The sequence below is a fragment of the Bos indicus genome, chromosome 11 (genome assembly GCF_029378745.1).
Source record: "Bos indicus isolate NIAB-ARS_2022 breed Sahiwal x Tharparkar chromosome 11, NIAB-ARS_B.indTharparkar_mat_pri_1.0, whole genome shotgun sequence".
In the NCBI taxonomy this organism is placed as follows: Eukaryota; Metazoa; Chordata; class Mammalia; order Artiodactyla; family Bovidae; genus Bos; species Bos indicus.
This window is the reverse complement of record NC_091770.1, coordinates 94,793,359-94,864,946: the sequence shown is the minus strand read 5'-3', so window position 1 is coordinate 94,864,946 and position 71,588 is coordinate 94,793,359. Positions and strand designations below refer to the sequence as shown.

Genomic DNA, 71,588 nt, shown 5'->3' with positions numbered 1-71,588 from the left:
ACCTATATGATGCCATTTATATATATATATATATATATATATATATATATATATATATATATATATATATTCACAGTTATTACAACATCTCACTAAATAGGGTCAGCAATTTTCAAGGTATGATTTGCAGATCCCAGACATCCCCAGGACTGTTTCAGAGATTTTGCAAGTCAAATATTTTAACAGCAGTACTTAGAAGTTATTTGCCTTTCTTTCCCACAGTTTGATGTTAGCACTGACATTGAACAAGCAAAGGTAAATCAAGGTCGTGTCAAAAACTGTACTAATGATCATTGTATTCTTTATTACCAAATACCACAGTTTAAAAAATGAACGTGATGAATCAGTAAAAGTTACTAATATTATTAAGTTTCAACCCTGGAGTTCAGTTCAGTTCAGTTCAGTCGCTCAGTCGTGTCCGACTCTTTGCGACCCCATGAATCGCAGCACGCCAGGCTTCCCTGTCCATCACCAACTCCCGGAGTTCACTCAGACTGACGTCCATCGAGTCAGTGATGCCATCCAGCCATCTCATCCTCTGTTGTCCCCTTCTACTCCTGCCCCCAATCCCTCCCAGCATCAGAGTCTAATATCTTTTTAATATGCTGTGTAGAAAATGGGATGGTCTTCCCTGGTGGCTCAGTCGGTAAAGAATCTTTGCCTGCAATGCAGGAGACCTGGGTTCGATCCCTTGGTTGGGAAGATCCCCTGGAGAAGGGCACGGCAACACACTCCAGTACTCTTGCCTAGAGAATCCCTATGGACAGAGAAGCCCGACGGGCTACAGTCTGTGGGGTCGCAAAGAGTCGGACACTACTGAGCGACTAAGCACTAAAAATGGGGAGTACACAGGAAACCCTTCTGCTACATGTTTCTTTTTTTTAATATTTATTTATTATGCCAGGTCTTAGTTGCAGCATGCAGGATCTTTTAGTCCAGCATACAAACTCTTAGTTGTGGCATGGGGGTGTCTAGTTCCCTGACCAGGGATTGAACCTGGGCCCCCTGCATTGGGAGTGTGGAGTTTTAGCCACTGGACCACCAGGGAATTCCCTCTGCTACATGCTTCAGTACAAGGAAAAGGAATGTATGACTCTTTGAGTTGCAAGCTCAACTACCCACTTTTTTCACAGAATACCATTTTCACTTGAAAGTTCTTTCACATGATATATAAATTTTAGTTAATCAGACTTGGGCATTTGACGGACATTTCTTCAAAAATGAAAGAAATGAGCCTGTCACTTCCAGGACAACAATTCTTGGCATTTGTCGCCAATGATAAAATTGAGCTTTCAACAGAAAACTGAGTTTGATAGCTTCCTTACAATTGTAGACTAATGAGGTGTTGTCAAGTATAACTTTTTGATATTGTATATTGAGCTATGTCACTATTTGGAAGATATGCCTAATACAGTCAACCAATATTTTCCAAGTGATGATGCATGATACTACAAAGTCACGTGTAGGTAATCAGATCAGATCAGATCAGTCGCTCAGTCGTGTCTGACTCTTTGCGAACCCATGAATTGCAGCACGCCAGGCCACCCTGTCCATCACCAACTCCCGGAGTTCACTCAGACTCACATCCATCGAGTCAGTGACGCCATCCAGCCATCTCATCCTCTGTCGTCCCCTTCTCCTCTTGCTCCCAAACCCTCCCAGCATCAGAGTCTTTTCCAATGAGTCAACTCTTTGCATGAGGGGGCCAAAGTACTGGAGTTTCAGCCTCAGTATCATTCCTTCCAAAGAAATCCCAGGGCTGATCTCCTTCAGAATGGACTGGTTGGATCTCCCTGCAGTCCAAGGGACTCTCAAGAGTCTTCTCCAACACCACAGTTCAAAAGCATTAATTCTTCAGCGCTCAGTCTTCTTCACAGTCCATAGATCCATTTAAAATGCAAGACCAGCCAACAGATTTTTATAAAACAGAATATAAAATGTTTATCAATATGATTCAGAGTTTACATTGCAACTAACCTTTTGAAAATGACTGCTTGTCAAGTTTTGGTGTAGTAACAAAGAAGAATATCCATAATTATCTGAAAAAGCTATTAAAATACTCCTCTCTTCAACTATGTATTTGCATGAGGTCAGATTTTTGTATATAATTCAACTAAAACAGCATATCACAACACATTGACTACCAAAGCAAATATGAATCTAGTTTTTTCCTATTAAGCCAAACATTAAAGTGATTTGCAAAATGTAAAAGAATGCCATATTTTCAACATATTTTTGTTTTGGAAAACATATTTTTCATCAAAATTATGCTATTTATGTTAATAGATAATGGATTTAGTGCTGTTCTTTTTCAATAAATCAATATTCTTAAATTTTTACTTTTAATGTTATTAATAATATAGTAAATATCAATACATATAACTAACATGGCTTCTCTGGTGGCTCAGCAGTAAAGAATGCACCCTGCAAAGTAGGAGAAATAAGTTCAGTCCCTGGCTTGGGAAGATGCCCTGGAGAAGGAAATGGCAACCCATTCTAGTGTTTTTCCACGGGAAATCCCATGGGCAGAGATGCCTGGCAGGCTACAGTCCATGGGGTCGAAAAAGAGTCAGACACGACTTAGAGACTGAACAGCAACAACAAATAACTAACATAAATTAAAACTCTTTTTGTTTGTGAAACAATAATTTTAATATAACAATAGAAGATGATCAATAAATATTTGTTAATTGAATGAAAGTGTTAGAAACAGTCAGCTGTGAAATTTCCAAATCTTGGGAAGAACAGTAATTTTTAAGAGTGTAAAGGAATCCAAAGACCAAAATGAGATCCACTGTATAGAGTTATTATCTCCACTTTACAGAAGAGGAAACTGAGGTTTAGGAAGGCAGAGGGACTTTTCATCAGTCATCCAACTACTCGGTGATAAACCAAGATTTCCACTCATCTGATTCAAAGCCCACATTCTTCACCGTTGCTCTCTACATTATTGTCTTCACATTCAACAAACATAGAACCCTCTTTTGTAGCTTTCAAAGAGTATTTACTGGGACTTCTCTGGCTGCCCAGTGATTAAGACCCTATGCTTCTACCGCAGGGGGCACAGATTCGAACCCTGGTTGGGAAACTTAAGATCCCACACGCTGTGCAGTGCAGCCAATTAGTTAATTAATTAAAAGACAGGCTAAAACACCATAACTATTTTTGTTCTCCAGAATAATGAGTTGATTCATAACTACTCAAATAAATTAGCTTTCCTACACTGAATGATTCATGTGCTGAAAGACAAAATTTTCATATCATTTGTCTTAGTTTGGATTCCTCAAGACAATGAGTTGGGCACAAATAGTTTATCTGGGACACGATCCCAGGAAAGATGGTGGGGGAGTAGGGAAGTGACATAGGGAAAATAAAAAGCTGATAAATTGTCTGTCAATGCAAGGGTGATCCGGAGAAGGCAATGGCACCCCACTCCAGTACTCTTGCCTGGAGAATCCCATGGACGGAAGAGCCTGGTAGGCTATACTCCATGGGGTCGCTAAGAGTCGGACACGACTGAGAGACTTCACTTCCACTTTTCACTTTCATGCATTGGAGAGGGAAATGGCAACCCACTCCACAGTGTTCTTGCCTGGAGAATCCCAGGGACAGAGGAGCCTGTTGGGCTGCCGTCTATGGGGTTGCACAGAGTTGGACAGGACTGACGTGACTTAGCAGCAGCAGCAGCAGGGGTGATGACTATGGGCAACTGGAGCTTAATCCCATTGAGGATCCTCAAGAGGATATGCCTTAAAAGTTTCCAGCTGATGGGGCTCTAGTTCCCTGCCCTCCTTGTTGAGGATTTCTGCTAGGGCACTTTTGACTGCCCACAGGTGGGCTGAGCATGACCAGAGGACACCCTCAGGTAGAGAGAGTAGGCCCTCAGCTTATAGGGAGTTGTCTGCAGGTGACCTTGGCTAAAGGGACATGGGTAAGGCACTGGCAACATGTGCCCAACAGCCACACCGTTCATTCCCTTATTCAACAAATCCTTATAGGAGCTTCCTCTGTGGCAGGTCCTGTCCTGTGCACCTGAGCTACAGAGATGAATGACTGACTCAAGCCCCAGCCTCGTGAAGTTACACTTGGGCAGGCTCTCATGACTGTACTTCACGTAGAAGAGTAGATCACTGGTTGAGTGAATGGATAACAAACACTTAGAAGCAGACTTTATTTAATCAATTCACTTATTTAAATGATACCTCTGTGAGCCTGTGCCTGGGTATTTTATTTAAAAGACACAGCTGTGAAAGATTAAAGGCTCAATTTACAAAAAAGAGCTCCAGGTAAAGGGTAGAAAGAATGCAATAGATGGATGTTTAGTGTGTCATGGTATATAAATGGCAGGTCTTTTTTTTTGGTGGTGTTGGTAGTCGGTGGTTTAGTTGCTAAGTCATGTCCGACTCCTCTGACCCCCATGGACTGTAGCCTGCCAGGCTCTTCTGTCAATGGGATTCTCTAGGCAAGAATGCTGGAGTGGGTTGCCATTTCCTTCTCCAGGGGATCTTCCCAACCTAGGAATGGAACCCGGGTCTCCAGTGTGATATTTTTATATATATAAGAGAAGCTGATGATGATCATATTGATAAAAGCAATGACTACCATTTTACTGTCCCTGTTATGGGATACTCTGCACACATTATGTCATTTAATTCACACAACCCTGATGGTTGGGAACTGTTAGCTCCATTTTACAGATGGGAAAACAGGCTCAGAAAGGTGCAATAACTCAATCAAAAATATAGCAGCTTAAAACCAAAGTTGATCTAGATTCCCAGTCCTGGCTCTTTTCCCCAGCCACGTGGTAGAAGGAAAGAGTGAAGAAGGGAGAATAAATGAGTGGGAGTTGGGGGGAGATGGAGGAGGGAGAAGAGCAAGAAGAAAGGAAGAGAAATAAGACAGAAGAGTGAGAACCACTGGGGAGACAGAGCCACCTGTTACCTAACAGTTGTCTTCATCTAAATGAGGAAAAGACACCCCTCTGAGCCATCACAGCCCTTCAAACTTGGCTGGGAGAAACACATTGTGTGTAAAGAAAATGCCTCTTCCTACTGATGGATGAAGCTCTTATCAAGGCATGCAACTTGGCAGGCAGAATGAAGGCTGGATTTCAGGCATTCCTTGCCCCTTGCTTGACGACTTTGAGGGAAGTGAATCAGAAGAGAAAAAAGGCCCAGGTGAATGGGTTCAGGAGAAATAAGAGAGCTCCCAAGGGGGCTTGTCTTTGGAGGTCTCTGGAGTAGAGTCATGAAAATGCTCAGTGTCTAGAAGTGACAGGAAAGCATTTGACAGAGAGAAATCCAACATCCTTCTCTCACCCACACTTCCATCTCCCGGTCGTGTAACTCATCTACCCACCATCCACACACTCACTCGTGCTTCCGTCTCCTTCCCATCATCCACACACCCATCCATTCATTGTTCAGTCACTCCCAAATCCCTGTGAATCTGCTCTGTGAACACGTCCCAGTTCTGGGAGCCCAGAGGTGGCTCAGTCAAGGTCCCTGCGCGCCCTACAGGAGCGGGAGACAGAGGTAGTCAAGAGTGCAAGACCTCAGGGCCTTCCAAGAGATGCAAACAACAGACATTAAGAGTCAAAGGAGGAAAACAGAGAGAAGGGATGGGGAGGAAGGGAGGGAGAAAAAGAGGGAGGGGCAGAGCGAGAGTGGAGATACAACAGTCCAGAGCTGTGTGGGGACAGGGAGGTGCGGGAAAAATGACACAGAGGAGGTGACATCGGGTCTAAACGCTGAAGAATGGGTAGGATATACTAGGGCAATGTATCTCAAAACCACAGTGAGGTGCCACCTCACACCTATTATGATAGCTACTACTAAAAAAAGCTTAAAATAACAAGTGCTGGAGATGATGTGGAGAAATTGGAACTCCTGTGCATTGTTCGTGAAGATGTAAAATGGCACAGTTGCTGTGGAAAACAGTAGGAGGAACCTCAAAATATTAAAAATAGAGTTACCACATGATCCAGAAATTTCACGCACATTCATTGAAAGCAGGGTTTCAGAAAGATATTTTTTACACTCATGTTTATAGCAGAATTATTGACAAAAGCCAAAAGGTGGAAGCAACCCAAGTGTCCACTGATGGATGAATGAATTTTTAAAATACAACATATACATAAAATGAAATATTATTAAGGGCTTCCCTGACAGCTCAGTTGGTAAAGAATCCACCTGCAATGCAGGAGACCCTGGTTCAATTCCTGGGTCGAGAAGATCCTCTGGAGAAGGGATAGGCTACCCACTCCAGTATTCTTGGGCTTCCTTTGAGGCTCAGCTGGTAAAGAATCTGCCTGCGATGAGGGAGACCTGGATTAGATGCCTGGATTGGGACGACCCCCTGGAGAAGGGAAAGGCTACCCACTCCAGTATTCTGGCCTGGAGAATTCCATGGACTGTATAGTCCATGAGGTCACAAAGAAATATTATTTAGCCTTAGAAATAAAGAAAATTCTGATGCATGCTACATGAGAGAATCTTAAAGACTAAGTGAAATAAGCCAGCTACTAAAGGGCAAATGCTGTATGATTTCACTTATCTGAAGTACCTAGAGCAGTTAAATTCTTAGAGACAGAAAGTAGAATGATGGTTGCCAGAGTCTGGGTGGGGGAGACGGGAACAGTGAGTTGTTGCTTAATGGGTGTAGAGTTTCAGATGTACAAGATGAAAAGAATTCTGGAAGTTGTTTGTATAGCAATGTGAATGCATGTAACACTATTGGGCTGTAGACTTTAAACAGTAAGGCGGTGAATTTTATGGAGAAGGAAATGGCAACCCGCTCCAGTGTTCTTGCCTGGAGAATCCCAGGGACGGGGGAGCCTGGTGCGCTGCCGTCTACGGGGTCGCACAGAGTCGGACACGACTGAAGCAACTTAGCAGCAGCAGCAGTGAATTTTACGTTATGAATATTTAACCACAGTGTGTAGGATTCAGACATATGGAGATGGGGGAAGAAGGAAATTCTAGGTGGAGGCAATGTTGATAAAGTCCTGAAGGTGCAAGATGTAACCTGAAGGCAGAGATACTCACTTTGGCCTTCAGCATAGACAAGAAGAAAGAGGCATGACGCAGACACAAGCTTCCTCCAGGACCTGGGCAGGTGGCAGGAAGAGGGCTTAGATGGAACTGACGAGGATGCGGGCGCAGGACCATATGTGGATAGAGAGGGCACAGGAACCATCGGTCCCCAGAGACCTCACGAGGCCTGGGAACCTTGACCAAGTCATCTCAGTTCTTTCCTGTAAGATGGGGGTGGGGACACCTGTTTCACGAGTCTGTTTGTGACTATCGATAAGACCAGGACTAGGAAAGGGTTTTTTATGCCAGAAATTCCAGAAGAAGAATAACTATTGCTATTATTATATAGCAGATAAGCCCAAGCCAGGAATGAGTCTGATTGGTTATGGAACTTCTAAACTAGCCATCCTTAGCATGGGTTGACATTATGGGAGTTTTAGTATTGTGGTTGTTGAATAAGAATAAATTATTTGGGGACTTCTTTGGTGGTGTCGTAGATGACAATCCCCCTGCCAATGCAGGGAACATAGGTTCTATCCCTGGTCCAGGAAAATTTCACATGTCAAGGAGCAACTTAGCCCGTGTGCCATAGCTACTAAGTCCGCAAACCACAACTACTGAAACCCTGCACCTAGAGCCTGTGCTCTGCAACAAGAGAAGCCGCTGCAGTGAGAGCCAGCGCACTGCAGTGAGAGTAGCCCCCGCTCTCTGCAACTGGAGAAAGCCCGAGTGCAGTAACAAAGACCCAGTGCAATATTTTATTTATAAATAAATAAATAAGAAGCAGTATGTACATGTCAAATTATTTTGGATGCAGAAGATCCTAGAAAAGAAAGTGGATGTTCTAAAGACCTTGTAGCAAAGGGTTGTTTTTCAGTCCTGTATTAGTTATTGTTATAAAGCTGCATAACAAACAGCCCCCAAACTAGAAAGTAACAATAAGCATTTACTTTTTACTCATGAGTCAGTGACTGTGCTAGCCCTGCTGGGCTCTCCTGATGTAGGCTGGGCTTAGCTGCAGGCTGTAGGTCAAGTTTAAGTCTGCTCTGTGTGTCTCTTATTCTGGGAGAAGCGGCCAGCTACCCAGGGTGTGCTCCTCTCATGATGGATGGCTAAGCCCGAACAACAGAGGTACTTTTAAAGCTCTGCTGGCATCATGACTGCTAACTCTTCATTGGCTGAAACCAATTGGTTTCCAGGAAGAAACCAAACTCATTGGTTACCAGGAGGCCCAACCTCACAGCAAGCTAGAATATGCACCACTTGCTCTCCTGGGAGGTACTGCAAAGTTGGGTGGCAAAGGATGTGCCTGGGTATTTCACAGAAACAGTGAAGAGCTAGGAACAGTAATCCAGTCTTCTCTAGGCCTTTGTGCCGAAAGGATCAGCCCAAGAGACTGAAGGAACTGGGTGTGGGATAGATCCAATGAGGCCCTGGCCAGGTAGTGCTGCTTCTGGGCCCAGCAGACAAAAAGTGACCCAGAGGTAGAGAAAGGGGAATCCTGCTCCCCTGCCCACAGCCCCATTTGTCCTCCATAACCAGAGTGCAACTTGGCTACCTTGAGGGGTCCTGGCAGCAGTGGACATCAGAACACATCTTGCTGCTGTGTCTGGCAAGTAAGGGATGATCCTCCCATCACTGGGGATGAACCAAACAGCTGGAGAGTCCAGTGGCATGGCTGAAGCCTTGCAGGCGACTAGGCAAAGACCAGGACCACTGGGACTTGGGGGCTAATGTCAGTGGGACAGCATGTTTATGTACAGGCCGGTGAAGTCTGGGATGGCCAGGCTGCCACTACAGTTCTCCTCCTAAAACAGCTACTTAAGTGAAAAAATGCATATGTTCTTTGACCCAGCAGTGCCACTTTTCAATTTAACCTACAGAAATACAACAAGGGAGAAGGAAGTGGCAACCCACTCCAGTATTCTTGCCAGGAAAATTCCATGGACAGAGGAGCCTGGCGGGCTATAGTCCATGGGGTCACAAAGAGTTGGACACAACTGAGCTTTGAGCTTTATTTTTAATACAACAAAGACTAAAAATATGTGTAAATAAGGATGTTCATTGCACTATGGCTTGTAACTTGATAAGGCTAGAGACAACTTAAACATCCCTCATCAGGAGGTTAAATTCATTCTGGGAATTTATCTAGTGACTTCGAAGGTCACAGTAAGGTCACAAACCCTAGGGACTGCTGTGGGGTACCCAGATGGAGTGTTTATCCCAACTGCTTCCTTTCTTCTGCTCAGGGCCTGGGACCATGGCTCCAAACAGGAGGTCAGCTGCAGGACCCTCCATGGGGCACACTCACAAGGGACCTGGAAACTGGTTGTTAAAGGCAGAGTCTTTTTCTGGTTTCTAGAAGGATGTTTGGCAACTGGCAGTGCTGCTGTGCCTGCAGTACTTAGGCGTGTGTATTCAGTGATTAAGAGCACAATATGATATGGTGTCTGGTCTGTGGAACCAGACACCATATCAAACCCTGGCACTGCGCTCTGAAGAGCCAGAGAAGGGGACCATGCCCTCAAGAAGCCTCACAGTGCAGGCAGTCAGACATGGACCCTCACAAGTCAGGGTGACAAGTGCTATGATGAGCTATAGAAGGGTAGCAGCCAGAGCCACAGGTCTGAGGGCCCCCGTGGGCTGGACCAGAGGCCTAAATTGTTTCTCATGCTCCCAACAGTCCTGACACGTGTTCCAGAGACGTTATCTTAACTGATCTGCATTTAACCAACATACCGGGTTATTGGCGGCCCTCCAGTCCCTGGTCAGAAGTCACTGATGCTCCCTACCAGTGCTGATGGCTCAGACTTCTACAGCATTCTTCACCCTACCCAAGCTCTGTTCCCACCAGCTGAATCAGGAGGGTTTGTTCCCCAAAGTTTGGGGTTATTTTGGGGGGGGGGTTTTGGTGTGTGTATGGCATGTGGGATCTTAGATCCCCAACCAGGGATCAAACCCATGCTTCCTGAGGTGGAAGGGCAGAGTCTTAACCACTTGACAGCTAGGAAAGTGCCTGTTCCCCAAAAGTTTGGACCAATTTGTATTTATTGTTGTAATCATACAATTTATCTGAATAAAACAAAACTCATGAAATCTAATTGCAAGAAAGAGAAAGTAATGTTTTGAGAAAAACTAAGTCCAGTGCTTCGGAAATATGCAATAAAGATGAATTGCTAAAAATAAATCTGCTGATTTCCTTATGGCAGAAATTCTGAGTGGGAGGGGATAATAACAATGTGGAATTCCAAGTTCAAATTGCTTCACAAGTGTCCTTGCATTCCACTTAAAAACAAGAAAAAACAGAACTGGAAATCTTCAGCAATGTTCTGTGTATACAGGCGAAACAAAGCAGAACTCCAGCCAGAGGACTTGAACTCAAAGCAGCAGCTTTGGCCCCGACTGACTTTTTTATGTTAGAACATATTTAAGGTATTTATGAATTCACTTTTAACAACTGCTTTTCTTAGCCAACCTTCTGATTACCTAAACAACTGCTTGAACCAATCAGGTTAGCCACGAGGTTTCTACTGGACTGTCGTGCCCATTTTACAGATGAGGAAAGTAAGCCTGGGAGAGGCAAGTGTCTTGTTCAAGGCCATACAACAAAGAGGTCCTAAGTGGCTGGTGAACCAGGATCCTCCCTCTTCACTCATGACCTCCAGTGGGTGGGTCTATTGAGTGTGAACTGGAGATTGTATGTGAGAGTATGAGTGGGACAATGAGTGTGTGTGTGTGTGTGTGTGTGTGTGTGTGTGTGCACATGCACATGTTTCTGACATGGGCTCAGTGCCAGCTTGGCCCACCCCCTCAAGTTTCCTCTAACAATGATGCTCAGACACCAGCTTCGGTCCCACCAGTATGGCTTCCATGCAGAGACAGGTCTAAATAACCTGGAGGAAGAGCCTAAGGAATCTGGGCTCCAAGAAGCAATCTTGTACATAAACCATCACGACACAGCCTAGAAAGGCCCTGGCTCCCGTGTCCTCCTGGCCCGAAGAGGGTGGTCAGCCCTGCTGAGTCCTACACCCTAAGGAGGGCCCAACCACAATGGCAATCCCAAACTCTGCCCCCTCCTCAGCCTCAATGAGGCTGCCCACAAAGGCCCACAGCACCTTCCCACGTGGCAGTCTCGCCCTTTCCTGAGGGCAGCGGCATACCTTCTGTATGGACTTCCTGCAGGCTCAAAGGTCCCCACTTTGGAGCCCCTACGCTCTGCTATTCTTCCTGAGAGCATGCAGGTCCCAGGGCAAACTAGGATGGTACAGGAAAAAAGCCAGACAAACAGGGTTAAACTCTCATCTGTCCACTCAGGGAGGCCTGGGCAACTTGGGCACTTGTCTTCTCCAAGGCTCAGTCTCCTCATCTGTTAAATGGTGGCAGCCCGCACCTTACAAATGGCAGGAAAACCTCACACTTGGGATTCCCCGGGTCCAAATTCTTGTTCTGACACTTGCCAGCTGGGTAAGCTTGGGCAGGTGACTCAACCAGCCTGTGCTGCAGTTTTTCTCATCTGTAAAGTAGGGATGATAACAGTACCCATTTACTGGGCAGCTGTGAACATGAATTAACTAATTATGTGAAATGAATTAATATGTGTAAAAAACTTAGAATAAGCAGACAAGACACATAAAGCTATATCTATTTGCTACTATCATCATTATAATAATTATGTTTAACCTTATGAGTAAGAAGGAAATGAAATGGATCCAATACAATGCCCACGTGAGCCCAGGACATCTTGGCTGCTCCTCACAGCCAAGGCAGAAGTGGGGAAGACGGTGACGATAGACCTGGGAACTAATTGCCTCCTCCTGAATCAGCCTCTACTGTACTTTCTACATGTCCTTCCCGTGCTCAGTGTAAATGTCCTTCCTGTGCTCGGTACTGTCTGCTGTGAGCTCATTCCATGTCTTCTCCAACAATCAGTCTAATAGCAGACCTCAGAGGGATTCTCGTCCCATTTTCCGGACTAGGTAACTGAGAAAGTTCCCAGGGTGTTTTACCGCCACCCAGAGGTTGGGATCTCAGAACATCTGAGTCAGAAAGACCCTGAAGGCTCGTCCACACCAAGGGTGGTTTCATCTCCCATGCAACTGGGGCAGACTGGTCTCAGAGGTTTGTTTGAGAAGAATTTGGAAGCTAGGTGGGACCTAAGACAGAAAATTTGCTGATTGATTACTGATGTCTTCCACAGATGCAGACATGTGACGTGGAGATGGCATCATTGGAAATCCTGTTCTCAACCATCCCCTTGACTTAGTGTCTGGCTGAGAGACGGAAGCCACTTTCCTGTGGTCTCAAGGAAAACAGTGCACAGAGGAGACAGACCCTGCCCAGCCAAGGCTCCATCCCGCATCTGGCGCTGGGTCATTTCTTCTTTCTTGGGGAGGCGTTCATTCAGTACTTCTATTGTCTGTGATTCTGGCTTCCAGGAATCAAGGCATTCAGAGTGGACTGAGGAGCCTGTGGGAGGCAGCCCCTGCCTCTGCCATTGCTCCTGCTAAGTCCAGAGGAATCGTATGCATCTCCGTGGGCTCCCACCCTGGAGGCGTTTGTTATCCAGAAGATTCAGGAGCTGCCTCCAGGAAGATGTATGAAGAAAGCAGGTTTCTGACACACCATCCAGCTGTACTCATCACTCAGGGTCACTGGGTGCCCCAACAGGGCTGCTCCTCCCATGTTACAGGCCAGAGTGAGCAGAAGATGCTGGCAAGGCAGCCAGAACAAGCAGGAACACGGGAAATACACATAAATGCACACACCCTTAAGTGAAGGCTTGAAATTCACTTATGTACACAGATACATATATAGTCACAGATGTACACTCAATATGCCAAAGCCTTTGACTGTGTGGATCACAATAAACTGTGGAAAATTCTGAAAGAGATGGGAATACCAGACCACCTGACCTGCCTCTTGAGAAACCTATATGGAGGTCAGGAGGCAACAGTTAGAACTGGACATGGAACAACAGACTGGTTCCAAATAGGAAAAGGAGTACGTCAAGGCTGTATATTGTCACTCTGCTTATTTAACTTATATGCAGAGACGGAAAATCCCATAGACAGAGGAGCCTGGTGGGCTGCAGTCCACGGGGTTGCTAGGAGTCGGACACGACTGAGCAACTTCACTTTCACTTTTCACTTTCCTGCATTGGAGAACGAAATGGCAACCCACTCCAGTGTTCTTGCCTGGAGAATCCCAGGGACAGGGGAGCCTGGTGGGCTGCTGCCTATGGGGTCGCACAGAGTCAGACATGACTGAAGCGACTTAACAGAGTACATCGTGAGAAACGCTGGGCTGGAAGAAGCACAAGCTGGAATCAAGATTGCCAGGAGAAATATTAATAACCTCAGATATGCAGATGACACCACCCTTATGGCAGAAAATGAAGAGGAACTGAAGAGCCTCTTGAAAGTGAAAGGGGAGAGTGAGAGAGTTGGCTTAAAGCTCAACATTCAGAAAACGAAGATCATGGCATCTGGTCCCATCACTTCATGGGAAATAGATGGGGAAACAGTGGAAACAGTGTCAGACTTTATTTTTGGGGGGCTCCAAAATCACTGCAGATGGTGACTGCAGTCATGAAATTAAAAGACGCTTACTCTTTGGAAGGAAAGTTATGACCAACCTAGATAGCATATTCAAAAGCAGAGATATTACTTTACCAACAAAGGTCCATCTAGTCAAGGCTATGGTTTTTCCCGTGGTCATGTATGGATGTGAGAGTTGGACTGTGAAGAAGGCTGAGCGCTGAAGAATTGATGCTTTTGAGCTGTGGTGTTGAAGAAGACTCTTGAGAGTCCCTTGGACTGCAAGGAGATCCAACCAGTCCATTCTGAAGGAGATCAGCCCTGGGATTTCTTTGGAAGGAATGATGCTAAAGCTGAAACTCCAGTACTTTGGCCACCTCATGCGAAGAATTGACTCATTGGAAAAGACTCTGATGCTGGGAGGGATTGGGGGCAGGAGGAGAAGGGGACAACAGAGGATGAGATGGCTGGATGGCATCACCAACTCGATGGACGTGAGTTTGAGTGAATCCGGGAGTTGGTGATGGACAGGGAGGCCTGGTGTGCTGTGATTCATGGGGTCTCAAACAGTCGGACACGACTGAGTGACTGAACTGAACTGACACACTGAATAACTAGAACCCAGTGAATATAAAGTAACAAATACCCACACACACCTCCCACCCTGAGTTAATAAATGTAGATGATTCATCATTTTTGCTTTAGACATTTTTAATAAAAGAACCAGTGTTAAAGATTTTCATATTGAAGTCCTTTTTTATACTCCTTCCCAGTACCATCCCCTTCCTTACACAGAAGCAAACTACCATCAGGAATTTGGTATGCACCCACCCAGTCCATTTTTTAAATCCCCCAATAATACATAATATTATTGTGCTTTAAATTTTATATAAATGATGTCATGTGTATTAGTAATTTATTAATTCATCTCATTTATTTGTCTGTATGGTGTGAGACAGGGTTTAATTTAATTTTTTTTTCCACTTGGAAAGCTTCTCCAAACCCTAATTTTGAATAGTCCCTCCGTTCCCTCAATGCTTTTTGATCATACACCAAGGTTCCATATAACTTGGGTCTGTTTCTGTGTTCTCTTCTCAGTTTCATAGATTTATTTGTCTACCACAGTGCTAGTAACCAGGATGTGTTCATTATCAAAGCTTCATAATAAATCAGGACTTTTAAAGATTGATCATTATTGAAGAAACATTGGTTTATAAATCAGGATTTTTAAAGACTTTTTTTTACTGAAGTAACATTGGTTTATAGTGTTTTATGTTTCATGTGTATAATGTCATTAATTTATTGCATATCTGTTTCTGTGGGCTTCCCAGGTGGCTCAGTGGTAAAGAATTTGCCTGCAGTGCAGGAGATCCAGGTTCGATCCCCAGGTCAGGAAGATCCCCTGAAGAAGGAAATGGCAACCCATTCCAGTACTCTTGCCTGGTAAATCCTATGGACAGAGGAGCCTGGTGGGCTATAGTTCACAGGGTCACAAAGAGCTGGACACAACTGAGTGACTGAGCACATATGCGTATCTGTTTCTATATATCCAAGACTGTGCTCACCCCCCAAAATTTAGTTTTCATCATCACAGTTGATCCCCTTTACTCATTTTATCCTCCCCCAACACCTCTTCCCCTCTAACAAGTACTACTCTGCTCTCTAAATCCCTATGTTTGTTTTTGTTTGGTTAGGCTTGTTCATTTATCTTTGGTTTTTGCTTCGTTGTTTTATTCCACATAAGAGTGAAATCATATGGTATTTGTCTTTCTCCAACTAACTTATTTCACTTAGTATAATACCCTAAAGGGCCATCCATTTTGTCACAAATGACAAGATATCATCCTTTTTATGACTGAGTAGTATTCCATTATATAGACATGCCACAACTACTTTCTCCATTCACCCATTGATGGAAACTTGGTCGCTTCCATATCTTGACTATTGTAAATACTAGCATAGTGAAATATAGGGTGCATATATCTTTTCATATTAGTGTTTTCTTATTCTTTAGATAAATACCCAGCAGTAAGAAAGCTCAGTCATATGGTAGTTCTGCTGTTAATTTTTTGAGGCACACTCATACAATGTTCCATAGTGGCTGTACTAATTTACATTTCCACCAACAGTTTGTGAGGGTTCTCGTTTCTCCACATCCTTGGCAACTCTTCTTGCTTCTTGTCTTTTTTATAATAGCCATTCTGACAGGCATGAGGTGATGCCTCACTGTAGCTTTGACTTGCATTTCCTTAATAACTTGTGATGCTGAGCACATTTTCATGTGCCTATTGGCCATCTCTGTGTCTTTGGGAAAATGTCTATCCAGTTCCCTCTGCCTGTTTTTTAATTGGATTGTTAATTTGTTGTTGAGTTGTGTAAGTTCTTAATATATTTTGGATACTAACGCCTGGTCAAATATATCATTTGCAAATATTTTCTTTCATTCAGTAAGTTGTCTTTTCTTTACTGATAGATCCCTTTGCTGTGCAGAAGCTTTTTAGTTTATGTGAAGACTCATTTGTTTATTTTTGTTTTGGTTTCCTTTGCCTGAGGAGACATATCTAGAGAGATATTGATAAGACTGATGTCAAAGAGCATACTGTCTATGTTTTCTTCTAGGAGTCTTATGGTTTTAGGTCTTACATTCAAGTCTTTATCCATTTTGAGTTTATTTTTGTATGTGGAATGAGGTAGTGGTCAAGTTTCATTTTTTTGCATGTGGCTGTCCAGTTTTCCCTATACCACTCATTGAAGAGACTGTCCTTTCTTCACTGTGTGCTTTTTGCTCCTTTGTCATGAACTAATTGGCCATATATGCATGGGCTTGTCTCAGGGTTCTTGATTCTGTTCCACTGACCTATGTATCTGTTCTTCTGCCAATACCATGCTGTTTTGTCAGTTAGGATATTTGTTACTCTATCTCAGATTTGTCTTAGCTATCTGTGCACCTTTCTGTGTGAATTTTAGGATCAGTTTAACAAGTTTAATGAGAAATCTTATTAAAATTTTAATTGAAATTACATAGACCTTATCAATTCATTTGAAAATTAAAGTATTTATGATAGTGAGTCTTCCTTTTCATGAACATGATTGCTGTTCAGTTGCTCAGTCGTGTTCTACTCTTTGCAAGTCCATGGACTGCAGCACACCAGGCTTCCCTGTCTTTCACTATCTCCTGGAGTTTGCTCAAACTCATGTCCATTGAGTTGATGATGCCATCCAACTATCTCATCCTCTGTTGCCCCCTTCTCCTCCTGTCCTCAATCTTTCCCAGCATCAGGGTCTTTCCCAATGAGTCTTCTCATCAGGTGGCCAAAGTATTGGAGCTTCAGCTTTAGCATCAGTTCTTCCAATGAGTATCCAGAATTGATTTCCTTTAGGATTGACTGGCTTGCTCTTCTTGCTGTCCAAGGGACTCTCAAGCGTCTTCTCCAGCACCACAGTTCAAAAGGATCAGTTCTTTGGTGCTCAATCTTCTACATGGTCCAAATCTCACATCCATACATGACTACTGGAAAAACCATAGCTTTGACTAGGCTGATCTTTGTTAGCAAAGTGATGTCTCTGCTTTTTAATATGCTGTCTAGGTTTGTCATAGCTTTTCTTCCAAGGAGCAAGCATCTTTTAATTTCATGGCTGCAGTCACCATCCACAGTGATTTTGGATTCCAAGAAAATAAAGTCTGTCACTATTTCCATTTTTCCCCTCATCTATTTGTGATGAAGTGATGAGACTGGATATAATGATCTTAGTTTTCTGAATTATTCTTATGTGCATGTGTGTATTCTTCAATAATACTTTTTTATTTCTTCATTGAGAAACATCTTTAGTTGATTACTAGAGTTTATAGTTTAAAACCTATCCTTTTCCTGTTACATTTACATTTTCTAATTGGTTATTTCTGATAGATAGCACACTATGGATTTTCTATGTTGATCTCATATCCAGCAACATCAATTCCTTTGCAGTTCCAGCCAGAAAGACCAGGAGCTTTGGACTTGGTAAAATGCAGGTCCCAAGGCAGGATGCAGTATAGGCTCAGTTCAGTTCAGTTGCTCAGTCTTGTCTGACTCTATGACCCCAGGGACTGCAGCACACCAGGCTTCCCTGTCCATCACCAATTCCCAGAGCTTGCTCAAACTCATGTACATCAAGATGGTGATGACATCCAACCATCTCATCCTCTGTCATCCCCTTCTCCTCCTGCCTTCAATCTTTCCTAGCGTCAGGGCCTTTTCCAATGAGTCAGTGCTTCACATCAGGTGACCAAAGTATCAGTTTCAGCTTCAGCATCAGTCCTTCAAATGAATATTCAGGACTGATTTCCTTTAAGATTGACCTGATAGCTCAGTTGGTAAAGAATACACCTGCAGTTCAGGAGATCCTTGTTTGATTCCTGGGTTAGGAAGATCCCCTGGAGAAGGGAAGTGCTACCCACTCCAGTATTCTGACCTGGAGAATTCCATGGACTAGATAGTCCTTGGAGTCACAAAGAGTCAGACAAGACTGAACAACTTTCACTTTCACTTTCATGGCAGTATAGGCTAGATGTTTAGAATATGGCCTTGGCCATCAGACAGGTGAACCTGGGTTTGAATCCTAGATCTGCCACTCACTACCTGGGTAAGTTATTTAATCTCTCTGGGCTAATGATCACATCCATTCCCTGAGTTATTTCAAGTAATAAGGCAGATAAAATGCATAAACGTACCTAGCACAGAGAAAGAACGGATACCAGTTCTTGTTATTATTATTAAGTGGCTTCTCCTGTGTAACCAGGGAGATAATTACCCACAGTAAAATAAATCAATTCCTGCTTCTACTAATCATGGAGAAGCTACACAGAGATGCCAGTGTTTGAAGCAACTTGATCACAAATTAACTCCCATGTTCAATGACTGATTTGGAGCTCATATTTGAAGCCCATTCCTTTTCTCTGTCTGTGCCATTTTAATACAAGGCCCCCCCAGCCAGACAGCAAATGGCCCACCATTGACCATCAGTCTGAGAAACTTGGAGGACACCTGCCCATCTTTCTGACCCTGCCCCATGCCCCTATACCCTGAGCCACTCTGAGTAATGTGGTGAACATCAAGTGCTATGGACTGAATGTGTTCCTCCCAAATCCATATGCTGAAATCCTAACCCCAATGTGATGGTATTCGGAAGTGGGACCTTTGGGAGGTGATTAGATCAAGAGGGGCTTCCATGATAGCTCAGTTGGTAAAGAATCTGCCTGCAATGCAGGAGACCCAGGTTCAGTTCTTGGGTCGGGAAGATCTGCTAGAGAAGGGATAGGCTACCCACTCCAATATTCTTGGGCTTCCTTTGTGGCTCAGCTGGTAAAGAATCCACCTGCAATGTGGGAGACCTGGGTGTGATCCCTGGGTTAGAAAGACCCCTGGAGAAGGAAATGGCTCCAGTATTCTGGCCTAGAGAATTCCATGGGCTGTATTGTCCGTGGGGTTGCAAAGAGTCGTACACAACTGAGTGACTTTCACTTCACTTCATTTCACTTCACTGGATCAAGAGGGCAAAGCCTTCATGAATGGGGTTAGTGCCCTTATAAAAGAGCTTTCCCGAGAGCACCTTACACTTCTGCCACGTGATGACAGATGGCTGTCTTTGACTCAGGAAGAGGTCTTCACCCAACACCAATCTTATAGATCTTTGATCTTGGACTTACAAACTGTGAGAAATAAATTTCTGCTGTTTATTAGCCTAGTATGTATTATTTTTGTTATGACAGCTTGAGCGAACTAACAGAACAAGTCTGACCGTCCTAAATATACCCTTCAAACGATTCATGTGGCTATTTCTTCATAATGCGGATACAAATATCCAGACATGCAATAATATCAATTGTATTGCTATTATTGTTTTGTTTTCTTTTTAGTTGCTAAATCGTGTCCGACTGTTTTGTAACCCCATGGACTGTAGCCCGCCAGACTCCTCTGTCCCTAGGCAAGAATACTGGAGTAGGTTGTCATTTCCTTCTCCAGAGAATCTTCCCAACCCAGGGACCAAATGGGTTTTTTACCACTGAGTCACCTGGGAAGCCCCTTTGTTATGATACTATTGTTATTATTAGTAGTATCAATACTACTCCTGATACACTCTAATCAGCTGTTTACACAGGGCTCAGGTCCAACAGTTCTGAAACCCAGTGCCCAGAAGAACTGGACAGTGGGTGTGGTTGACAAAGGAAAGCCCTGTGAGGCAGGACTTTGTAAACACATTCAAAGGAGAGCCGGAGAACATACCTAAAAAGGACTCTGAAGGGTCCCATATGCTTTCAAGCTGTAGATAACACTCACGTGCCTTGTGTATAGAAGCCCTCCCTGGTCAAAGCCCCGGCTCCCAGGACTGCCTCCCAAGGGCTACGTGATCCTACCGCAACAATACAATCTGGTGTATCACTGCTGATGGCACAGAGAGAAGCACTTTGTAGACATCATCTCATTTAATCCTCCCAGCAAACCACCAAGGGAGTGAATACCCCCACAGAAGAACCGTAGTTCAAGGAGGGGCAGGGAGAGGATGTTGATCCAGAGCCATTCTGAGATTTTTAGTTCAGTTTTCATTTTTTTTCCAAACGAGTGAATGCTACCATGGACTGCTAAGCATTATTCCCGGGTTAGTGTGTGTCTTCGGCTGGCACCTGTGGGTGGTGGTGCTGGGCTGTGGAGTCACTTGAATGCCCTGCTGACAGTTTTCACCAGACCAAAGAATATCTGATTGGGCTGGTGAGGACTTCTGTTCAGCCGCTAGGTATGGGGGCAAGTCCTGAGCTCATCTGAGGGTGATCTGATCGCCCAGATGTGGCCAGGGCCCTGCTTCTGGCATCTCCCTTGGGGTGCCCCCCTGGCAGAACAACAACTTCCCAGACTCTGCACAGCAGCTGTTCTGACTTCGTGGAAATAGCTGAGGCTGGCACGCCTCATCCCTTCTTCCCTTGGATACTCAGGGAGCCTGAGGCCTGTGTAGAGCGGGAGGAGGTCTCTGGGGCCCTGATCACAGAGTTCACCCTGGCAGAAGCTGTAGGGCTCAGAGACCTTCCCCTACCCCTTTAAAACCTGCCAGAGTCAATACTGCCTCAGACAGCAGCCTGGGGGCGCAGAGGAAAGGGGCTGAAAGAAAAAACTGTCAGGCAGATGCTCAAAGACCCCAAAGCCTCAGAAATGCACTGAGTCGACTCCCCAGCCCATTGCACAGGTGGGGAGACTAAGGCCCCAAAGCAGACTCTTTACAGGAACCTCATAGTTCTGCCCACTGCCCATAGTGTCAGCACACTGCCATAGAGACAGTGTGTTGGGCCACCTTGTCCTCTCCTCCCTGGGAGGGGCCTGAAAGCCGACACAGCTCTTGTCCTCCATGCCTCATCCTCCATGCCTGTCTTGACTTTCCCCTCTGGAATCCAACCACACAGCCTGGACACTAGAACTGAGGGGCCAGAGAGCTCTGAATTCACCTCCCATACAACACTCTCTACATACTCCTTTTAAAGCGACAACAAATCATTTGTCAATCTTTCCAAACCTGTTTTATAACAAAGGTAACATCAATATGTGCTTTTCCACTCCTGGGTGTATGCTCAAGACTTGAGTGCATACGTCGACCAGAATACCTGATATGTGTGTTCATAGCTGCTGGGTTCATAACGGACCCAGACCTGGAAAGGACTAAGTGCCATCAACAGGAAACTGGATCGCCGAGCTGTCGTGTATTTCTGTGACAGGGCACGACACGGCCATAAGGGAATGAACCGCCGGCAGCTGCAACGTGGATGAATCACATCTTTACTGTGTTGTACCGAGGAAGCCAGACGCAAGAGAGTCCTTACCGTATTACACCATGGATATGGAGTTCAAGAACAGACAAAACTATCTGAGATGATAGAAGGCAGTGGTTACATTTGTCACAGACTAAGTTCCCCTAGGCATTTGGCTACGATATCAGTTTCCCAAGGGCTGCTATAGCAAATTAGCACAAACTGGGTAACTTTAAGTAGCAGAAAGTTTTTCTCTCCAAGTTCTGGGGCCTAGAAGTCTGCAATCAAGATGTCAGCTGGGCCAGGCTCCCTCTGGTGACTCTGGTGGAACAAATCACCCAGTTAGCCTGTCGTACCTTCTGGTAGCTGCCTTGGCATTCCTAGGGTTATGGCAGCAGAATGCCAATTTCTGCCTTGGCCTACATGACCTCTCCTCCAAATTTCCCTCTTCTTATCAGGACACCAGCTACTGGGTTAAAACCTAATCCAAAATGACCCTAATTCAGTATGATCTCATTTTAACTTGATTACATCTGCAAAGACTCTATTTCCAATAAGATCATACTTTTGAGTCCTAGGGCTTAGGACTTGAACATATCTTTGGGGGAGATACAGTTTTACCCACTACAAATATGGTTTCACATTTCCTGTTCTGTTCTATTGATCCATCTGTCTAAAATGCACCAGTGGCAGATTGTTGAAAATATTGTAAGCTTGTTGTATTGTTTAGTTGCTTAGTCATGTCCATCTCTTTTGAGATCCCATGAACCGTAGAACACCAGGCCCCTCTGTCCATGGGGTTTCCCAGGCAAGAATAATGGAGTGGGTTGCCATTTCCTTCTCCAGGGGATCTTCCTGACTCAGGGATCAAACCCAGGACTCCTGCATTGGCAGGTGGATTCTTTACCACTGAGCCACCAGGGATGCCCATTGTAGATTTATGCCATGCTCTGATATCTGTCAAAACCAGTACCCTCCATTACTCTTCTTTTTCAGGTTCTCAGAATTCCCTTACTTATTTTGCCATAAGGACTTTAGAGTCAGCTTGCTTCTTTTAAAATTCCTATTGATATTTTGCCAAAATTCATACAGATATATGTAACATTACTCACCAATAACAAAAAGGTGAATTATTCAGTAAATAGCAGTGGGTCAGCAAAACAGACATCCGAAGAAACAGCTGAACCCCTACCTCACACTGCATACCAAAGCAAATTCTAGAATAAAACAGGGGAATAATTGCAAAAAGATTCTCAGAGTAAGGAAGGCCTTTAAAAGTATAATTAAAAAAATAAATAAATCTAGGGACTTCCCTGGTGGTTTAGTGGTGAAGACCCAGTGCTTCCACCACAGGGGGACACAGGATCAATCCCTGGTAGGGGAATTAAGATCCCATATGCCATGAAGTATGGCAAAAAAAAAGAAAAAAAGAACCCATAAATGAAAAGATTGATAAATTTGGCCACAAAAAATTATTTTAATTCTTCATGAAAAGTAACATAAACAAAGTCAAAAGGCATATATATTATAGACATATCAGATGTTATTGAGAAAGGGCTAATATTCGTGCTATTTTCAGAACTCTTACATATCAGGAAGGGAAAAAAACCAACCTAATTAAAAGATAGGCAAAGTATATAAACAAACAGTTCCCAGGAAAGGAAATGTAAATGATTCTTAGTCATATGAAAACACGGTCAACCTCCCTTGTAGCAGGAGAAATGAAATTACAGCTATGAGATATCATTTTATATCTAACAGATTGACAAAGATCAAAAAGTTTGATAACATGCTGTGTTGGCAAGGGTGTGGGAAACAGGCATTCTCATTCATTGCAAGTGGGACGGCAAATTGGTGCAACCTCCCTGAAGAAAGACTTGGCAATGTCTAAGCAAATTAAAAACCTACATACCCTTTAGCCCAGTCAGTCTATTTCTAGGAATCTGCCATACAAATACACTTGTACACATGCAACTTGGTGTATAGATGTGGCTACTTGTTGCAGCTTTGCTTATAATAACAATAGATTAGAAACAGCCTAACTTGCCATCAGCAGAGCAACAGTGAAATGAATTGTGGAACATCTATTTGGTGTAATACTATGGACTGTTTTTTATGGGGGTTTTGTTGTTGTTTGCTTTTTTCTATGGCCGTACAGAGGCTTACAGGGTCTTAGTCCTCCAAACGGGGATTGAACCCAGGACCTGGCAGTGAAAGTACCAGGTCTTTACCACTGGACTGCCAGGGGATTGCCTGGACTGTTTTAAAAGAATGGAACAGTTTTATATTTACAGTGTGGAAAAATCTATGTAGCTAAGGGCAAGGAGGAAGCAAGGAGCAGAACAACATGAACAAAACACCACCATTTGTGGGGAAACTAGGCCATCAGTGCAGTTCAGTTCAGTTCAGCAGCTCAGTCGTGTCTGACTCTTTGCGACCCCATGAATCACAGCACACCAGTCCTCCCTGTCCATCACCATCTCCCGGAGTTCATTCAGACTCACGTCCATCGAGTTGGTGATGCCATCCAGCCATCTCATCCTCTGTCATCCCCTTCTCCTCCTGCCCCCAATCACTCCCAGCATCAGAGTCTTTTCCAATGAGTCAGCTCTTCTCATGAGGGGGCCAAAGTACTGGAGTTTCAGCCTCAGCATCATTCCCTCCAAAGAACACCCAGGGCTGATCTCCTTTAGGATGGACTGGTTGGATCTCCTTGCAGTCAAAGGGACTCTCAAGAGTCTTCTCCAACACCACAGCTCAAAAGCATCAATTCTTTGGTGCTCAGCCTTCTTCACAGTCCAACTCTCACATCCATACATGACCACTGGAAAAACCATAGCCTTGACTAGACGAACCTTTGTTGGCAAAGTAATGTCTCTGCTTTTCAATATGCTATCTAGGTTGGTCATAATTTTTCTTCCAAGGAGTAAGTGTCTTTTAATTTCATGACTGCAGTCACCATCTGCAGTGATTTTGGAGCCCAAAAAAATAAAGTCTGACACTGTTTCCACTGTTTCCCCATCTATTTCCCATGAAGTGATGGAACCAGATGCCATGATCTTCGTTTTCTGAATGTTGAGCTTTACACCAACTCTCTCACTCTCCTCTTTCACTTTCATCAAGAGGCTTTTGAGTTCCTCTTCACTTTCTGCCATAAGGGTGGTGTCATCTGCATATCTGAGGTTATTGATATTTCTCCCGGCAATCTTGATTCCAGTTTGTGCTTCTTCCAGCCCAGCGTTTCTCATGATGTACTCTGCATAGAAGTTAAATAAGCAGGGTGACAATATACAGCCTTGACGTACTCCTTTTCCTATTTGGATCCAGTCTGTTGTTCCATGTCCAGTTTTAACTGTTGCTTCCTGACCTGCATACAGATTTCTCAAGAGGCAGGTCAGGTGGTCTGGTATTCCTATCTCTTTCAGAATTTTCCACAGTTTATTGTGATCCACACAGTCAAAGGCTTTGGCATAGTCAATAAAGCAGAAATAGATGTTTTTCTGGAACTCTCTTGTTTTTTCCATGATCCAGTGGATGTTGGCAATTTGGTTTCTGGTTCCTCTGCCTTTTCTAAAACCAGCTTGAACATCTGGAAGTTCACGGTTCACGTATTGCTGAAGTCTGGCTTGGAGAATTTTGAGCATTACTTTACTAGCGTGTGAGATGAGTGCAATCGTGTGGTAGTTTGAGCATTCTTTGGCATTGCCTTTCTTTGGGATTGGAATGAAAACTGACCTTTTCCAGTCCTGTGGCCACTGTTGAGTTTTCCAAATTTGCTGGCATATTGAGTGAAGCACTTTCACAGCATCATCTTTCAGGATTTGAAATAGCTCAACTGGAATTCCATCACCTCCACTAGCTTTGTTCGTATTAGAGTATTTCTGAACAGATACACATGAAACTGGTAACAAACCCTGCCTTTAAGTAAGGAGCTAAGATACTAAAGTGAGGAGACAGCATACGTAATACCTTCCAATACTATGTGCAAGTGTGAATAACGCCAAAAAATCCAAAGTATTAAACACAAGAGAATCATAAAGAAGGAAAAATGGTGAAAGTTTGCATCTGAGATCTGCGTTTACATGTCAGCTCCACCACTTTCTTGGACAAGTTATTTCAGCTCTTAAACCTTAGTTTTCCCCATCTGTAAAGTGGGAATAATACATAATATCCATGTCAAGAATTGGAAGGGGAGAGTATGGAGAGCAAGACAGTGAAAGCAAAAGTGGCAAAAGGCTAACAATTGTGACTCTACAGGGAATTCCTCGGAGGTCCAGTGGTTAAGGCTTCAAGCTTCTGTGGCAGGGGCCACAAGTTCCACCCCTGGTCAGGGAACCCCACGTGCCACACAGTGTGGCCAAAAATAAATAAATAAACCAACAACTACACACACAAAAAAACAATTGGTAACTCTAAGAATGTTGTATGGGAATTTGCTGTATTAAAATTCCTACTTTTCCTGTAATTTTGAAGTGTTTTCTAACTAAAAAGTTTTTATTTTTTTTGTTGATAGCGTGTCCCACCCCAGACCTATTAAATCAGAAATCTCTAAAGGTAAGGCTTGTGAACCAACCTCTTCTCCCAAGCAAGCTGTATTCTGAGAACCACTGGGTCAGCACAAACCTGGGGTGACTGGGCAACCCTAACACCTCACTGCAGCCCACTTGCTTCCCTTCGTGGGGCATAGGTACAGCGGGTACTGTACCTGATGGGCATATGCAGGACTGGAAACATGGAACTGGAGTCTGGGGCAGAGATTGGCTCCCCCTGGTAATCTTGGGGGACAAACGGGCCCGGTGCCAAGCCCCGCCCCCCCACCCACTGTGGGGCTCTCTCCATGGGGCCTGTGCTGGGACACGCAGGGAACCCCGGCCCTGGCAGAGCCCCCATCAGATAAGGCCGCCTCCCCAGTGCTGGCAGCCTTCAGAGCCGGCGAGGAGTTTACGTAAGCCTGTTGTTGATGGAAAAACAAATGCACCAGCAGGCATTTCCTGGCCTGCTCAGAGCCGTGGGCCCCAGACGCTGGCTCACCCCGGAGAGGCTCTGTCCTGACAGCTCCCCTGGGGGCTCCAGCGAAACTCTGGGGCTCCCATGTGCTAGAAGCCCAGCTCTTCGGAGGCCACCCAGAGCCCCTACCCTCAAGCCCAAGCCACCCTGCACGTGAGCCCAGCATGCAGGAGGCATTTAATTAATGCTCATTCTTAACCACTCTCCCATGGCCCTAGCACCAGCCTGGGCCTCCAACTCTGGCCCTGTCCTCGCCCAAGCCTGGAGCCCAGGAGGGGCTGGTCCAGGCATCCATCAGCACCACTCCATTGAGTGCTTGGTGCATGCCTGGCCCTGCTCTGGGGCAAAACGGTGATGGAGGTATGGGAACCAGGGAAGAACTGAAGATGGGCAGAAAGAAAGTGAAATCATTCAGTTGTGTCCGATTCTTTGCAGCCCCATGGACTATAGCCCACCAGACTCCTCCATCCATGGAATTTTCCAGGCAAGAGTACTGGAGTGGATTGCCATTTCCTTCTCCAGGGGATCTTCCTGACCCAGGGATTGAACCTGGGTCTCCCGCAATGCAGGCAGACGCTTTACCATCTGAGCCACCAGGGAAGCAGAGCTAGCAAGAAATTAGGGGGGAAACCTCATCTTCACATGGCACCTCCTTTCTTGCTTCTAAAACTAAGGAGCGCTAAGGCACCTTCACAGAGGTGTTGGATGGAAAGAAATGAGACAGCTGAGGGTTTTCTTACCCACTCCCTATCCCCTTTCCATCTTTGCCTGGAGGGAGGGAGACGACCAAGGTTGCAATTCCAGCTCCAGCAGCTCCAGAACCTCATCAGCTTATGCCCAAGTATCTTTATAAAATAGGGCTATTTTATTTTTTATTATTATTTTTTCTGGCCCCACTGCATGGCATGTAGGATCTTAGTCCCCCAACCAGGGATCAAACCCAGGTCCCCTGCATTGGAAGGGCAGAATCTTAACCACTGGATCACTAGGGAAGTCCCTAAGATAGGGCTAATTCTTGTAGCAACCTCAAGTACTGAGAATTAAATGAGACATTTTGAGGATTAAATGTGATAATGACTATAAAACTTTTTTTTTTTAATTGCACCATGCAGCTTGTAAGTATCTCAGTTCCCCGACCAGGGATTAAACCTGTGTCGCAACAGTGGAAGCCCAGAATCCTAACCAGTAGGCCACCAGGGAACTCCCTAAAACTTTTAAATCACACTTATCATTGTTATGTCAGGCACACAGCATCACACAGAAACAAGTCATCACAGATGTAAATATATTATGCCTGCCTGCCCTTTCCATCTTGACACAAATATCTGCTTTTCGAGGTACCCTTTCCTGACCCCCAGGGAGGGCTAGGTAGGTGCCCCACTTACATTCCCTCCCAAGTCCCCCTTCATCCGCTCCTTCTAGCAGCCCTCTTCACCCATGTTACCACCCCAGACTATGCACTCCCTGCGGGCCAGGCTCCACGCTGGCCTTGGGCACCCAGAGATAAATCACATTCTGGCTCTGTCCTCTAAGGGGACCCAGCCTAGAGGATAGAGATAGAGGATTACAGAGAGCAAGGAATCACTAACCAACACAGCACTGTAATTATCCCCCAATTAAAAATAAATAAATTTTTAAAAAGAGAATATTATATGAATCACAAAAGCTAAAGTGGGCACACTGCTAACATGACACCTGGCACACAGTAGGAACACCCTGAAACCCTAATTACATAAAATGATGCTATTTAGGGCTTCCCTGGTGGCTCAGGTGGTAAAGAATCTGCCTGCACTGCAGAAGACCTGGGTTTGATCCCTGGGTCTGGAAGATCCCCTGGAGAAGGAATTGGCTACCTACTCCAGTACTCTTGCCTGGAGAATTCCATGGACAGAGGAGCCTGGCAGGTTACAGTCCATGGGGTTGCAAAGAGTCAGACATGACTGAGCGACTAACACATACTATGCTATTTAACAGTGGAAAGACCTTGAGTCAAGTGCTGGCTCTGCCACTCGCTTGCTGTGCAACCTTGGGCCAGGCACTTTCTGTGGACTGCAATTTCTCCATTCATCCGGGGAGATGCTAACATTAAATACCATCTTCAGGCTCTGGTAAGATTCTAACAAGCTGATGCACCTTCTGGACTCTCAGAGAACTGAGCTTATCAGCTACGGACTATCACGTCAAGGCCTGTGTGGGGAACACAGCCTCGGACACAGCCTTTGGTATCAGGCCTGCTCCCGGGACCCAGCCTGGATGCCCCCTTGTTTTGCAATGTATGGCTAATGGCTCAGCCTCAGTTTCCTCATCTGTAAAGTGAGGATAATAGTATGTACTTCCTAGGATGCCGTGAGGCACCAAGGAGATCACAGTGGTGAGAGGTAGTATTTGTTGCACACTTAGTCATTGCCAGACAGGATTCTTAAGTGATTTTTGTATGTTAACCCATCTCCGGTCACTTTACAGCTGGAAAAATTGAGGCAGGGAGATTGTAAGACCTTGCCCAAGGGAACTGTTGGCAAGGGAATCATCCTAGCAGTCTGGTTGGCGCCAGAACCCAAGGTCCTAACCACCCTGCACCACTGCCACCCTTGAACCTGTTTCAAACCTTAGACATGGCACATAGTGAGGCCTCGGCAAACAGTAGCCACTATTATGATTCTATTAATATATGTGTTGGTATCATCATGATCCTAATTACTCATCAATCCCTCCTCTAAGCAGGGCAAGCTGAAGCACTTTGGGCCTGAGTGGGTGCCAGCTGAGAGCTGGCACGATGAGCCCCGAATGTGGGCAAAGTGTTAGTTCCTGGTCACACCCAGTGAGAGTCAGCACACGGGGCGGTGGGGCAGGTGGGTCCAGCACTGGGGCCAGGTCCAGGTGAGCATGGATGTCACAGGTGGCCCTCTTCGCCCAGCCTGGCGCTGGACACCCACCCGGCTCCCGGAACAGGGCAGGGCCAGGCTGGAGAGGCCAGGGCAGACACTGGGCCTTTGTGCCCTACTCCCCACGCAGCCCAGCCCAGAAACCCATCTCCACCCCCGCCCCAGGCTGGGCGCAAGGTGTGCAGTGCCCTCCTGGAGAAGAAAGAATTCAGGCTGGAGCTGGCAGTCTGGCCAGGACCCTGGCTCCACTGCCCTCTGGCTGAGAGTCCTGGGCCAGTCTCTCCCTGCTCGAGGCCTGGTTTCTTCATCTCCAAGATGAACATAGAGAGCTAGACTCAATATGGGTAGGGCTTAGGGAAGAGGGAGGAAAGGAAAGCACTGGTCCTGACGGGCTGCAGTGAGGGGACAGGGTAGGGGCCTGGCCACTCCTCTGTTGGGTACAAACATGGTTAGGGCTTTTCACCCCCTCCTCAGGCAGGCCCAGATCACCCTTAGCCCCATAACACAAACCCCCAAACTGCAGCATTCCTACCCCCCACCTGCAGTACACAGACACCCCCTTGAACACCTGTGTTCATCTGAACTCTTATCCCTGTGTGAACACACAGATTTAAACACACCCTTGAACAAAGACACACATGCCTAATCACAAACACACACACTCTGGATCACAGACACAGACACACACTCCTAGTCATAGACGCACATGGACAAACATCCCTGAACAAAGATGCACACACCTGATCACAGACACACACATCTCAACAAAGACATGTGTGCACGCATACATGGTCAGTCATGTCTGACTCTTTGCGATCCCACAGACTACTCCACCAGGTTCCTCTGTCAATGGAATTTTCCAGGTAAGAATACTGGAGTGGGCTATCACTTCCTACTCCAGGAGATATTCCCCACCCAAGGATCAAACCTGAGTGTCTTGCATCTCCTGCATTGGCTGGTGGGTTCTTTACCACTGCGCCTCCTGGGAAACCCCCAACAAAGACATGCTGCTGCTGCTGCTGCTAAGTCACTTCAGTCGTGTCCGACTCTGTGCGACCCCATAGACAGCAGCCCATCAGGCTCTCCCGTCCCTGGGATTCTCCAGGCAAGAACACTGGAGAGGGTTGCCATTTCCTTCTCCAATGCATGAAAGTGAAAAGTGAAAGTGAAGTCGCTCAGTCGTGTCCGACTCTTAGCAACCCCGTGGACTGCAGCCTACCAGGCTCCTCCATCCATGGGATTTTCCAGGCAAGAGTACTGGAGTGGGGTGCCATTGCCTTTAGACACCCCCAAATTAACATACACACCAACATGACACAAACAGAAACTGACATCAAAACACACCTCCCCCCAGTCTATACCCAGCACACCCCACACCTGCCCACCCATCACACACCAGGCAGATGGGCTTCAGTCCTCATTCATGGAGGCCACTGGGAAGGGAGGTGCAGAGTGAGCCCCCAGAGGAGCCCAGGATGGGTGCCTGGAATTGGAATTGCACTTCCTCTTCCCTTTCCATACTTGGGGAACACCTCAGGCTTAAGCCCAACATCTCTGCCCAGAGGCTTGCAGGACTGAGCCTAAAGAAAAGGAGGACATTTGGTGGGACCTCCTGGGTGCCAATCCCTGAGCTGTGTGAGTCCATGCCGTCACAGCCCTGGACACTGCCTAATGCAGTACCTGGCACACCTTAGGGACTCCAAAGCAGAAGCGGAGGAAAGCGTCCAGAGCCCCAAATAGAATAGCTCTCAGGTCTCTCAGCTGAGGCTCCCCAGGTGGCTCAGTGGTACAGAAAATGCCTGCCAATGCAGGAGATGAGGGTTCAAGCCCTGAGTCGGGAGGATCCCTGGAAGAGGAAATGGCAACCCACTCCAGTATTCTTGCCTGGGAAATTCCATGGCCTGAGAAGCCTTGCGGGCTACAGTCTATGGGGTCGAAAGACTTAGCGACTAAAACAACAGATATCTGACCTCCCTGAAGGGTATTTCAACAGTGCGGACCCCACCAGAGCAATGCCGCGGTGCACCGCCAGGGGGAGCCCTTCGCCCGGTCGCTGCGGGGGCTCTGTTGCCCCACCCCTGGCGTCCCTCTTCCAGTCCCCACGGTGCCGGCGCGGCTCCCCCCGGAGCTTCGGTTAGGTCTCCGCGGGCGCCCACGCAGGATGTCTCGACTCCTCACCCTGCCGGATCCGACCTCAGCTCCGGCTTCCGCCCCCTCCCCAGTCCCCAGAGGCCTCCTCGAGCAGCTCCAGGCTCCGCAGCCACCCCCTCTGCCCGGAACCGCCTCGAAGCTCACCCCCATCCCAGCCTCTGGCTGAGAAATTCTGAGGCCGTCCCACAGTGGAGCCCCCTCCCTTGCCTCTTCTGTTGGAGCAAAGACTCATAAAGGTGCCTGAAGTGAAAGACTGAATTGAATTCAATAAATAGCAACACTTCCCCCCTTCCCCCCACCCCCACCCCAGCAGAGCATCCTACATGCCAGGCACTCTGAGTTATATCCTTCAGTGTTCACGAAACTCTGTGAAGTAGGTGTTAAGCACTACCTCCGTTTTACAGATTTAAGATGCTAGAAGTTCAGAGAGGTTAAGTAATTCGCCCAGGATCTCAGAAGTAGGTAGCAGCACAGCGTCTAGGGCCAAAGGTGTAAGGGCCAGATTCTGATCCGCAGGAAGGCCATGCTGACACTTAATCTCTCCGGGATCTAGGAGGTGTTTTTTTTTAAGGATCCACCACCTGCCAGGCACCGGACTGGGTGTGATATAAAGAACACAGGGACACTGAGTCATAGAGCTTATAGTGGTGAGAGAGTTAAATAGTCCTTAAGCATGCACCTACATATTCATCATGACTTCGCTCACTTGCTCTAGATATGTTACTAGGAACCCCCGTGTCCAGCGGTGTGCTGGCTGTGCTGACCTAGGCAGGAAGGGGCCAGGCCCAGGGAGCCTGTGGCAGGGTGTGAATGGGGACAGACACACATCACTGCTTGTGTGGTAAGTTAACTCTGAGGGTCCTAGTTACAACAGGGTCAGGAGGGAAGAAGGCTAAGCAAGCAAGCGTCCATAAAGGAGGGAGCAACTGAGCAGGAGTTTTTGAAGGGAGAAGGGGGAAGGACCCCCAGGCAGAGGGCTCACCCAGCGTATAAAGCATGGGTGAATTTGGTGTGTACTTGGCTGGCTTTAAACCCAGAGATGGACAGGGCCCGAGTCCTGCACCAGAGAGGTGGGCAGAGGCCAACTCGTGACTTAAGTCTCACACACCAGCTTAAGGACCCACTTGCTCAGGAGGGATGGGAAACTCAAAGAAGAGAAGCAATGTAAATGTCCCAAGTGCCTTTCACACCTCCCTCCCGCGACTCAGGGCCCCTTGATGGGAAGGACGGGTCAGCACTTCAATGTCTTAAAGGCATCATAAACTCCAAATCCCTGGTCATTTCCCCTGCCCCCCGACCTCTTCCCAACAGATTTTCCCATTGCCTCGAAAGGCACCACCATCCACCCAGTTGTGGCTCTGTCCCCTTTTTCCCTCCCATAGCCAGCCCATCTCCTCTGCCTCCATGCAGTCGGGTGCCCCATCATCTGACTGCACCTTTATCTTTGTTCCCAACTGCCCGGACATCTTTTCCAGTTTCCTGGTGCTCTTGGAATAAAGATACAGGCAAGTTGCCTGGAAAGCAAATGGCCATGTCTCCAGCCCCAAATTCCCACCACTCAGACTTACTCTGAAAGCTCCAGGCATTCTAGCTACCTCTGAGTGCCTCGGACCTGCTCGACTCAGGACCTTTGTACATGCTGCTACTCCTTTTTCTCCACCTTCCCCTCCCACTTGCTGAGTTAATTCCCACTCATGAATCTGGTCTCTGTGACACCTTCCTCCAGGAAGCTGTTCTTTCCCTCACCTGTGTGTATGGTCTCACATACACCTTGTCACAGACATCCATAGTCACTTTGAGGTTATTTGACATTGGTATCCTTCACAAGACTCTGAGTGCTACAAGGGCAGGGGCTGTCTTATCACTGGTATCCTCAGTGACCAGCACAGGACATGCCTGAAGAAACTATGACCAACCTAGACAGCGTATTAAAAAGCAGAGACATTACTTTGCCAACAAAGGTCCATCTAGTCAAAGCTATGGTTTTTCCAGTAGTCATGTATGGATGTGAGAGCTGGACAATAAAAAAGGGTGAGCACCGAAGAACTGATGCCTTCAAACTGTGGTGCTGGAGAAGACTCTTGAGAGTCCCTTGGACAACAAGGAGATGAAACCAGTCAATCCTAAAGGAAATCAACCCTGAATATTCATTGGAAGAACTGATGCTGAAGCTGAAACTCCAATACTTGGGCCACCTGATGCGAAGAGCTGACTCATTGGAAAAGACCCTGATGCTGGGAAAGATTGAAGGCAGGAAGAGAAGGGGATGACAGAGGATGAGATGGTTGGTTGGGGTCATCAACTCAATGGACATGAGTTTGAGCAAACTCCGGGAGACAGTGAAGGATGGGAAAGCCTGGTGTGCTGCAGTCCATGGGGTCTCAAACAGTAGGACACGACTGGGCAACTGAAAAACAACAACAAATGTCCTTTAGCAAGATGAACCTAGATCTGATGCTCACTGGCTGGGTACCTTTAGGCTACAGTCCATCAGGTCATAGAGTCAGACATGACTGAGCCATTGGGCACTGCAGACCTCAATGCCCAGCACCGGGCCATGGAGAAGGGAGGAAGAGAGGAAGGGAAAGGTGGAAAGGATGGTACGAAGGACCTGCTGGCACTCCTAGAGTTTCCAGGGGCTGGAGGATCCAGGATAGCCCCTCCCTGGGGCTTCAGCTGGCAGATGAAGCCTGGAGGTGTCCACTCTTGCCAGCAGGACCCACCAGCCACAGTGGCCAACTCTTCCTCTCCAGGAAGCTGGTTCTGCCACGTGGGACTCCGACCTGAGTACAGGGTGGGGAAGGCGGTCTGCTCAGGAAAGAGCACGGCGATCAGAGGTATCTCCCCAAGCCCCCAGGGCCAAGCCCCAGCTGGTATCCAAGGTGTCTGTGAGCTGAAGCTGACCCACCTCCCAGAGCACCCGCAGCCATCAAATTACTCCCCACTCCTGAGGGTGCTCTGAATCCCCTTGCCTGTACTGCTGTGTTCTCACCAGGAATGCTCACCTTCTCCCCTTCTCCACCAGGTCACTTTTGGTTTGTCCAAGATCCCAACTCACACAACACCTTCTTGGAGTCTCTCCCAACTTCTTCAAACAATTTCTCACCTCTCCCCTGTAGCTCCCTTAATATTTAGTCAGACCACGAATATAGCATTGTGTACACTCATTTATGGAATCCTAACAATACCTCTATATAAGGTGGATACTATTGGTCCCATTTTACAGATTAAGATACTGAGGTCTAGAGTGACTAAGTACCTTGCCAGAATTCTTGCAAGGCAAAGAAGACTGTGGAAGGTCTTTTCCATCTGCCCCCTATGTCCCTGCTCCAGGGGAAAGGAGACTTCATAGGATGGGACAGAACGGAGCACATTCATAGTCAAGACGTCAGCCCCTGCAAATTGCCTAATTTGCAGTTGGGAAATGGAAATGCCTGTTCCTGGGTGTAGGTCTCAGGAACCAGGAGGCTCTCTGTGTTCACAGCAGGTTGGAGCCCAAAAGGCTTTGGTGATGGTCCCTTGGTCCCCTCTGGAGGAGCATATAGGGAGGTGGGAACCTGCCTCAGAGTCTCATGTGGCAATGATGACAACATCTCCTCCCTCCCATCACCAGGGGACAGAGCTGGGCTGGCAGCCTGAGCCCAGACTCCGCCCCTGCCCCACCAAGTGCCTGCCCTCCAACCTGAGCCTCTATTTCTGCTGTCCTTCCGGTGCCACCTTCTCCATCTGTCACTTTTCACCAGCCTCAAAGCGACCATACCTGTTTACCTGGCTCTGTCTCAGTCTCTGTTGGCTCTCCCTTTATCTCTCAGGACCTCCCTTTATCTCTGATTCTTCTCAGCCTCCATCTCCTTTGTCTCCATCACGCCGTCCGTCCACCTGTGACTCTGTCTCTTAACCTGGGTCCCTGTCTGTGTCTCTCTGCCTCTTCACTACTCTGTGGCTGTTCCCTCTCTTTCCATCTCGCTCGCTACTCTGTGGCTGTTCTCTCTTTCCGTCTCCCTTTCCCTGTCTGTTAGGGATCTGTCCTTCTGCCTCTCTGCCCTTATCTTTGTCCCTATTGTCCTCTCCGTCTCTGCCTGTGTGTCTTCATCACCGTCCCTTTCTCTTTGTGTCCCACTCTTTGCCTCCCTCCCCACCTCCCTGTCCCTGTACTCTCTGAGTGTCGCACTCCGTGTATGTTATTCTCAGTCTGGACTCTGGGGAGAGCAGAGCCTCCTCTGCAGCGCCCCCTTCCCTGGCCCAACAGCGGGCGCTGCTACAGAAGTTGCTCCCAAGTAGGGGGCGGGGGACCCCCGGGCATCATTCCAGGGCCTGCTCTGTCTGGGTGGCAGTGCTGACAGAGATACGGATCAGACTCGGCTCTGTCCGGGCCTGAGCAGGGGGCACAGCCTGGCTCTGCGGGGGCGTCTGGGTGCCTGCAAATGTTTGCATATGTACACATCTGGGTTTGTGTGCGGGTCTCCCTGTGTGGGGTGGTCTGTGAGCGTCTGGGCCTGTTTATGTCTGTCTGCAAGATATGTGCGGCTGTCTGGGAGTGAGCATCTTAGCCTGTGGGTCTATCCATCCTTTTAATGCCTCAAGAGCATACGTGTGCATGTCTGTGGAGTCAGGGTATATATGTGTGGCTGTCCATGGGCCAGGTCCTCTGCTTGCATTCTCTTACCCAGTCATCAATGAGGTGTAGATTCTATTATTCTATTTGACAGGCAGAAAAGTTGAGGCTCTTAACCTCCATGCTTGGGTGTGTGAGTATGAATGTATCTGTTTGAGGTTGAGAGCTTGGCATCTGGAGACAGATCTGGTTCAAATCCTGGCTCCTCTACCACTAGCTGCCTGACCCCAGGCAAGTTGGTTAGTCTTGGGCAATCCTGAATTCATTCAACAAAAATGTATCGATCAAAACCAGATAAAACTAATCCCTGGTGCTACAAGTCAGAATAGGAGCCACCTTGGGAGGGGCTGACAGGGAGGGGGCCCAAGGGAGACTTCTGGGTGCTGTCAATGTCCTGTGTCTTGATCTGGGTGGTAGTTACATGGGTGTGTCCATTTGGAAACAGCAATCAAGCTGTTCATTTTCAGAAATGCACCCTTTATGCACATTATACATCAGTATAAAAGTTTTCAAAAAATTGATTGATCTCTATTTACCAGGCATTAAATAGCAACAATAGTGTTTTATGAGTGTGGGTGTGTTTAACATTTCAGAAAGTGAGGCACTTCAGGCTTTACATTTCTTCCCTATTCCCTTCTCCAGCCAGCTCCCCATCATGATGGCAGGAGGCGGAAGGGAGACAGATCACCGTCCTGGGCTGGACTGCTCCCCTGCCCAATCTTGCCTGGCTGTTGTCTCTTCAAAGCAGCCATGATTTTCCCTCCGGATTTTCAAGTTGGTGGGCCACTGCAGGGCTTTGTGCTAGAGGATGGCTGGCATTCGATCGAGCTGGTAACAAAAACAGTGCACTGTGGCACAGCTTGGGGCAAAACACGGTGGGATGTAAGATGCCCAGTGGACCACTGCCACACCTGCTTGATCCATCTAGCAAGGCAATGCCTGGATACACACATTCCTGCTCTCCACCTGCAAGGTGGTCCTAAGATGTCACTTGTCATTCCATGAAATACACTGAGCTCCTGCGGATGCCAGGTCCTCTGCTGGGCCCTTCAACACATCTCCCTTCACCCCCACTACAGCTGTCACATAAGGGTCATGATTGACCCCTCGCTGAGGAAACTGGGACCGGGAGAGATGAAACGACTTCCTTCAGCTCACACTGCTCAACAGTAGAGTCCAGCGTCATTCGGCCTGCTCTCGTCGTCCGTCCTCTCTGGATGCATCTTTGCTCTGGATTTCTGTGATTACCTGACGCTTTGTTAGTAAAGGAACTGAATTCATTTGGTTTTGCCCCGGTGGAAGATTCTGAAATTCTGTGTCTTTCATTAGGAAAGCTTGAGCTTAAGCTGCCCTTTGGTGACGGCATTCATTCCGTATGCGAACAGGCCTCCCTCCTTGCGTGACATACCCTTCCAGCCCAGAGAAGAGCAGAAAAGGCAGGTGTGATGGCCTCTGACCTTTGTCACATGTATCCAGCATGGCACACTTATTTAATCTTTGAAAGACCAAATGCATAAATGAATGGCATTCTGCTTACACACTCCTCACTTGGTACATAACACACATGCTAAGATGATCTCTTGTCTGTCGCTGCCTCCACTCTAAATTCCTTAAGGGCAGGATTGTGTCTACTTCATCTCTGGATCCCAACAAGCAGCCCAAAGTCTGGCACAAAGAGGGACCCCACAAATATTATAAATAAATATTTATAAATCATTATAATTAAATATCATAGATAAAGAGGGGAAGACTTTGGAATTTATCTCTGGGTTTCGGTAAGACTTTTATAAGTCCTGTGAATTTCACACCTCACTCAACAGCAGCAGCACCAACTAGTTTCAATAAGTGGTTTTATTACTTGTTAGATTTTACAAATTCTGATATTCGAACAGACTTCCACCTTAAAATTCTAAAACAACAAAGCGACCGTTGGAGGGGGTTTGATTTTTTTCCTTTTTTTTTTTTTTCTTTTCTGTTTAGGACTATTCAAAGTAACAAACTTTTTTTTTCCTTTTTTTTTTTTTTACATTTTTGCTCTGGTCATAAATATACAGAGAAAAAGAGGGAGAGAAAAAATGAACAAGTCATCCAAAGTATGGAGATAAAACAGTATTCCTAAGGCACGTGGCAGTCTTTGAAAATACAGAAGCTCTAGCCAACTTAAATTATTTGTTGTTTTTCCTCGCTCAGTCCACAAAACTGTACAGTGACACAAATGTTGTGTTGCAGATAGATCTTCCAAGTAATTCCAGTCCACAGAGCTGTGTCAGCCGGGGGTGGGGGGGCGCAATTATTTTCTTCCTCAGTTTCCAGGCGAGATCCTAAAATGTGGTTAGTTAGTTGCTCAAAGCCTCTATTTTAAAATACACTTGGAATTCAACTAAAGATAATTTCTTTTTTAAAGAAATTGTGGGGCGGGGGCAGAGGTGGGGGTGGGGCCGAGAGTCATTAGAAAAGGTTGGTAAGAGTCGTTTGCGAGGGGCTGTGAGGCTCGTGGCCCTCCAGGTTGCCAGGCACAGAAGTTAAGACGGACGTCACAGTCGGCAGGGTGGGGCTAGTCAAGTCTGTGAGGGTGGTGGGCGTGCTGGAGGGGCTGAGCGAGGCGTTGGACAGCTCCGAGGCCGGCCCCGACGGAGTCCCTGTCTGCAGCGCCGCCTCCGTCGACTTGTCCACGCCCGTGTTTTCCTGCCGTAAGAGGTTGCGCCTGAACTTGGCCCGGGCGTTCTGAAACCAGACCTGCGTGGGGGAGAGGGAAGGGGTGATCAGAGGAAGGCGGGGCGGGCAGGAACAGGAGATGAGCAAAGATCGCTCCAACTGTTTAAGCCCAGAGATGCTAATGGGGGTTCTGCCCGAATGGGGGTGGGGGTAGGGATTTATTTAAAAGTCTGGCTAGGGACTTCCCTGGGGGTATCAGCCTTCCAATGCAGGGGACACATGTTTGATCCCTGGTTGGGGTGTCAGGGTCCCTTATACCTCGGGGCATTAATTGACCCCCAGTACTGCAATTAAGACACAACACAGCCAAATAAATTAAAAAAAAAAAAAAAAAAAATTTTTTTTAAAAAAAGGTCTGGCTGGCAATTCTTTGTTCTTAATACAATAAAAACATCCTTTCCTCAAACTGCCTGTAATGGGGGTCTCCCCTTGTTAGAAGATTCCAGAACTCAGCCCCAGTCTCTAATATCGTAGCCACTAGCCACATGTGGCTACCCAGCACTTGAAATGAGCCTAGCCCCTAAACAGCTGGTCTGTAGCTGAGAACCATATATCAGAATGGTAGAACCATATCAGAAGGAGGTAGAATATCTCAATGGTCACTTTTATTTTCATGAATATATTTTCTATTGGACAAATTGGGCCAAACAAGATATAGCCTTACAATTAATTTTACAAGTTTCTTTTTGTTTTAACGAAGGTACTGGGAAATTTTCCATGTAAAATTATGTATGTGGCTCAGGTTGCATTTCTCTTCTCTTCTAGAAGATTCGCACAAACCAAATTTCCATCATTTTTGACCATGGTTCACAGGTTTTTCTCAGCAGTCGACTTTAAACAGGCAAAGATCCCACAAGTCCTTGTTGGTACCAATTTTCAAGTTTTTCATGGTAAGTCTGGGAAATACCAGAATGGTGTAAAGAACACAGAGGACTCAAGTCGGTAAACGATACTGCTCCTAATCCCCGCCACCATCACTCAGAGAAGGCACCCTGGACCACTGGGTTTCAGGTCTCCAGGCAGAGTGGGAACAACTGCCCAATTAAAGATCCCCCTCTCCCAACCTGCCCTCGTCCCAGCGTCCTTCATGGGGGAGGAAAGGGCAGTTACTGAGCTTGGTATGAAAAGAATGCCCGCGAGAGAGAATATGGGTTTGCTTTCATTTTTCCCTTGGCGCAGACACAGGCACACATCCACGCCCACACCATTGCACACGAGCCTGTACACACAAAGCATCAAAACTTGTCCACACAGCAGCACCCCCCACCACTAGCAAACTGCATAGAGAGATCCCACTGTACCCTGAGGTCCTCAAAATACTTCGGGAGAAGCCTAGAGAATCTAGGGGGGTGGGAGGTCCTAGTTTGCAAAGAAAAAAAGGCCAAAGGGCTGGGCGCCTTCACTTCCCTTTGCGTGAGGAAAACACCCGCCAGAAACCTCCCCATAAAAGAAAGGGGCTTAGGGAATTTTACAGATTCTGGGGTGTCCAGTTGCATATTTCCAGATGTGCCTGCATTTGCCTGTCTTCCCTGTGTCTCAGACAGGGATGGGAAGGACCAACTCCTGGCCCCACCCTACCCTGGGGACCACCCCAGAGAGGGGGGCTTGTGGCCTCCAACTTGTCTTTTTGGTGGCCTGATACCACTTGGGCTCAATTTAAAAGCACAGCCTCAAGAATCCTGGGGTAAGGAGAAAGATGGCCACTGTGAAGTTGGGAAACAAAGCTCTCTCCCATGCATGCTGGCTCCTTCCAGGAAGAAAGCACATTTTCCCCTGGCCTTCTGCCCAAAGCAAGCCCATCACCTCTTCTGGGGGCTCACAAATAAGGACAGTGCTTCTAAGACCAGCCTCCAGAGGCACTGGTTGGGGTCGGGGCTTCTTCCCTGCTCAACCCACAGAAATCTGCAGGGGTGAGACTGTGTGTCTGTCTGGGCCAGAGAATGACCGACAGAGAAAATGATGGAGGTGTCCCCAGACACCCTCAGAGAGAGAAGATGACTCCCCCAAAGTGTCATTTCAGACGGGGGAGACAAAGAAGGCTGGAGCCTTGATGCTCTTGCCACCATCCTATCCTAAGAGTGTGTGGCCCCGTGAATACCCTGTGAGTCTGACTCTCCGAGCAGGAGCAGGAAGCCTGGGGGTGGGGTGGGGGGGCAGTGCATCGCCCATTGGTCTGGGGCTCCAAGCCCTTGGGAAGGGCTGGAACCAGTTAGTTGCTGGCTGTTTGCTATTGCTCCGGCGTTGCCCCTAACAGTGGTTTGTAAACAATGACACCATCTTTCACAACGGCCTTCTCTGCTTTACTGGATCTGAGGCACTGGGAATCTGGTGGATGAAAGTCAACAACTCAAGCAAAAGCCAGTTGCCGTGGGGGTTTATGTGGAGTTTGTTTCTCACCCTAAGCCAGGCGTCACCAGAATTCTCCAGGGTATTTTTTTTTAAATCCCCTCCCAAGAGGATATTAGAACAGGGACCCTGTCTGAGCCATCTTCATGTCCCTGGGGATATCACACAGGGACTGGCAAAGATGAAGAGTCAAGTCACACACACTGAGTTAATAGCAATACTAACAGATAACATTTACAGAGCTCTTTGTGCCAGGCACCAGTCCCTCCTCTAACACGCACCATCACAACTTATCTCCATGACAGGCCAAGTAGGGGGGTACTGTCATTATCCCCATTTTATAGACTGAAAACCAGAGAGGAGGCTCAGAGAGGCAAAGTCACTTGCCCAAGGTCAGACGAAGGCCAAGCGGAGGTTAGGATTCAGGACGATCTGCCGTTAAAAAGTCCATGCTCTCCCTGCCACATGATCCTGAGTGAGTCAGCAAGTGAATGAATAAATGAATGAATGCGTGAGTGAATAAACAGAAGCAACTGTAGTGTAGTGGAAAAAAGAGCGCAGGTTGTAACTTCATAACTCCAGTTGTGCTTCTGCCACTGCCCAAGTGACCTGTGCAAGTCTTCTACCTCGGGGTCTGCCTCAGTTTCCCTGTCTATACAGGAAGGGGACTGGCCCGCACCACACCATCTCTATGGCCTCTTGGGGGTGCTCACAGGCTGTGACTCCAGGGCAACCGCAGCAAGGAAGATGACCTGCTCTACCCACTCAGCCCTCCCTATTCATCTCCCAGGGCGGGGGCGTGGTGCCTCAGTTGGGGCTTAAGTCCCAGGTGAATGAGGTAGCCCACATGGCTGCATGCCCCCTCCTCAGATACCCACTGGCCCTGCAGGCTGCACCTTGCCTCACAAATCCCCTTCTTCAGGATTCTTTCATCAAGGAGGCCAGGAGGGCCAGTGGGAAACCCTTTTTGCCCACAAATCCCCTTCAAAACCACCGCTAAGGAAACCAGCAGGAAGACCAAAGCTTCAAGCCCCAAAATGTCCACTGGCATTTTTTCATAACATGAAAATTAATGGCTGCACCCAAAGCATCTGACCAAAGATGGGACAAGTGGAAGTCAGGACCCAGCCACGCCACGCAGTCGCAGAGCAAACGTCTTATAACGAATGTTGTGCTACGTGTGCTTAGTCGCTCGTCATGTCCGACTGCGACCCCATGGGCTGTAGCCTGCCAGACTCCTCTGTCCATGGAATTCTCCAGGCAAGAATACTGGAGCGGGTAGCCATGCCCTCCTCCAGGGGATCTTCCCAAACCAGGGATTGAACCCAGGTCTCCTGTACTGCAGGCAGATTCTCTACCATCTGAGCCACCAGGGAAGCGATGAATGTTATGTGAGGGAAAAAAGAATAATGAATCATATCCTCTGGTATAACTTCATAAAGCAAGTAATAACGATCAGTATTATCCACTCTCAAGGCAACGGCCAAGCAATGTTCTAAGCATTTTACACATGTGAACTCCAGTTAGTGCCATATAAGGCTGACACTAATATTATGGTCAGGTGAGAAGAATGAGGCCTACAGTCCAGCCAAAGAGGTAGAGCTGAGAGGTGAGTCCCTGCAGGCTGGGCCCATACCCCCATCCACTACTTGACCTCCAAACTGTACACCTGGATTATTGGTTTCCTGTGTCCTCATAAGGGTAATTTTCCCCTCTATTTTTCTAACCTTCTGTATGGTGGGGCTATTTATAAACTTTAAAGAAAGTTTTCTTGAAAGAATAAAAAATGTGAGCAGTGGCCTGGACATCATGACCCCTTGATTCCAGCTCCAGGGCTACAACTACTTTGCTGTGGAGCCTTGGACAAGTTAGTCTACATCTATGGGTTGCAGTTTCCTTTCTTCTAAAATGGGAGATTTGGACCAAATCATCTATAAAATTCCCTCCAACTTCAGCTGTCCGTTTCCAGATCAAACAGTCTCTATAGTCCTGCACAAACGGCAGGAGAACAATGTTCACTGTCCCCATTTCACAGGTGGGGAAGCTGAGGCTCAGTGAACTGAAGGCCTAGTTTAAACCTCACCTTCTCAGTGAAGCCACCCCGACCACCACCCTCCCCAGGTCAGGGCCTCACGTTTCTGCTCTCGTTGCGCCCCTATATTTTTCCATCCTAGCACTTCTTCTATTTTATTTTTGTCAAGAGTTAAATAAGAGCTCTGTGGCCAAAAGCATTTGGGAAATGTTGGATTAGACAACACTGAATCTGCTCAAGAGTTCTCAATACCTGTGCTAGCCCAGGGTACTCTGATCACCAAGAGAAGAACACGGTCAGTCTGTAGCCTACTGCAAACTTAAATGGTCCTGGAGTCACTTAAAAGATATTATAACTATGAGATATTTCAAATATACGGAAAAATATAGAGCTCAATCTTATAACCATTTTAATTATTTATACACTACCTTGCTGGACATTGTCTCCCCCTGGACCATACAGTTCCAGCCAGGCCTGTTCACTGCTGGGGTCACCACTGAATACTCAGTACTTCATGCCCCACCCAGAAGATGGCAGCTCCGGGTACGTGTTGAAGTGAGTGAACAGAGGAAAGCTCGTATCCTCGGGTCTTGAGCTCTCACATAGGTTAGTGATGACTAATGGCATCTGAAGAATGTTTTTAAACTGTTGATTGTTAAAATGTATTCTCCTTCAAAGTCACACCCAGAACCCCTAGGGAGACCTCCACCCATCCAAATCCATCAGCTCATCAGCCCCTTCCCCAAGTCTATGGCACCTTAATATTCTGTCTTCCTGACACCTCTCCAGGAGAAAAGAGAGGCAACACGGAGGTGCATGGATGTGCTGAGGAGTGGTCTCCAAGAACTGGTAAAGCTTAACGTCTTAATGGACCACTGTCCAAGGGGCCATTCTGTCTCCCAGTCACTTTGCTGACTGGTGACAAGTATTAAGGCTGTCCTGCTGTTGGTAGTGAAAGTTCTGAGCATGTTTTATGCCCCTAGGGCTTTACAACAGAATTCCCACTTGCATACCAAGACGTAGCATCTACGACTCACTCCTTCCCTAGTCTCCCTTCTGTACTGCTGCATTCAGGGCTTCCCTAATAGCTTAGACAGTAAAACATCTGCCTGCAATGCAGGAGATCCAGGTTCAATCCCTGGGTGCGGAAGATCCCCTGGAGGAGGAAATGGCAACCCGCTCCAGTATTCTTGCCTGGAGAATTCCATGGACAGAGGAGCCTGGCAGGCGACAGTCCACGGGGTCAAAAAAAGTTGGACACGACTGAGTGACTAACACATACACACTGCTGCATTCAGCAACCAGATCCAAGGGGAGGGGGCGCTGAGAATCTCAATCCCTATACTATGCTATACTGGAAAAGCTCCGGAATCAGACCAATCCTGGCTTGACTCCTCTCATTACTGATTAGCTGTGAGACTCAGTGCAAGGATTTTAGCCTCTCTGAACCTCAGTTTTCTCATCTGCAAAATGAAGATAATTAAACTTTTAAATGTGTGCAAAAGGGAATGGTAGACTGAACCGTGCTAGGTAAATGTGTATGAAATATAGTATGTATTGAGTCCCTAATATGTACTTTATAAATTACCCATCATGTCATCTTATTTACTCCCTGCAACCACCTAGGAAAGCATTATCATCCTCATTTTATAGCTGAAGCTCAGAGAGGTTAAGTCACTTGCTCATAACCATTCAGGGAGTCAGTGGGAGGACTGAGTCTGGACGTCATATCAGCTTCAAATTCCGGCAGGGATACTGCACCCCAGGCACGCCATGTTGATGGTGCTTATGTATCACAGATTTGGTAACAGCCCAGAACCCCTAGATACACACACACACACACACACACACACTTCTGGGAACACAGCCTCAACCTCAACCTGCCCCACCATGCAGACCACAACCTGCAGGGGGCACCCAAGGCCTAGCACCATTAAGCTGGTGTAGCCAGTGATGAGAAACCATTTCATGGGCACCTACTTTGTAGCGGCAGTATCATGCTTCCCATTCACTGTCTCAATCCTCAGGAATTCTCAGGGTGCGAACTATTATTATCTCCACTTCAAAGACAAGGATGTGGGCTCTGAGAGGAGACGTTAAAGTGTCCAAATCACATTGCTGGTATGTCAGAAAGGTGTTACCTTTCAAAGCCCCACCGGCTGCTTGGCCCCAAACTGCCCCCAGCTGGCCCATCAGTAGTCAGAACACCTGGGAGAGGGCCCCACCCTGCCAATACCGGTTCCTGTATCCTCAAGTAAATCACTTCATCTCACTAGTTCTTAAGCTGCTCATCTGCAAATGAGCAGGTAAATATTAAGGTAAGGGAGACAGATGACTGACTGGAAAGACAATGCTTCGCAAACTGCTGCATAATCATGACCCGTTGTGCCATTAGGGAATGTTAAGGATTTGTACAGGAGATTGGGAGAAAGGGGAGGAGGGAGAACAGTGGTCCAGTGTGCCTTTCAGGTACAACTGACCTCACCCCAGCGATGTTCAGGCTCTAAACGATACTCAGAGGCAGTCTCTGCTGGACTGGCTTAGGGAGAAGGAGCAATGCCCATTGATCAGATGGGCCTGGATTTGGATCCAGCTCTGCTACTTAACAGCAAAGTGTGACCTGGGGCAAGTGAAAATCATTTGGGCCTCAATGTTCTCATCTATACAGTCGAGGAGTATCACTATCATGATGCCTGATAGTGAGGACTTGATGAGTAAATGTATGTCATAAGCCTTTTAACACATAGTAGACACAGGAGACCACTCAAGCATATACTGATTAGTAGACATACCATAACTGTCAGTGGTTCTCTCTCTGTCAACTAGTCCTATGTCCTGGCTCTTACATGTCCCCATGTGGAGAGGGCATGCAGGTGCTAAGAGCCCTGGCTCAGGATTCTAGGGGAGGAGGGGCAAGCCTAGACCCAGGTCACCGAGGTGAACCTTTCCTCAGGCACAGGGTAGGTAACTGGTCTCTCCCCTGGTCTTCCACAGAATCCCTCCCCTCCCAATTGATCACACTATGGGGAAACTGATCGTGGGTCAGTCTTGACACCTAATAGTTGAAATTCTTCAGGGCCAGGGCTGTGGCTCATCCATCTCTGGGTCCCCAGGGCCTGATGTCAATAGGTACTTGGTTAGATGAAAGGTAACTATGCTGGAAATGGCAAAGCACTCCTAAATCAAGCCACCTGCCTTACTAAGGCTGAAAGAGACTGGCTCCTCACTCCACATTCAGACCCAACTACAGGTGCTTACTCTTTATTTCATTTAATCTGGATTAAGTGTGGAGGTGTCTGTGCCATAATGGTGCCCATTTTACAGATAAGAGAGTTATGGCTCAGAGAGGGAGTAATTAGTTCATCCAAAACACACATCCAACTGAGTACAGGGACAGAAGGGAACCAGCTCTGCCTGACTTCAAGCCCCTGTTCCTGACCCTGCCTGCTCCAAGGGCTTGATTCACGTATCCTTTCCATGGAAAGGTGAGAATCACCAATTCACCATAAGGGCATCTTAGAAAGAAAGGACTACTAACCAGAGAGAAGTTGGCGGCTGCAGATCCAAATTCCCCCCAGGAATTCCCTACAGTCCAAATTCCCCAGGGCTGAGGAACAGAGGGGGCGCCAAGGAGGGTCCTCTGATCTAACCCCCAAAAGGACAAGTCCGAGGGAAATGGACCAGCGGGACCCGAGACCCCAACGGAGCGGGGACGCGGCAGGATCCCCGCCTCTTCTCGAGCCCCAGCCAGAGAAACCCTTGGGCAAGGCGGACCCAAACGCAACCGCGGGGTAGCGGAGCTCTGCGGGGAGGGGGGAGAGGGGCGGGCCCAAGAGGCGCAACGGCGTCCCATTGGCGGGCCCTCAGTTCCCTCCGCTACGTCACCGAACCGGCAAGACCAAGCTGCCCCTGACCCCACTCCTGGTGCGCCGCACTGGGCATCCGGACTCCACGGTCTCCGGAGACCTGCGGATCCTCACCCGCGCCACAATCCCCTCTGCTACTTCTGTCACCCCCAAAATGTTTTTTTTTTTTAAGTCCTAACAGACTCGCGGGAAAACTTAGAGTGGCTTCACAGCCTTCAGGGTCATCATCACCCGTCACCTACCGGTGTTGCCAGCCACCCCCGGGCCCTCAGTCCTCAAAGACTTGGGGGCTGGAAGTTGGGACGGACTAGCCTGCACTCAAATCCCAGCACCACTCCTCCTATTATGAGACCACAGACAGATCACTACTTCTCTCGATTTTCTTACCTCAAAATGTGCGTTGTTATCCCTACAATCACATGGTCTGAGGAATAAACTGGTTAAACTGGCTATAAAGGGAGATATTCTCCCACCTTATTATACAGATGGGGAAACTGAAGTCCAGCCACCAGAATAATCGTTTATACTATTTAATATGTTAACTGATGAATCTAGTTAATGTTACTCTCACCCACCATCCACTGAGTGGTTAAGTGCCAGCTACAGTGATGGGGACTTACATTATCTCAATAGCTCCTGTAATGTAGATAATTTTTGTGCCCATTTCATATATAAGGAAACTGAGGCTCAGAGGGGTTAAGTGATTTAAGGCCACGGATCAAGGAAATGAGTAAGAGGAGGAGCTGAAGATTTAAAAATTGGTGATCCAGGACACTGTCGTGAATTTGGGTCACCCTGGACTCCCCAAAGGAGGTTCTTAACATCTTTGAGGGGATGGAGGGACCCTTAGGAAATCTGGTGAAAACGCTGGATCCTCTCTATCGAGAGAGCACACTCCATACAAGCGCAAGGCTGCTCAGTTTCAGAGGCACCCATCTACTTCCACCCAGGGGATCTGCCCTAACCCCTCTCCCTTACCAAACCTTGCTTCTGGGAGAGTCTAAGAAACAACAAAGAAACAGAAGGAAAATCCAGAGAGAGAGACAGAAAGAAAGAAACTAGAGAGAGCAAGCGAGGAGCAAGCAGCAGAAGGAGCAAAGGGCTAACAGCAGTTGCCTTGGACTGGCATTGTGGTATAAGGGGCCAGGGTGGGGAGGGGAGCTCTAGAGTTATCTGAAATGCTTGAACCTTTTACAACATGAACATATTTGTGTGTCACTTGAGTAATAAATAGCAACTAAGAATTGCTTACAAGAAAGAAAAGAAATTGTGTAGACAAAGAGGACAGAGGGACCCACAGACACAAAACAGAAACACCGAGGGACAAAAACTTGAGGAGAGAGAACACCTCAGAGTAAGGGCGGGGGTAGGGGTGGGGGACTTGAAATACAGCCAGAGATAGACTGAAAAGATGGAGAAAGAGAACAGGGAAAGATAAAGAGATAGGCGGACATAGAACAGGAGGTCCTTCCGCAGCCCACAGCCGCTGTGGGGTTCCACCTCACAGGTTCCTCAGGTCCTGACGCCACCGAGGCCCCCACCCGTAGCCCCGGCCCAGCTGACCTGCAGGACCCGCTTGGTGAGGCCTGTCTTTTGCGCGAGCTGCTTCAAGTCCTTGGCGTCGGGGTTGTGGTTAATGGCAAAATAAGACTTCATGGTCCGAAGCTGGTGGTGCTTGAAGGAGGTGCGCATGCGCTTCGTCTTCTGGCTGCTCGGGTACGGCTGGTCTCGGTCCAGGTGCTCCGCGTCGTTCTCGTTGCAGCTCAGGGCTGGGGAGGGAAGGCAGAGGCCGAAGGTGAACCTCCTGGCCCGGCTCCCCACCCCCTACACTGCCAAGTCCACACCCACCTCACGATCCGCCAAATGTTTCTAGCCTCAGGACCACACTGCGGGTGCCGCACCCCGCTGAGATGGAGATATTATCCCATTTTATAGATTTATAGGGGAATTTGAGGTTGAGCCATATACCCGGGGTCTCTCAGCTTGGAAATGCTGGATTCAAATCCAGCTCTAGGAAATTCCAAAAAACATTCTGAGCCACCATGTTACAATAAAAATAGTAATGACAACTTGTCAATGACATTCAACTCCACAAGATGTGCTAATGGGCTTTACATGCACATTTTCATCCTCAAAACCTTTTGAGCCAAGCATTATTTCCCCCCTTTTTACAGATGTTGAAACTGAGGCTCCTAAAGGGAAATCACTTGACCTCGGACACAGCAGGCCCATTACCTTCCCGCTTCTCCCCGAACTCCTAAGGAGAAATGCAGTCTGTAGCCTTCCCTGCCCCTTGCTCCCACACAGGGTCAGGGGCAGGCACCTAGAAGTCATAGACTTCCACTCACGTTCCAAACCCTCCACCCACTTTCATCTCTCCGTTCCCACACCCAAAGTACTGCAGGACCCCTTAGCCCTGGGCCGGAAATGCTGGGCTGGAGGTTGGAAATTGTATTTTGTAGCTTCATCCTCACCACTCCTGTGAGGCAGCCGCTTTTCAGTTTTACAAACGAGATCAATGAGGCAGAGAGGTTAAGCGATCTTTGGAAATTTCGAGGAGTGGCACAGTACTTAGCCAGAAAGGGAAGGAAGTTGGAGGAAGAAATTAACATGTATTCCACACCCAGGGTATGCCTTTGGCCCTACATACAAGGGGGGGTGGGGCTAGGGAGGGCTTCACTACTGCTCCAATTGCTATTCACCCCATTTTAAAGATGAGGAAACTAACACGAAGGGAAATGAAGCCACACCATTGGTTAAGGCTGAGCCCAGATTCAACACTGCAGTTCTTGCCTCCTTGCTGTTTCTTTCCCCTACACCACAAAGGCTGGCAAAGATGAAGCATGACTCTTTGGGGAGCGTGTCCCTATCCAGAAGGGGCCCAGCTGGGGCTGCCAATGCCTGGAAGGCACTGGGGGTGGGGGACAGGGATGGAAAACTCGGGCTTCAGAAAGTTGCTTAGCAACCTGGTGGCTGATGGGGACATGCGGGACCCTTCTCCAAGATCCCCTCAATACATCCTGAGCCATCTTACTTTGGGGAGTGCCTCATAGGAGATTAATTCAGTCCCCCCTAAAGTGGGCAGCTGGGAATATATCTCCTGTTTCATCACATGCCCATAACAGAGCTGCAGATTTAGCAAATAAAAATACAGATTGTCTAGTTAAATTTGAATCGCACATAAACAATGAACAAGTTCTTAGAATGATATCTGAAATACTGCATGGGACATACCTATACTGAAAATTAATCTGTTGTTTGCCCAAAACTCAAATATTGCACTGTATACACTTATACTAAAAAAAAATTATTCATTGAATTAAAATTCAAATGTTGTGTGGGATACACGTACACTAAAAAATTGTATTTTTCCTCTATTTAAAATTCAAATGTTGTAAGGGATACACTTACAGTAAAAAAAAAAAAATTGTCGCTTACCCAAAATTAAAATTTAACTGGGAGTCCTGCATTTTATCTGGCAATACTACCTCAGAAGCACTCCTGCTCCCCTGGTGGCCTACTCCTCCCCTGCCCAACTGAGGAGTAATCCCCTGCAGAAAAAGTGTGCAAGATGCAGGTCTTATCCCTAACCTTGAAGTTGTCAGCAAGTAGCTACACCTCCTAAAGTCCCCTTCCCACAGGCAACCAGGCACCCAAGTTCTCCAGCTGGGCTTTACTCTCACTGAGAGCACCCAGAGTAAAGAATGGGGATCCAGCAATTTAAAGGGGATCAGAGAATGACTCCAAATGTGATCCATGGAAACTGCCCTGCCCCCCTGCTGTGGGGAAAGACCCTCTTCTTGCCCCTAGTCCCCAGCTCCACAGGAGGTGGTGGGGGGGGGTTGGGGAGTAGGGCAGGCCTCCCCACAGGGGATCTCTGGGCCCATTCCTCCGCCCAGCCCCCACCTGGGCCTTGCTGCTGTTAATGAGCTCCATGGGGACCCTGGCGCCCCACGCACCCAAGGGACGTGCCCTGAGCTCGGCCTATATTGGGGGGGGCGCGGATGGTGGTTGGGGGAGGGAGAAGGAAAGGGCAGAGAAAGGAGAAAAAGAGACAGATGTAGAAAAAAGAGAGAATGGAGAGAAAAGGAGAGGTGGGGGCAGGGGGATGGGGGAAGATGGACAGAGCCAGGAAAAAAGAGGAGAGGGAGAGAAAAAGAAAGCAGTGGATATGGAAGAACCAGAGAGAGACAGCTACAAAGACAGAAAAAAATCAGGAGACACACAGAGAGCCAGAGGGGTCACCAAGGCCCAGAAATAGTAGGGATGCGGTGTGGTGAAGGGTCCAGGTTAAGGAACTAAATCCCGGTCTTGGGCAGGCCCCGTCCCTTTGGCGTGGCTTTTTCAAAGCCGTTACAGGCCGGGTAGGGAGGAAAAGGGGAAGGATGAAAAAGGAGGGGAGGGCAGAAAAGAATTCGGCCCAAGGTAGGGAGGCCCAGGAAGGCCAGCAGCAAGGGCAGGGGACCGCACTAGGGGCAAAGGAGCGGCTGTTGGGCCCAGATTCGGTTGCTGCCCCAGGTCCCCTCACTCTGGCCCCCAGCTTCCCAGCCGGGTGAGATTCCCCAGGATCGGATCCGGGGAGGAGCAAGGGGACGAGGGGAGGGGGAGAACCAAGCTTTCTCTCTCTTTTTTTTTTTTTCCTCTCAATTAGGCCGATTCAATGGAGCTAAAGAGCTCGTAAAATCATGAATAATTTACTCGTGATCTGTTATTAACCCATCGGGTTTCGAGCTCTTGTCGCTGGGACTGAACCTGTAATCAAATCTGACTTCGCCTCATTTTACTAAAGACGAGATTGTAGGTTCAATTGTCTAAATAATGGATTGGAATCAAATCAGTAATTACGCCGCCAGGCGCGCGCGCACACACGCACACACGCACACACACACACACACACACACACACAAAGCTGGGGCTGGGGGAACTGGGCATCCGGCCGGTCCGCGCGGGACTCCCGTGGCCGCGGCGCGAAAACTCGGACGCGAGGCGCAGAGCCCGGGCCCCTGACCGGCTCCGGCCGCCTTGCCGCGCCCGAGGCCGGGGTCGGGTAGGTTTCAGTTCTGCCTCCGGGACCTGAGCTAAGATCTCGGACCAGAGGGGCTTCCAGAGGAGGGCCAGCCGCGGCGGCCACCGCCCCGGAAGGACTTTCCGATCCTGCGGGCCCCGCCGCTCTAACTGTCCTTCCCTAAGCGAGGGCCGGGCGCACCGACGGCGCCTCCTCCCCACTCTGCCCGAGCTCACTGCCCCGTAGTAAGGTGCCGCTGCTCCTCCACCGACTGTCCCCCACAGCGATGAGCTTTGCAGGGGGTTCTTGTGGCTGGGCCCCTGGGTGTGGGACATTCACACCAACAAGCTCGAGTCCTCACAATCGGAATCACGCGCGCGCGCACACACACACACACACACACACACACACACACTTGCCCGGACATAACCACCGAAATCGCACCCTCCACGGGGCCCTCTTTCCAGTCCCAACAGCCCGCGGCCCACACTGTGGCCCTTTCTCTTCAGCGGGAGCAGGCAGGGGAGAAGGAGGCCTGGTCGGGGAGGCGCCCCCATTTCTCAATCTAGTCCGGGAGCCCGGAGTAAGCAATCCGCACAGCCACGGGCAGCGCGCCTTGCTCGGGTTCCACCAGCTTAGAAAGCCCGGGCCAAGGCCAGAGACAGGAACACCGGAATGGAGAAAGAGACAGGAACTTAGAAACCTGGAGACACACGCAGAGAGAGAAACGGGGGCCTAGAGACCCAAAAGGAGAAAAAAAGAGAAAGGGACCAAAGAGAAAAGGAGGAGAAGGCATGCGTGGGGCAGACTTGTAGAGGTGCCAGCTTCTCTGAAACTCAGCCTCCAGCCACATCTTGCTCTGAGTGGCGCGGCCTCCTCAGGGAAGGTGGAGGAGCAGCAAAAAGCACAAATAAATCGCTGTACCGTCTACCTTTCCATTGCAAACCTGTCTGCCCAGGGAAAACATAGTCCCGCTCCCCACCCATCAGGAGCCCTGTGGCCCAGCCCGCCCGCTGCTTTCTACTGGAGGCCGACCGCACTTGATAAATAGACCCGCTTTGTTTTGGGGAACCGGATCTGGACTCAGGGTAGTCTGTTCAGGGTTGGGGGTGACCGAGGGATGCAAGTTTTGGAAAGCCACATCTCTTACAGAGCTTTCAACAAATCTTAAATCTGCCTTGCAGACCTCGCTGCAGCCACCTTACCATTTACCAGACTGGGGGCTGTATTTTCCTCCCAGCTCCACACACCAAGACATATGCCCCATGATCACCCAACAAACAACTTCGTTGGAGCGAACAGGGGACCCCCACCCACCTATCATTCTCCACCCCCTGCCCATGCCAGCTCAGATTTTTAAAGATGAAAATAATCCTGACTTCTTCCCCACCACAGCCCTCTCCGCACAGTTCAGGGGTTTGGTTTTGTTTTGTTTCCACTTGCGCATTAGACTAAGGGGAAAAGGAGGAAGAAAACAAAGTCTCTGAATCCGATTCTGCCCCAAACGAAAGAAAGAAAGTAATTGCAAATAAACTCTATCAAGTTCAGAAGCCCAGGGAGTCATAAACCTTCCCGGCCGTGCAGACTTCGGGCAGATGTTGACGGGCCTCAGAACCGCTGCAGCTGTCCTGAGCTAGGAGGGACGCGGGAGGGGGCAGAGCCTCTCCCGGAACAACACAGGGTTCAAAGACGCCGGAAATTCGAAACAAGCCCTCCACCCCAACCCCAGCGAAAAGCCAGGCCTTCTCGGTCTCATCCTGGGGCGCCGGCTTTGGAGGGTCGCAGCTCTCATCTCGGCGCCCCACTGTCACCCGGAACTCGGAAGAAGAACCAGGGGGGGATCCCGAGACCTGGTGGAACAGGAGGATCGGGCAGGACACTACAACCCGCTTTTGCTCAAGAGGCTCCTGGGCCCAAGTTTCCCGAGCCTGCCGCCCACAGCACAACTTTACATGACCTGGCCGCAAGCCAGGCCAAACTCGGTGGCCCCGGGCCACCGCCAGTCCTTTCTCTTGGGACCCCCGCCGCTCGGCCTCGCTCAACCATCGCCCCAGATCCTCTCCCTCAGCCATGCCAGCCTACAGCCTGTGTGGTGTCGGCTCTGCCATGCTTTCTCGATACTTGCACTTTCTGCTCAGCCAAGTGGGTAAAAGGCCCAAGACAAAAACCCTCTAAAAGATTTCTCAGCTTCGAGGTACTGCACCGGGAGCATCAAGACCACTCCAGCCGAGGGCGCAAAGGCTGGAGCCCAGAGAGCTAATGGCGCTTTCTGCCAGGTCATCTGGTGGGCATGGGGAAGCCAAGAGTGACAGTAAACATGTACAGCACACTGAAATTCACTTTGCCCTCAGCCTCTGACTCTGTGCACCTTCCCTCAACCCGTCGGGGCCCGCTCGCGGCTCCTCGCACTCACCAGCGTTGTAGGCGGCCAGATCCGCCCCAGGCCCGGGGCTCTTGCGCTTCCTCGGCCGCCCCTTCTGCACTGTGCCCACGCCATTGTAGTAGGGAAGACCCAGAGGGTTGGCCCCAGCTGCACCCAGCCCGGCGCTCTTGGCCGCGGCGGCTGCCGCTGCTGCAGCCGCCACGTCGGCGTGGTTGAAGTGCGCGGGGTACTCGCCCTGCAGCAGCGCCTCGAAGTGCAAGCGGCAGTAGACCAGGCTGTCCTTCATGCCGAAGTGGTCACCCGTGGTCAGCATCTTGTTACACGTGGTGCACGTGAAGCAGTTGAGGTGATAAACCAAGTCCCGAGCTCGCATCACCATCTCCGAGGCCGAGATGCCCAGGTGGCAGCGGGCGCAGCGCTGCACAGAGAAGCGCCTGTAGGGACCATCGAGGGAGGGACTGTGGGGACACACGGTTGGGTACCCCCCGTATCCCTCCTCCAGGTACCGCTGCTACCACTGGTGGGAATCCACTCAAGACGGGCAACCGGGTCTTAACTTGGAGGATGGGGCAAGAGGGAACTAGATTTTGGCCCATATCTGGTCCAACCCTGAAACATAGTTTCCCTTAACCATTTTCGTGTCTACAAAGGCTTTACTTTACCCAGAGTCTGAGCAAGCCCTAGGAAAGCCTCGCTGGGGAGTAAGGGAAACTTCCCATTCATCCCTTCCTCAATCTCTACCCCTGCCCTCCACACCAGTGCCTGGGCATCCTACAGACCTTTGTAATTCCTAAGAAACAGAGACAGGGAGAGAGACAGAGGCAGGGGAAGGGGAGGTGCGGTTGAAATAAGCAGACCTAACCCTAAACCAGGAGAAGAGAACCAAGGAGCCTGGAGCCTGCCTGTTAGTGATTCCGGTTCTTCAATCCTGACCAGCTTTCACTCCCATCTCCAGGAAAGACCCGGAAATGCACCCAATCTGATCCCCGTCTCTGTCTCCAACTTTGTTCCACACCAGTCCAGACTGCCTGGGTCTGGGGGTGCCTGTTTCAGTTCCCCCCAGTTGACCCAAGAAACTTCAGAGGGAGAAGGGTGCCCAACTCAAGCTTATTTTTGGTCTAAGCTAAAAAGAGGGCAGCTTCTGCTTTTCTCTGGCTCTCCACCGACACTTCACAGATCTTTCCAAGAGTTCCCTCAGATTATTGCTTAAAAAGGATGTCAGTCAATTTGTACTGGCTTGGAGAAGGGGGGGGACTACATAGGGAACCCTCCCTTGGGACAAGACTGGATCTGAGACCAGGGGTCCTGGCTGCCCCGGGGCGGTGGGTCCCGAGGTGGGGGCTACCTGTAGTAGTCTTCCTTGCAGTAGATGCTTCCATCCTTGCTGAAGCAGGTGAGCTCCGACTCCAGGTTGAGCTTGCACTCGCAGCACTTGAGGCAGCGCATGTGCCACTGCTTGTCCACCGCCAGCAGGTAGTAGCGGTCGGAGATCTTGCCCCCGCAGCCGGCGCACAGCGCAGCGCGGTCACTGCTGATGGACGGCATGGTCTGCGGAGGGAGGGAGGCGCGAGACCGCAGCGCCTGCGTCAGCCTGCGACCCCACCGCCGCCACGCCGCGGGGAAACAGGCACGCACCCGCAGCTCCCTCGGTGGCTCGAGCTAGCCCTAAACGCAGCGGGGTGGCTGCCAGGGTGTGTGGTACGCCTCCTCTACGCCAAAAGGCCCATATCCAAGGGGCTCAGAACCCAGGTCCGCCCATGCAGCCCAAGTCGGTCGCAGGCCCGGACCGGCTGCTGGCCTGGACAGACCTTCCTCCTTACTTTACCCCCTTCCTGTCCCCTCTGCTCTTTTCCCGAAGGGCTCATGCTTCGTTGGGGGACTGGGGGCAGTCGTGGCTACTTCAGCCAAGCCCTCCAAAAGCTGTCCCCAAACTGTTTCTTAAAGGAGCCACTCTGCTGGGCCCCAAGAAAAGGGATAAGATGACCATTATAAAAGTCACCCTCCACCCAGACTCCTCTCCAGAGACTCGGTCGAGTTCTTGGCCCCTAACCCCAGTGATCTCTGAATTCTTAAGCCGGAGGTTTAGGCCAGGGCAAATAGCGCGCGGCTACCACCTCTGCCACATTGGCTGGGGCCCTCTTAGGTCCTGAGAGAGGCTGAGTGTGGTGCATGGGCACCCTCAAAGTCTCCCAACGCAGGATAGGCCCAATCCAAATCCTCTCCTAACCTGACAGGCTGAGTGGGTACAACTCCGGAAGAAGAGCTTGGAAACAAGAGGCACTGGGGCTGCTGTTCTCGCTTTCCAAGCAGAGAAGCTTCGCTGCTGCTCCCCACCTCCTTGGCCTCTAAAGGGCACTGCGGGGCCTGGCTTGGGCAGTGTCTGTTTGTCTGGCCCCCAGGAAGGTCGGAGGCAAGGAACTGGCTATTTGGGGCTGGGCTGGTGGAGCCAGGTGTGGAGATCCGAATGGACTCTCCTTCCACAAGAACCAGGCCAGAGCCTGAACGGCCAGCCCTAACCGGGCCGAGTGAGGCCAGCCAGGAGGCCCGAGATGCGAACAACGAAGAGCGCTGGCCTGGAAGACTTCGACCTCTGAAACTGTGCTGGGACGGGAACCCCGATTGCCAGGAGGCGGAGAGTAGCTCCAGTCGGCTGGAGACCCCGGTGCTGCCGGGTTGGTTCGTCCTTCCCCGCGCCGAAGGCGGCCAGAGCCGAGGAGAGCGCGGGGTTGGCGACCAAAGAGCCCCTTGAAGTGAGAAGAGAGCCATCGGGCCGCGGGTAGGACTTCGCTCCCACTTCGGGAGAAATGCTCTCTTCCACCTTTAGGGTCTGAAATTTCGGTCTCAACCTTGTTTCCCTCCTCCGCCCCAGCAGCCGGGTTTCCCGTGAGCCGGGAGCTACGGGCCTTGCATCCTGTCCGCAGATCCCCAGCGTCCAGTCCCGCGCGGCACGAAGGACACTCCCCAAAGTGCCCCCAAACTTAGGAGAGCAAAGGCGCAGACCGATCCGGCCGCGTCCCAGCTTCTGGCCCGGACCCCGCAGCCGTGCGCCTACCGTCTCCGTGTCGCCGCGGTCGATGGCGGAGCTGATGGCGGGAGCCTCGCTCTTGGCCCTGCGGTCCATCTCGTCGATGACCCCGTGCACCTCGGGGCCCGACAGGCTGTGGAACAGCATCGCGGCGGGACCGGCGGGGCCGGGGGCGCGGCTCCTCCGCGGGAGGGCTTGCCCCCCGCCTCAGCTGCCTGGCGCTCCCCGCACTAACGGGCCCGGTGCATCGCCACCGCGGCCCCGGCCCCGCCCGAGCTCGGCTGTGCCCCCAGGCCGGGCTCTGGGCCCCGGGCGCCCGCGGGCCAGGACGCCTCCCGCCGAGGCGCGGGGGCAGCTACATCGCGGGGCGCCTGGGCGGCGGCGCCAAAGCCAGGGTCACAAGGGCACGGGGAGGGTGGGGGAGGAGGTGGGGTGCGGGAGGGGGCAGGAGACCAGGGCAGAGGTCGGCCCCCGCCGCGGGCGCTTTCACGCCGCGGGCATTGCCCGCCCGGCTTCGGCGCCCCGGGCGCAAAGCAGGAGCGCAAACTCTGCCCGAGGCGGCGACGGCTGCGGTCGGGGCTCACTAGGGAGCGACTAGGTGCCCGCGGCGGCCCAGCTGCCTGGACCTCTCCCCTCCCCGGGGTGTGCCCCCAGCCCAAGGCGACCCGCTTAGGCGCTGGGTCGGCTATGGGAGTAGGGGTTTCTCCGGAGCCAGCTAGCCGAGCGGAGACACCAGGAGAATTGAAGAGGAGGAGGAGGAAGAGGAGGAGGCGGAGGTGGAGGAGGAGGAGAAAAAGGAGGAGGAGCAGAGTGGGAGGAGGAGCCGCCGGCCGCGGGCCCCGCCGCGCGCAACGCTCTCCAAGAGCGCGCCGAGCCCAGCCCCGGCTCTGCAGTCCGCGCCAGCCAAGCGTCCGCGCCTTTTCTACAGCCGCGCCTGACATCACGTCCTGCCGCCGCGCCATTGGCCGCCCGGCACCCCGGGCCCCGGCAGCGCGTGCTCTGGGAAGGCGGGAGACCCGAGAGGGAGGGGAACCGCAAGAGGAGGAGAGGAGCGACGAGATGGTGGGAGCTGGTGGGCGAGGCTGGGGGGCGGGGGCGGGAGCCAGCGAGGGAGGAGGGGGAGCGCGGGGTTTGGAGTTTTAAGCTACAAACAGTTTGCTGCGATTTTCTTCGGGAAGGAAAACTAAACCTTCTCTCCCCGCCGTCTCCATCCTAAGAAGGCGCAGCCGCCAGAAGATGCTTGAGGAAGGGCTCCCTCGGGTAATCCCTCGGCCCGGAGCCGCCCCTCGGGCACCGGCTGGGGAAGCCTGGGAAGGCCGGCCTGAAGCAGAGCTCGGGGAGCCTTCGGCCGCTTCCCGCCGAGTCCTGTCTTCCGCCTGGGCTTCGCGCTGCGAGGCTGCGGGCTGCCGTGCAGGCCTCCTGCGGACCCGGCTGAGCCAGAGCGGCAGGAACCGGCGGGAGCTGTGGCTCCCGGGGAGGGCGGCCAGTCAGCTTACCCTGGCTCCAAGCGAGCTACGGCCCAATTAATGGCCCGGCGTGTAGTTCCCACTCTCTCTTCCCGGTCTCTCTCCAACCTGGAAGGGTGAGTGTGAGCGTGGCTTTACGAACGAGAAAGGCATGGGTTCGGATCCTAGTTCTGCCATTGACTTGCAGTGTAAACTTCGGCAAGTGACTTAACTTCCCTACGCCCGTTTCTGATCTTTTAAGTGAGGGACAAGAAAGCCCTCTCCACATGGATGTGATGAGCGAAAGAGATCACGAATGTAAAATGCCTGGAACATAGTAGGCACTAAGGAAATTCTTTCATCACTTCCTTTCCTCTCTTCTTCCCTTTAAAAACTTTCCCACTCCGAGCTACATTAGGTATCACTGAGGTTCTTAAAAACCACAGGCCCATTGCGCTGTCCGCTGGGTGCCTCATGCCACAGACCAGTTACTGAAGGGCATCCTTCCTGCAGCTTGGCTGCACCACTTCTCCAACAACCTGGCCTGCCGCATGAGTCCCAACTACCACCCCAACCCCCAGACTTCAAGCTCCACCAAGAGACTCTTGGGAGTGACGGGGTGGGTGATGAAGAGGGATTTAGGGAATAAAAAGTGATTGTGGAGAAAAACTGAATGAGCTAGTTACAGAACCTCAGTCTCCTGGCTCTGCCTTGGAGGCGGGTTCCTGTGCAGTGACTTGATTGCCAATAAGAGGTAAGGGGCTAGCCAGGATCTGTGTAGTTTACCTTACAGGGCATAGAACTGAGGCTGTACAAAACATACTTTTACACAAGTCTTACATGAATTTCAGACAACTACATGTGAGCTTGTAATGCCCAAGCACAGACATGCTTTGTGTGCAAATGCACATGTTCATCTTCATTGGCAAACACTTCGAGTGTAAGTATATAATGCCAGGCAGGAGGATGCATCTATACACTGGAAAATTGCAGTTATAGGTAAAGTTGCACTCTCAGACAACTCTATGGAGATGCCTGTGTAGGGTTCTCTGAGACCATGTTTTGCATATTTGCAAAACTTTCGAAGTTGCAAGAATGTGTGTACATGCTGCACACGCACAGATGCCCTCAAATGAGGAACGGACCATCAACCCAAAGACGCGCGTGCGCGAGTGTTCACACAGACGTGTGTGTGCTCTAGCGCCTGCACAAGGCCAGCGCCCAGGCACACTGACGCCCGCACGCGTACACATAAGCATGTTTTACTGACGCATCTGGGGCACTTTCTTTCAAAGAAAGGAGGGAATGAAGATCTAATCTGGGAGTCACCGGGGTTCATCGGGAGGTTGCCCAACGGGTAGGGAAAAAAAATGTAACAGCACTTGAGCGTTTGTCCGTGGTACATCTCTGTGCCCAAGCTGGAAGGATGCAATGCGTTTCCTAGAACTCGAGGGGCTGGCTCCCTTCGGAGCTGCGGGGCGGGGGAGGAGCACTCGGTTACTCTTTGCCGCGGGCTTCCCCAGAAAGGTGGAAACACACCCTGCGGCTCTTCACTTCCCCCATGTCTGTAAGCACACGCTTTCTTCGCCACCTCTCTGACCAACAGCCCACACCCACCGCCGACCGACCCCGAATTCCCTGACAGGATTGCCGCCGGGTGCGCCCGCGTATGTATCCCTCCGTGTCTGGCTGGGACGCGCTCGGGTCGGCAAAGGGCTCAAACTTCAATTCCCGCCACGGGATCTGGGCACCCCTCCCGCCCCCGACACCACACACACCCCAGCCCTGAGTTCAGAGGCCGGTAACTTTGCTAATCTCCCCCAGCGGCGAGGGGAACATCGCACAACCGCTGAGCCCTGTCCACGGAGACTAAACAAGGAGAGGAACAGGCTGTAAACACACATCTTGACACGTGAGTGACATTTACACGGTGCAAGAAGCCGCAGCCGCGAGGATGGCGGCGGGTGGGGGGAGCAGGCATCCGCAGGTAAATGGAACCTTCGGAAGCGCCGGAAACAGAGGCCCCTCGACGCCCCTCCCCCAGGTACGGGAAAGGACTCCCCAGGTCGCTTGAACCTGCCTTCTGTGGGAGGTGACAGGTGAACGGAATTCAGGTCTGGCTACTCTCGCCGCTGCCTACCTCCCCACCATCTGCTTCCTCGCAGACAGGCAGACCCGGCGCATAATGAGGTAGCAGCCTCCAGCCGGCCACCGTGACTAACTCAGAACAAAAGCTCTCCCTCCACGCCTCTTCCAACAAAGGGGCCACCAGCCCTGGCGCTCCCCGAAGGCTGCGGGGCTCCGGGCTGCCGGCTGCGGAGCTGCCGCTCGGAAACTTCCCGGGGCTGCCGGCGCCACGGAGCCGGGGCCGGGAGGGAGGAAGCACATGCCGCCCAGAGAAAGTGAGGCCGGGCCTGGCGGGGGAAGAGGGGGCGGGAGCCGGGTAGCCGCGGAAGGAGGGTGATTGATCAGTGCGCCGTTCCCGGCGCTCTGTCCCGTTATTAGAGGCGGCCAAAGCAGGGCCACGCAATAACCTCCGAATCGCCAACTAATTGACGCTGCAGGCAACTACTTCATTGTGCGCGCTGGTTTTATGTCTTCATAGCCGGTGATTGACAAGGTGTAATTAGTCATCTCACTCGGTGATAAACATGGGCACCCTCCTCCCGCGGCATCAGGCCGTGTGTACCAGCAGAGGAAGCGATAGTTGACGCTGATATACCATTAAATCAAAATGAAGACGTTCAGAAGTGTGTGTTTGCTGTGACGCTCTGATGGTTTATTTCTCAAATACGGCACCAACAGATTTACTTGATTTGCAAGTTAACTACAACATTAACTGGTTTTATTTATTTTGCCTCTTCTTTCCTTTTCCTAGGCAGGGATGTTGCTCTTGGAGAATGTGAAGACAGTTTGCTTCTTGACAAGCGAGCGAACGGGCGCCCAGATTTTTGCAGCCTCTCGAGTCTCTCCCGAGGGAAAGGCAGGCAGAGAAAACGCCTGATTTGGGAGCCACCAGGGAAGGATTCCGCGCAGGGGGAGCCGCCCTCTTTGGCCCCAGACCGGCCTGCCGGGGACCCCCTTTGGGCACAGCCAACGGATGACCTGAAACACTGAGGATGGTGCTGGGGGTTGGGGTGGGGAAAGCCTTTTGGATAATAACTGCAAAGAAGAAAGAGGTGAAGACAACTGTTTCTTCTCTGCCTTGCAGCAGGAGGAACTGTGTTCTTAGAGCTGTTGGCTGCAGTCACAGGGCCAGTTGCCTGCCTCGGTTCCCTGAGTAAAGTGTAATGTCTCCTGTTCTCAGGGTTGCACCCTTCAGCAAATTATATACCTTGCTCAGCTGTGAAGTAGGTCTTGCTTAGGGAAGTGTGTGTGTGTGCGTGCGTGTGTGTGTATGTGTGTGTTTATGGGGGTGTGTCTCTCTACAGTGAGGCTGCTACTAGAGGTGCTAGTTATTCATTTCAAAAATCTGGTGGTTAAAAACTTTAAAAAGGGGAGGGAGCATTGCTGGTTGGGCTCCCTGGGATTGCTGGGGTCTGTCTTGACTCTAATTCTGGTTAGAGAATGGCGAGGACTGAACAAAACTACCAACTGAAAGCCCACTTCCAGTGTATCACACAGCCCCCAGGAACCCCCCAGTGGGGAAAGCTCCCTGCACTTTCCCCTTCTCTCTAACCTCTGTCTTGAGTTTGTTTAGCAGAGGAATGGTGATTCCTTGCCACCATGCAGGAATGTGGGGTTGTGGACATCTCCAAGAAGAGATAGGGTGAAGCCGAGTCACAAGGATGACAGAAAAGTCTCATATTTTCAAAAATGACCCCCTTCTACCCAGGCCTGGGCAGGAGAGGCAAAGAGGGGAGTGTTTTATACTGATGTGAGAGGCTGTCAGTCAGCAGCAAATCAGCTCAGGCATGGCCACTTTATGAAATCAACTCTTTTTGCCTTGGTCAAACCTTACCGAAAATCTGCTGGTTACTCATACTGACAATATAAATTAGCTGCTTCTTAGGTTTTTTTGAGGAAGAATACCACGTCTGTTGATAGATAAATGGCTTGGCCCGACTCAGGCAGAGAAGAACCCAATTCCTCCTCCTCTTATCCCTGCAGCGATCTGAACAGTTCCGAAACCGCCTCCCAGGGCGTCAGCTGAGCAGGTTGGGGAACTAACCAGGGCCCTCTCTCTAGGGCCCTGTTAAATGCACTGAACTTAAAATGAAACACGAAGTGTGAATTTCAGGTTTGAACATGATGCATCAGGAAACGTGGAGGTTGGCAGCCCTTTTCTCCCTCCTGCCTTTCGGTAGCAGGTATTAATATTGTATTAAATGTTATGAGAAAGTAAAGGCTGCGGAGAGGAATGTGCTCAGATGCAATTTTGTCAAGGTTTTTATCTGTGATTATGATTCCAGATGTAGAAACTCCCGGAGGAGGGAAATGAGGGGCTGCTGGCGTGTGACATGTGTTTTAAGGTGTTTGGCAGTGTTTCTCAAAGTGGTGACAAAATGTTCAATTTTATTACAGGGAATCGGCAAAAAAAAATATGAATATACTAGGCTGGAGAGTGTTCATCTCAGCAGAGGATTTACCATTATTGATTAGGGTGGGGAAAGTTTGTATCTGGGTCCGCTTAAATCACATTGTCAACAATGTAAATCTGTCAGATCAGATTATTCCGAAAGCACTATTGTAACAAATACACAAAGCTAATTGCATCTCTCTACCTTCTAATTTCCATGCAAGATGTAAACTGCCCTGGAAGCACACAAAAAAAGTAAATATTGCAACGTGTCATTTTTTAAAACTGGTGTACCTACCACTATTGCTTGAGAGTGATTTTTCTTAACCTAACCCAGAATACTACTCAGTCCTAGAAGGGACCCTAGTCCTAGAATTTTGCTCATTCTGTTAATCTGGTTGCTTTTTAGGTAGGAGCACAACTAAAAGCAATGAATTTCCTCACACAGGGAACCACATTTTGCTAAAAGGAAAATCAGGAAGATTGTATGGGGAAAAAAAGTGGGGTTGGGGGAGGAGGCAGCTGAACTCTTGACTGACAACTCTTGTATCTACATGCGCTTGAATCTGGAAAAATTCCTACCACAGTCTTTTCTCCATTCAGAGACATCTCTGCCACCCCTCTCTAACAGCAGTATACCCCTAAACTCTATTTCCAACCAAAGGTTCCCTCATAAACCTTTTATAAGCTTCACATACACTAATCGACGCAGGTACGCAGCTAGCGCTGACTAGACTGGAGGAGGATTTGGTAAACATTTCCATAGAACAAAAAGAGGGGGTTTTGGCTAAAGATGCTGGACTTGGCTCTCCCACAAGTCCTCAACCAGAGACTCTCAGCACACACAGGACACATTACTGCATGTGGATTGCCCCACATCTAGCACACGCAGTCTGGTCCATCAGCCCATTTCCTGAAGCTCACAAGTATTCAGCCCCAGCCCTTCCTTAATCCCGGCTAAGGAATGTTGATTTTGGCTTCCCAGCCACTGGCACTATTTTACCATCACAAAACATACTGGTTCCTAGCACAAATCGCACCTTCCTGGGAAGGAAGAAGGTTCCTCTCCTGTGAAGTGGTTGGTACATTTCTGAGGGGAACAGTGAGGTTGCACGGAAGGGAAAATGCTCAGCGTGGTCACCGTCTCTCCCTGTGCTTTCAGCAGAGCCCTTTCTCTACCCCAGCCCAACTTTCCACTGGCTTGATTAGCAAACCTCTACTGCTATTTGGGCAGCCGGCATTGTCTCCTTAGGTGAGGAACGAGTCATTTCCCACATAAGCTTCAAGCGAAGCCCAACCTCTTGCCCCCTCCCCCATTTTTATTCTTCCATTAATTAAAACAACTAATGTTGCATCGATTATCTTTGCATGAATGAAAATCATTACGGGCCCTTGCAGGTATATGGGAAATTCTGTTTGCTCAAGTATTCACACTTTGATTTCCAATAGACTCATTTTCCCAGGCATAAAGAAATTCAAACAAAACAAAACAAAAACAAAAACAGAATCTCCTGACACTTTGCAGTAAAGCATGAAGACTGGTAGTAATGAGCTTGTGCCGATCTCTTGCAGGAAGGAATGCTCAGATGGCCCTGTTTTAGAGCTGAATTGTACTATCTGGTAAAGGCTTCTAGACAGTTAACGCAAATGTGGATAGGTCATCAGACCTAGATTTTGAATTTGTGCTTGTGTTGAAGCAGATGAGCTCATCCAAATTTACTTTTAAGCTACCATCAGTCCTCAAAAGTAAAAAGGCAGGGGACAATCATCTCTGGAATTTCCCGGGTAGTTGGCCATTTCAGCTTGCATCTCCATTTCTGGGGGCTGCCATAATTAGAGCGATCTATTTTGCATTTACTTCTCTTTCCAAGCACTACATTATTCACTCTTTCCTGTGCTTATTAAACAGTGCCACCTGCACCAAATTCAACAAAGCTCTTCCATCAGTCAGCCCAGTAAGGATCCCAGACCATATATTATCATTAATTGAAGCTCAATTGAATAGTTGACGATAGAGGCATGAGTAAAAGCAACACATTTCCTAGGACCTGCTTATAAGAATGTTTGAGGCAAAAAAAAAAAAAAAAAAAAATTCCCCAAATTGTCATTTTTTACAAACTCATTTCATTCTCTCTGTATAGTAATTCAAGCAGCAATTAGCAAGTCTTTTAATTAATGAACTACTCCCTGTATGTCACCAAGGTGCCTGCAGCACAAATGTCCTTCATAAGGCACTAGAAGATGCAGTCAATATTTTGTCACCCAAAGCCTTCGAAGCTGACCACCTCGATAGCCCTAATACTATCAAAAGCATCTGAAGAGGCAGGGACAAGGCTGGGAGGCAGAGGACAATCTTGAGAAAACTAGCCGTGGATAGCCTGAATCCAGAGAGAGGGAGTGGCAGGAAGAAGGGATCCAGAGACAGAAAAGAGAGGTAGAAAATGAGTGTAGATAGATACCAGCAGTTAAAGAAAAGCCTAGAAAGTTTCTAGCAAAGATGGGACCATCTCTGAGTCTCAGCTGTAACAAACTCCATCTAAATGCTGATGGTTTACAAATTTTTAAGAGCATCAAACCTCCCTGTGCCTTGTGCTTTAAAAAGCTCTCTGCTTTGTTCAAAATACTGCTTATCTTTGGCATTGTCAACAGCTCTGCATCTGGGAGAGATTAATTAAGTGATAGGTCAGGCACAATGAGGTGAAAGGGCATGTCCACCCAATCAGGACTGATTCATCCATTTCTAGGTGAATCAACTTTGTTGAGGGATGCCAATTTCAGTTCCATTTTCAGGGAGGATTTATCAATAGGAATGCCTGAGCTCCCCCAATGAGGGGCTCTTAGATGGAAAAGCTATTTCCAGACAGAAAAATCTAAAATCCACACTCTCTGTCTTTTACAGATGTAAAACCAAAACGTAACTATAAATTGTCTGTATGCTTAAGTTTTACTGATCTAGGTGAAGGCTGATTTTCTTGAACATGACCTTTTACAAAACCACTAATTGGATGATTACAAATAAGACTGCCATGCAACACAATTTTAAAAAATAAAGACTTTGCTTTCTTTTCTCCCCTTCTCAACTGTTCCTCATTGCCTCTTCCTTTCAAAGTCCACTTTTAATTTCTAGAGGCAAAGTGAAAGAGACAGGAGGAAAGAGAGAGAGAGAATGTAAAAGAAATAGAGAGGTTGTCTAAGTGTTCGCTGAATTTTTCCAGACCAATTAGAGGTTATCTTTAAATCTTCACTCCTCCATGTCCCCCACACTTTTCTAAAAAATCTTTAGTGAGAAATCAGCTAATTGGAAAGGCCATGTGGCCAGTTCACCCTGTTCCTAACCAGAACGGTTTTAAGGACCTTGGATCCTACTCCCCAAAATGACACTCTCCCCATCTCTTCAGCAGCACGTCAGTCTGGGTCAAAATTGAGGTTGCCTCTGTGTGTGTGTGGGGTGGGGGGGGTGGTGGATGGGTGGGTGAGAGAGAAACAGAGAGAGACAGAGAGGGAAGTAGACTCCGAGCCTGTGTAATGCTCAAGTAAAGTGACTGTTTTGAGTAGACCCCAAACAAAACACTTGGAATATTTTTACTCAGTTCGTGAATACCCCTGGCAAAAGAAGTTCTCCTTTTACAAGGTGTGGTGGGGGTGGGGTGGGGGGAGGAGTAAACAATGGTTTGTGTTTTTTGTAACTGACCAACCATTTCCCTTTCTCCAAAGAAATGTAGAATGCCAGTTTCTTAACTATCCAATTCTTTAAATCATTTGGGATCCATCTATATTTATAAAACTGAGCAGAAACACTTAACAGCCTGATCAATAGCCATTGACCATCAGTGCACCTCACACCCTAACATGCACAGCTTGATCATGTATATTTGATCATCGAAAAATTCAAAGCATCTTGCAGCAGTGTATCAAGCTTCCTATAAAACAGTCTATCTTTTTCTGTGGTCTTAAAAACAGTGTTGGTTTCTCTCTCTCCTGATTTCATCTATCTATTTACACACACACACACACACACACACACACACACACACCCTTCCCTTCCTGGAGAGTTTATTGCTCATATATTTGATGAAGAACAAGGTAATTAACTGTGAGGCTGTACATCTGGGCGGTACTTCATATCCACTGTAATAATAAAACATTTTTTCCCCCATTTTAGCAGAAGAAAGGCTAGTCCTGCCCACAGATTCAGAGGACCCCAGAGTCTCCATCTGCAAAGCCTCCTTGTTATAAATCCTGCCTCCCTCTTAAGTGATGGCATGCACAATTGCACCAAGGGGCACTAAGTGTATCTGTAAAAAAAAAAAAAAGCATCATTGGAAAAGCTTGTCCCTTCTCTGAGATTCAGCATCAGATACTAGGGGTTTGGAACAGACACGGCTGGCTCCTCTGTCCCTAGTCTCTTTGGCAGGAAACGGGAACAAGAGTGCAAAGGGCTTGTTCTAGGAAGAGACACAAGTAGAAGGGGTGTATGTTGGGATCTCAAGGGCTGATCTCATGTCCTAAGCACATGCCACTAAGCTCCAATATCCCCAAAAAGGACTCAGCCCTGCAGACTTTTCTGATATTCCGAGGTCAAAATACCAGAAACTGGTTCTAAGTTTCTCCAATCTGTCGAAACCGCTCCAATCATTGGGTCAGAGGAATACCAGCTGGCAAGCCTGCTCCAAGTCTGCAGCACAGTCTTTCTAACCCCAACCCCAGAGACCACCTCCCACCCCCACCCCCAGCCAGCAAAACAAATTACCTGCAGAACCTCCCATTTCTGGAGTCCCCTGCTCTGTATTCCGAATCGTGCCCAGAACAAATTTCTCGAGGCCCTTCCTTCTAAAAGCAGCAGCATCTGGGCAGAGGCTCCCTCCTTTATATGCGGGGGTAGGGGGGCAGACTTCATATGATAATACATGTAATATGATATGGAATGACAGAATGCATGACAGTTGCCCATAATACGGAGAAGTCAGTCAAAGGACAGAGGGGACATTTGGATAATTACCATCCATTGGCTAGTCAATCACGCGAACAGAGAGAAACTGCACAAAACCCACAATGGAGTTGGGAAACAAAAGAGACCCGAGCCAGACTCAGGATTAACCGGTCTAAAGCGATCTAAATGCTTTTGTATCTGAAGAACTGAGGCTCCTAGGTTGCCCCCCCTTCCCACTCCCAGGGAACTAATTGCGGGGATCAGAGTTAAAGCCCTCTCCCTCCTTTACCCTTTCTCTTTGTAGACTGCTCACCACGCAGAAAAAAAAAAAAAAAATGATTTCTCTCTCTGTGTTCATTAAACTATTTTAAAGTTAAAGGGGTGGGGGAGGGAGCCTCCATGTGGGCCCTCAGCCCAGAAGCTGGGGTTCTTCAGTCTTGGAAGAGGCTGGGACAGTCTCAGTTGGTCTCAATTCTTTGTTTCTGGGTGAAGTCTTCCCTCCTCGCCCCTGGAAACAGATGCCCCATTCACCTGGGCAGCTGCCCTTTGCCTGGAGGCTAATGGGGATGGCTGGTACCTGTTTTGGGTGAGGAGTGCCCATAACTGGCTCCTGCACCAGAAAGACAGACAGGTCCATCCCCTCGTTGAAAACTCAAATGGAGTCAGCATCCTCAGAATTAAACGGTGTGAAAGGGTGACAGAGAAGGAACTCTAGCCTTCATAATGGGTAAGAGAGAAGACGACGGTGGTAAATTGTGAGAAGAGAAAATCTGCTTCTCAACTGGGGAGTGAAAAAGACGAAGAAAATCCTTCTCAATGAGGCAGGGAGAGACTATGCTTACTTGGGGAACGGGATGAGAAGAGATTCTTGCCTGAAAAAAGAGAGAGGCAAAGAGGTGATTCCTCAAAAGAGAGGAAAACGGTCCCATAAATTTTTAGAGACTCTGAGATGAAGGTGAGAGAGGAGGAGAATTCCTCAAAAGATAAAAGATACGGGCAGAGATCTCTGTCTGAGAGTGAGACCCCCGAGTTCCAGGGCGGAAAGACGGGCAACTGTCTCACCCATAAATTCCCACCGGGTCCTCCGATGCGATTCTAACTCGCCCAGCGCCCTCCCGGCCCGCGGAGCTCGCGTGTCCCCGCTCGGTGGCAGCGGCGTCTCCCAGTCCGGCACGCGGGTGCCCGCCGTGCCCCCGTCCGCAGCCCCCTGCCCCTCGGGGCGGCCGGGGAGCCCTCTTACCTTTCCGAGTCCTCCGCCGCGGGTGTGGCCGGCTCGGCGGGCGGCCCCGGGCCAGGGCCGAGGGGCGAGGGGCGGGGGCGCGGGGCTGGGGGGGAGCAGCAGGGTGAGGGCTGGGGGTGCTGGCACGGTGCCCAGGGGGGGCGAGGGGGCAGCGGGCAGCCCCAGGGCCCGCGGGCGAACACGGCCGAGCCGGAGGAGGGGCGCGGAGAGCGGGGCCGAGGAGGGGCGCCGGGGCCCGGGGAGGGGGGCGGGGAGCTCCAGCCTGCGGGACCGGCCCGGGAGCCGGGCGAGGCGCGGAAGGGAGGCCTCGCGCTTGGGAAAGCCGAGGACCCGTCGCGCGGATCCCTTCGGCTGACAAATCAATCAGGGCCAGCCGAGCCGGGGCACTGCCGCCGTCGCTGCGGGGCTCGGGACTCCCCGGCCCGGCCCGCGCCGCCAGCTGCCGGCCGCCTCGGGTCCGCACGGGCCGGCGTCGCGGGCGGGGCGGCGGTCATCCGGCTGCGGGCGCGTGCGGCCCGGGCGGGGGCGGGGGCGGGGGCCCGCGCGGCGCAGCATCCTGGCCTCTCCTCCCCCGCCCGCCGCCCGCCCGCGCCCGCCGCGCGCTCCCCCCGCACTGTCACTAGCTCGGGCAGTTCCGTCGGTCCGTCTCTGCCCGCCTCCCCGTGTGTCTCTCCATCTCCCGGTCTCTGTCGCGTTTCTCTGTCTACCTTCCTCTCCCAGTCCCTCCCGCTGTCCCCAGCTCTCTTGCTCGCGGCGCCTGTTTTCTCTGCCTCCGTGGTGCTGATTCTCTTACCCTCTCTCCTCGGTCGTTCTCACCATTATCACCCACACTCTCTTCTTTCTTTCTGCCTCCCCTCACTCTCCACCCCTCCTTGCTCCCGATGCTCAGGAGGACTATGTATCTCTCCCGCCTTGAAGCAGCAGCCCCAGCCTCGGAATCAGAACTTAGTCCATTTCTCTACTCTGAGACCTCGGACCAGTCACTTCCTCCCTCCCAGCTGCAGTTTCCGTGTCTGAAAGGAGTTAATAAGTGGCTCGCTCTCGGTGATGTGGTTGGGAGGGGCGCCGCCGCGGGGAGGGCAGGCGGGAAGTGTTCCTGGACTCTGGTTGTCCCTCTTGGAGTTCGTACTTACCCAAGAGCAGCAGTCACTGTGGCAGCTGCCTGGCGGCTAGGGCTCACCAGGTGTCAAGTGTGCCCCGCAAAACCAGTCTCCCAGCCTCCTGGGCCAGACAGCCACCAAAAGGCCAGTTCAGCTGGGAAGGTCAAGCGTGGGGTCTCAAAAGCCAAAGGTGGGTTCTTCTGGGGTCTGGAAAGCCTCTAGCGAGAAACATCTGTGGTCCCCAGGGCAGATCTCAGAGATGGATTCAACATCTCATGCCCTGGCACTTGCTGGTTCCTCCTTCACTGACACCAAGCAGGAGGGCAACACTCTCTCCTGTCCTTAAACCCAAGCAGGAAAAAGCCCATTCCTCCCCGACTTAACACACACACACACACACACACACACACACACATACACTGAATGACTTTTAAGCTTCAAAGATGTTTCCTGGATGGAATGTGGCTTCAGAGACAACCTGTCTTGTGAATAGCTGTATCCTCAGTGTAATCCTCATTATGAATTTTTTGAGTAAAAGCTAGACAGAATAAATAACCTTCTATAGACACATGAGGCATACCGTGAATGATCCCAACCACAATCCTAAAAGAGAGGTAGTTACCGTTCCCGTTTCACAGGTGACGAAACTGAAACTTAGAGGGATGTGACTTGCCCAAGATCACACACTAAGAGGCCTTGAACCCACATCTGTCTGTCTTCATGCAATTTGCAGGCTATCCCGAGAGAGAGACTCTGGATACCAGTTCCATGATTATTTCATGCCAGTTGTACAAGTGCCATGAAGGAGTAGAGAGTACAGTTGAAACCAAACATCCAGGGAAACTGACCTGGGCTGGGGGCTCAGGAAGGGTTTTCTCAAGGTGAGACCTGAAGTCAGCTGTGGGGCTTGCAATTTGTAGGAACTGGGAATGTGCTGTTAAAGAGAGAGTTCTTAAAAGAGTGATCAGCAAGTTCAGGGGTGGGGT

General features: G+C 49.3%; 1 protein-coding gene across 1 annotated transcript; it reads right to left on the bottom strand.

Moving 5' to 3' along the window:
• Positions 1–37,829: 37,829 nt before the first annotated feature.
• Positions 37,830–57,631, bottom strand: LHX2 (LIM homeobox 2). Its single transcript, XM_019970805.2, has 5 exons — positions 57,396–57,631; positions 55,689–55,891; positions 54,374–54,777; positions 48,519–48,724; positions 37,830–38,732 (listed from the first exon to the last, which is right to left on the bottom strand). The coding sequence occupies exons 1-5, from the start codon at positions 57,513–57,515 to the stop codon at positions 38,445–38,447; spliced, it is 1,221 nt and encodes a 406-aa protein (XP_019826364.2). The 5' UTR covers positions 57,516–57,631; the 3' UTR covers positions 37,830–38,444.
• Between the last annotated feature and the right edge of the window lie 13,957 nt (positions 57,632–71,588).

Coding starts and splice junctions, on each gene's coding strand:
- LHX2 (XM_019970805.2), bottom strand. CDS start 57,515: ATGCTGTTCCACAGCCTGTCGGGCCCCGAGGTGCACGGGGTCATCGAC. Junction 54,778..55,688: donor TGCAAGGAAGACTACTACAG/GTAGCCCCCACC, acceptor TGGTCCCTACAG/GCGCTTCTCTGTGCAGCGCT. Junction 38,733..48,518: donor TCACCAAGCGGGTCCTGCAG/GTCAGCTGGGCC, acceptor TCCCCCACGCAG/GTCTGGTTTCAGAACGCCCG.